Source organism: Carya illinoinensis, chromosome 7 (genome assembly GCF_018687715.1).
Source record: "Carya illinoinensis cultivar Pawnee chromosome 7, C.illinoinensisPawnee_v1, whole genome shotgun sequence".
NCBI classification, from domain to species: domain Eukaryota; kingdom Viridiplantae; phylum Streptophyta; class Magnoliopsida; order Fagales; family Juglandaceae; genus Carya; species Carya illinoinensis.
In genome coordinates, this window is record NC_056758.1 from 13776656 (window position 1) to 13848744 (window position 72089).

The following is a 72089-nucleotide window of genomic DNA, read 5'->3' on the forward strand; positions in this document are numbered from 1 at the left end:
ACATAAGAGAAGACTTAAATATGCCCATGGTAGCAACACAATTTAGCCCACACCACACCACACTTCCATTATTGCCTTAAAAAGCTTCACTCTTTGGGTAATATCTTTATTTTGCTCGACACCATTTCTCTTTTTGGGTGACCTTAAAGGGGATTGTTTTGCTTACCCACTTGGCTGTCAATTTCGAATGGATGTTTGTTGTTTTTGAACTTTCAAATTACAAAATAACCCTTGTACTTCTTATTCATTTGGTTTTCATTATTCAATTTTCTTTTGTTTATGCAATTTGATGTTGAGATAATGCAATATGGACTGAGATTCTACAATGTGCCCATGAGATACTATATAATTCTCACTGGTATGATGCTGAGAATTTAATATTGGACTTGAATATTGGAAAACTTCTTTGAGTCATTGAAATTTAATATTTTCAAGGATGGACATATATGATGATGACCCATTCTTCACCACTATATTACAAAGTGGAGGAGGAGGTTGTTCTAGCACCCCAACGCAACATTCTAATGTTGTTTTCCAAGCGATACCTAATGACGGTGAAAAGAGGCATCCTTCAAAAAAAGTTCAGCGGGGTGCATCTTTTATTGTTGAAGAGAATAACCTCATCGTCTCAGCTTGGCTCAACATTAGCATCGATGCGATAAGGGGTACGAATCAAAAGTCCACTCAAATGTGGGAAAGAATTACCACATTTTATCATGAATATAAAAAACCAACTATTGCAAACCATTCCGAGGGCTCTTTGATGAATCAGAGGTCCATGATTCAAAAATGAACAAATAAATTTTGTGCATATGTAGCACAAGTAGAGTCATTGCACCCTAGTGGTGCAACGGAGCAAGACAAGGTATGTATCCTAAAACCTTTATTCATGCAATTTGTGATGGACTTACTAATGAACTAACAAATATTTCTTCACCTTTGTACAAAGAGATGCTAGGGTGTTGTTTCACAATGAAGCACTGTTGGTATCTTCTGAGACATCAAGCAAAATGGCAGCAACACATCTCCACCCTTGGAAGAAGAAAAAGTCATAAGAAAAAGTGTTTGGTATTATTGATGTTGACATAGCTGAGGAGGAGGTAGAGGTTCTTGCTGAGAGACCTTCAAGCAAAAAAGCTGAAAAAGAAAAGGAAATGAAGCGGAAGTCGATGGAAGGCAATGATGGTGGGATCAAGATTGCTTTAGTTAAAATGACCGATGATAGAGCCACAACCATGGAAGAGCGTAGAAATGTTGTGTAGAAGGCAGACCTAGAAAGATCATCATCATTTGAACTAAAGAAGAAGAAGTTTGAGGCAAAGATGATGTTGCTAGATTTAAGTGGTATGAATGCCATGCAACAAAAATATTTCGGCTATATTCAACTCAAGATTTTTTAGGAATGGAGGTCCCATTCGAGAGGTACATTCATATCTCCTTCAACACCTTATGAAGGTGTCTAACGTCTAATGTTGTTAATGAAGACTTTTTTTGAAATTTTAGTGGTTTCCCAACCACATGTGGGCTGGATAAACAAGTGGCTGGGTAGCAACTAAATTAATAGTCCGTTTTGGTAATTTTTGGATTGTTTTGGGGTACATTAGTGGACTGTATTTCTAATTTGTGGACTATTTTGGTAATTTGCAAACTGTTTTGGGGTATATTAATGGACTGTATTGGTAATTTGTGGACTGTTTTGGTAATTACTTGACTGTTTTAGGTTCATTCTCCAGAGGTATATGTTTCCACAAGTGAACAGATGAAATATATAAAATTCAATGTATTTTGTTTGTTTTATGTCCTGATACCTTTCAATGCTATATAGCTGCTTTGGGTTCAATTTAGTGGAATTCAATATTTTTCAGTATTAGTACCACGCTAGAGGGTGAGGTTTAAGAATTTCCTACAGCTTGTATGCTAGTGAAATTGACCCTCCAAAGAGTTCAAAGGAAGTTTCAAATGAATATCAACTTCCTACATGTAGTGTATTTGTAAAATATTAAAAGAAACAAAATGATCAAATATTATTAAAATAAATAATGTTATATTATTATTTGGACTTGGGGATAGCTAGTCCAATGTGGACTAATCTAGCTAGAAGTCCATATTATGGCCAAAACACAACATTCTAGCTAAATTTTAGACTTGATGGCCAATGCTCTTAGAAGTATCAACCTTTAATGGTCAAAATTATTCGACTATAAATCTGTATATGAGATGGCACTTATCATCAAAAGTGTTGTCTCGCACATTAAAGCAGACTATCCAGCCTGCAACAAAACCCAAAAAACCACAAAATTCGAAAAGGAATTCGCGGCACAAATGGTGCCCGAATGACAAGAAGCATAGATGGATTACGGTAACCTCAAAACCTTGTTGAAAGACATCCTATGCTTCAAGCAAAGAAATGGGCCATTGGCTAGCCTGACCAGCCTAAAGTGTAAACTCACACTTTACAGAGCTTTTAGCGGCCTTACACAAAGTTACAATCACTACCCCCACAAACCCATCCACTACTCTCGATGATGATCATGACATTGAAGGCCAAGCCATTCTAGTAAATTTAGTGAACCAAGATGGCTCACAAAGTTATATGACTATGTTTCTCATATACCCCGACGAAGGGGGAGATTACAAGTTGGCTTACTTCAAGAGGATCGATGGTGAACTCAATAAAGTGGAGAAGTTTTACAAGTCCAATGTAACACTCGGGTCTAGCACCAGACTTGTTTTCTAAATATTTTTGGATTTATAGGTATAAAAAGCCCATTTGGGATTGTGAGTAAATTTTTTAGAAGAGAGTAAGGCTTAAGATATTTTTGGCATATTATAATTTTTCAATAAGTTTGATAATTAGGTTTAAAATCTTTTAATGGGCCAAGTTAATCTTCACTAAAAAAAAATTTATGGAAAAGTATAATTGTTTTTAGGTTGAGTCAAGGTCCCAAAATGGGGCAAAAAGCCCATGCATTAACCCCATAAGAGATCCGAGACGTGGCCAAAATATTTTCAGGTTTTAGAGCCCTAGCCCGTGGTAATAATTTCAGACTCCACGTTTTGCACGTTCACGACTGTTTACTCACTGCATACACGGCTCCATCACTTTCGTTCCCACTGCATGCACGCCTCTTTCTCTCATCTCTAGGATTTTGTTTTCAATCCTCTATATATATAGTTACGTTTATCCCTCATATATGAAAAGAAAACTCCAAGTCGCAAACCTCCTTTTAAGCTTTCCCTTCCATGCTCGCTGCTCCCCTCTTCAAGCACCACTCTAGGCCGTAATGCTTCAGTGAAGCATCTCCTCCATCTAGCTACCCTGTCCCACGTGAAATCTGACAATCACCTAGCCCCTTTCATCATCCGTAGCCACCCAAACCCCCCATCTCACAGCAGTAGCCCGTAAGGAAACCACTCCACACCTTTCGCCACCTAAAAACACCCCTGTTTTGGCTCTCAAAAGTAGAGCATTACCAAGAAAGCAAGCCACAGACCGAGAGCCTTGAAATAGCCACCACTCCATTTCGAGAAGCCACCCCACATTCACTAGTTCCAAACCGCCGTAAACCGTGTGGAACCACTGCAAGGCATCACCGAAAGGCCCCTGTTTTTGGCTTCTCAAAACAGAGCAAGTCTTCTTGTGTGGTGACTTCAGCCACGGCAAGGGAAGCCCAACGACACCGACACCCAGCCTCTCCGTGATCTATCGCTGCCCAACCACCTTGTCACCGTCGCTTTGTTGCCTTCTCGGTGAGTATCTCGTGCGGTCTCTCTCTCTCTCTCTCTCTCTCTCACTCCCTCCCTTTCATGGCTTACGGACCTCTTTCTCTCTGTATCTCTCATCACACTCTCTCACTTCCATGCTAACCCGCGCATACCAACGGTAATTTTTCTGCCACACCACCGTGATCCATTGTTGCACGCTAGCCGTTGCGGATCCACAGCTCAGTCACGCCTTGCTCTGCCGCTCGATGTCTCCGTTGTGATTTTTTTCCTTCTTAGGTAAGAGGTAGTTTTTTTTTTTTTGGTTTTAGAGCTATTCTGCTTTTTATGTTGCTGTTAGTTTGCTTGCAAGATGTTGTAAATTATGATCTTACCCTTAAGTTCAACTTTTGGCAAGACCGTTGGTTTCGGTTTGGAATGGACCCTTTTAGTGAAGGTGTTTCAATCTCACGTTGGGTTTACCTTGAGATGGTTTTTTCTCTAAGGCTGGGTTTATTTTAAAAGGTTGTTTTAATGTTTTAAGATGTTTCGGACCTGAGTTTTAAAATTAGTTTGGGTCAGGTTAGAGTTTTAAGAAAACTATTTTTAACGATGATTGATGGTTTTGGCAATGATGTATTTTAGAAATTATGAGGATGTTTAGATTTTGAGGTTTTAGAATTGGTTAATTTAGAATAGGTTAATATCCAAATATGTGTTTGATTGGAACTTTACGGAAATTACTTGATTATTTTATAAGTGACGATTAATATTTGTTCGACATTGTTGAGAAAACTATTGAAAGGTTAAGAAGTTCAGGTAAGCAGGGTTCCTATACTAGACTTTGCATAAAAGAAATGAACTGAGGTTAATTTTGCAAAAATATGCATGTTTTGTTATGAAAATAATTTTGAAATACCTCAATTATTTGTTTTGCATTACTCATGAAATTTTGTATAAGAATAAAGTATTTTTCTGGCATGGCTTATCTAGACATGAGCTATTTTGGTATTTTATTTCTGAATTATGCAAAAGAGAACGAACATGAAATTTTGTGCATAAATCATATTTTGTGATTTGATTATGTTATGTTCTAAAAATATTTTGTACTCTGATATGATGTAATTTTTGAAAACTTCTGGCATGACATCTGTTTATGTTTCTGACTTTACCACGAGTGTAAAACTATAGCCTTTGTTTCGGTTGATTCCAACTTTTCTGTTTTCGGTGCACCTACTTTGGAAACAAGTGGTTTTTTGCGTGGTCTTTCTTGTGTGCACACTCAGGGCTTCGAGAATAATAAGGGAAAGATTTACATTCTATTTTTGCTCGGTTGGCCGTTAGGGTTTGCACAACCTACCACAGGGTTTAAGCATGAAATTCTGTTCTATGTGATGTTTCAGTTATGCTGTGCCAAAGGAACTTTGAATAAGAATGTTTTCCTAAAACTTTCGCTCTGATATTTTTGATACCAAGTTCTAATTTTGCATTCTAAAAGTAAAATAATTTTGTTCTGCATTTTGAACTCTGTAAATGCTCATGTTTGCACACTAGTATATGTTCTCTGTTTACTGAGTTATTGATAACTCACCTCTTATCTCCAAATATTTTTCAAATAATTTTGATAGTTCAGCTAAAGAACAAGAGTAGGAAGTTTTAGCAAAGTGTGATGATCGTAGTGGAATAAGTGCCTGAGGGTACAAGTGCTTATTTGAAAGTCGTAGTTAGTAAATTGATTTATTTTTGGATATTTGGATTTGATGAGTTAAGGATATTTTCGAGTCTTTATGAGCTTTTAATTTATGTTATTGAGAATTTCTGTATTGTCCCTATGAAGTAACATGGATATTTGGATTGAGTGAATAGATTAATATTTTATGGAGTTTTCTAGATTTTATAGTTGTGATATTGAAGTTAATTTTAAGTAATAAGAGCCAACTCTTCGATCCTCTGGGAATGAGGCATTTCATCTAAGGTGGAGGAGGTGATGAAGGAAGTGGATACGTTGAATAAGCAAATGGATGCTTTCATTGCTTTTCGAATAAAAGTGGAGAATCCTCAATGCTAGTTTGATAGATCAATTGAGATGACTCATCTTGCTTTAGATGTTGCAACTTCTGCATCCGCATTGTTGGCTTCAACACCGAGAGGAGCCAGAGCAAGTGGTAAGTTTTGTATATATTACGAAGCTCTTAATCGAAGGATCTGCTTTTTCAATTATAATTTTAGCTTATGTTAAAAAAAGAGCTTAAGTTACAAAAGAAGACTGCTCCAATTACACATATATGTAGGAAGAATTGTCATGTCGATGCATGTGATTGAAGAGGGGGTATCGAATAGCCATGGACAATCAGATGAATCAAGTGATCAGGAAAGAGATGAGGAGGAGACCATTGATGTTCTCAATCAAAAGGTTCAAGAACAGAGGCCAGAGAACATTAGGACTAGTAGACCAGCTCCTTTGGAAGTACTCGATCATGTGAAAATAAACAACACCCTAGGGACTCTTCGCTCCACCATTAAGAGCTTCCTCCATTATCCTATGCAGATGGAGCTGAATTTCAGCAGGGAAAATCTTAGGAAAGTTGAAGAACAACTTAAGTGGGCTTTTATTGAATTTTACCAGAAACTTCGGGTATTGGAGATATATTGCTAGTTTTTTATTAGATCTAGTTGGATTTTCTTGTCTTCCTCTTTCTTTTCTTTCCACTAATGAAGTAGATACTTTTCCATGAATGAGACAGCTTCTTGAATACACTAGCATTTTCCAAGATCATGAAGAAATATGATAAGGTATTTTCCCTGACCAAAACGACTAAACTTCTTTTCCAATTGGGCACTCATGCATATTTTGGCCAAGAAGTTGATCCTTATTGGATTATGCAAATGAAAATTCAATGAAGAATTTAGTTAATAGAACTTAATATTACACCACATTGGATTATGCAATTTCAAAAGAAGTTGGCTTTTAGCTACCGTAAATTAAAGGTGCCAATCATATTTGGTTGATGTTGTAGCTCGATCAAATGAATAAAGAAAGAGAGACGTTACTTATCAGTCAACATACTTATCAGTCAACACCACATATTTTATATGTTTTAATATTATTTTTTATTATTTTGTTACTTTATTTTTAATATTTTTTATTTTATTTTATTTTTGTTAAACTATTTTATTTTTGAAACAAAAGTATCTATATTCATTTTTCAACATTTCTACAAAGTATATCAGAGTTTACATATTTCTGTTCTCAGGAAGATAACCCTCCATCCAAACCGTTTCCTCATTTACAAGTAACGAAAACTTTGCAAGAAAATGAGCAACGTTGTTGCATTCTCTATAACTGTTCATTGCTTCATGCTGTCCAGCACTCCTCTAATGTCCTTTATCATCTGTCCATACCATTCCCAACTCCTTTCCTTTCTATTAACATCTTTAACTAGCAAAAGTGCATCACCTTCCAACTGAACTTTGATCCAATTTAACTCAGGGCATAGTTTCATTGCTCTCCAAAGTGCATGTAGCTCAGTTAACATAGGATTACTAATAATTAGCTTCGTGCAGCAAAAGAAACTAACACTTCACCATGATTGTCCCTTATAACTACTCTAATCCCCCCTCTATTTTCTTTATCCTTCAAGGCAGCATCCCATTTAACTTTGACATAATCCCTAACTGGTGCCTTCCAGTGTATCTCCCTTCTGAGTTGAACTCCATCAACTAGTCCCCTTCTCTGTTTCTGCTGTGCCTATTGAAACTCTTCCAAGCAATCAGCAGCTTCATTAAACACCACATCAGAACCCTCAAACCTGTTCTAAAAAATCAGACCATTCCTTCGCAGCCAAATTCTTCTCAAAACCACAGCCTCCACTTCTAGTTCTTCTTGATTCAGTTTTAGAGTCCATTCTGACTAGATCTCCAACATGTCCTCTATAATCGACCATTTCTGCATAGGACTTCTTTTACTTGCCCAAACATTTGTTGCTCCATAGCAGCTCCATAATGCATGCGTAACTGACTCATTCTGTCTCTTGCACATTGGACAACTAGCCTCTTTTATGATCTTTCTGTGAAACAAGTTCCTCTTTGTTGGTAAATTGTTATTCAAAGCCTTCCATACAAAAACCTTTACCACTTCAGGGATATTTAGCTCCACAACACTTTCCATCCCTCTACCTCTCTCTACTCGAAGGTTCACCCTTTTCTCTTCTTCTTCTATCTACTTCAGAATGGTAGGCACTCCTTACACTATAAATCTCATTCTTTGAAAAGGCCCATATCTACTTGTCAGGTAAACCAGAGAAACTAATAGGTAATTTACAAACCATATCAACTTCTTCCTCATTGAAAACTTGCTTTACCAATTTAGTATTCCATTCCCTGTCTCCTACATAGATTAGCTCTTCCACCTTAGCTTCAACTTGTAACACAGCCACTGGTGACTAAATTTAAAAGTAGAATCTCGAGGAATCTGCCTATCCCCCCACACCTTAATGCTCCTTCCATTGCCTACTCTCCATACCAAACCTGTTTTCAGCAGATCTAAAAGTCCCATAAGCTTCTCCATAATACTAAGGGTTTGAAACCCAACTTTGAATTCACAATATTTGAGCTTTTGAAATACTTTTCTTTTAAAACCATCGCAACCATGGATTGAGGATACACCATCACTCTCTAGCATTGTTTTGCTAACAATGCTTTATTAAAAGCTTCCAATTCCCTAAAACCCAATCCCCCTTCAGTTTTTGACAGCCCCATCTTTGACCAACTTCTCCATTGGATTCTTTTATTATTCTCCCTGAAACCCCCCACTAGAACTTGGCCATCTGAGAAGCTGTCTCCTTGCATAACTTTTTAGTCAACTTAAAAACACTCATAAAGTAAGTTGGGATTGCTTGTATCACAGCTTTCAGCAATATTTCCTTACTCGAGGGGGATAGAAATTGATTTTTCCAACTATTCAATTTCTTCCATATTCTGTCTTTGATACTACTGAATGAGTTGTATTTGCACCTGCCAATCATAATTGGTAAGTTTAGATATTTCTCACAACTGTTCTGCACCCGAGCCCCACAATCCTTCACAATTCCTTCTCTCACATTTGCCTTGACATTAGGACTGAATAGTATGGTGGTCTTATGCTTATTTAAGCTTTGGCCTGAAGCTTTCTCATATAGCTCAAGGATCCCACTTATTTTCTTCCATTCCTTCCAACTGGCTTTCCCAAAGATCAAGCAATCGTTTGCAAAGAGCAAGTGGGTGACCTTCATTCCACCTCTGGCCACTGAAACCCCCTTTAATTCATTTCTCTCTCTTGCCTGCTCTAGCAAAGAACTTAGACCCTCAGCACACAGAAGGAAAAGATAAGGAGAAAGTGGATCTCCTTGTCTTAGTCCTTGTGTGGGTATGACCGTCTCACTAGGCCTACCATTCACTAGTGTGGCATATGAAATTAAAGAAATACACTGCATAATCATCCTTATCCATTTATCCCCAAACCCTATTTTTCTCATTACTGCCTCAAGATACCTCAACTCCACCCTATCATAAGCTTTTGAAATCTCAAGCTTCATTGCCATACTTCCCACTCTATCTTTCTGTCTTGTTTTTATAGTGTGAAGTATCTCATACGTAGCAATTATGTTATTTTCTTAAAAATAAAAGTTGTGATGCATGCCAATTTCGTAAACAAACAAAGACTTCTTTTAAAACCAAGAAACATATTTCCACTACTAGACCACTGCAACTGATACATATGGATATTTTTGGACCAAATAGAGTTGCAAGCGTAGGAGGAAAATATTATGTATTTATTATTGTTGATGATTTCTCTAGATATACTTGGGTCATCTTTCTTACTCATAAAAATGAGGCACATAATGCCTTTACCAAATTATACAAGATAATTCAAAATGAAAAGAGTTATACTATTTCAAGTATTCGAAGTGATAGGGGAAAAGAGTTTGTTAATAAAAATATTGAAATATTTTGTGATGAAAATGGTTTTGTGTATAATTTTTCTGCTCCTCAAACTCCTCAACAAAATGGGGTAGTAGAGAAGAAAAATAGATATCTTCAAGAGATGGCAAGAACAATGCTTAATGAGAACAACTTATCTAGTTATTTTTGGGCCGAAGCGGTAAGTACTGCATGTTATGTTATAAACAGAGTTATGCTAAAGTCTAAGTTAGATAAAACCCCCTATGAGCTTTGGAATAAAAAAAAGCCCAACATTGATTACTTTCATGTATTTGGATGCAAATGTTTTATTTTGAATGACAGGGATAATTTAGGCAAGTTTAATACAAAATCTTATGAATGTATCTTTGTTAGGTATTTTACTAATAGTAAAGCTTATAGAGTATTTAATAAAAAGACTTTGACTGTACAAGAATCTATGCATGTAGTATTTGATGAATCTAATTCTCTACTCTTCAAGAAATCTATTGATGAAGAAACATGAGGTATAAATAATACGGAAAGTCTCAATCTCAACAAAGAGAACACAGTAGAGGAAGTTCAACATGGAAATATCAGGAAAGATCATCAAAATTTAATACAAGATGCAACCAAATAGTAGAAATTTGTGAAAAATCATCAAGTGAAACAAATTCTGGGAGAACCTTCACGAGGTGTAAGCACTCGATCATCTCTTAGAAATATTTGCAATCATACTACTTTTCTATCTCAGATTGAACCTAAAAATATTGATGAAGCACTTCTTGATGAATTTTGGATTCTAGCTATGCAAGAAGAGCTTAATCAATTTGAAAGAAATGATGTTTGGACACTTGTTCCTAAGCCCAAAAATCATACTATTATTAGAACAAAATGGATTTTTAGAAACAAGAAAGATGAGTCCGGAGTCATTACTAGAAATAAGACTCGACTTGTAGCCCAAGGTTTTAATCAAGAAGAAGGAATTGATTATGATGAGATATATGCACTAGTCGTAAGATTAGAAGCTATTTGAATGCTATTTGCACATGTTTGTTATAAAGATTTCAAACTTTTTCAAATATATGTTAAAAGTGCTTTTTTAAATAGTTTTATAAATGAAGAGGTATATGTTGAGTAACCTCCAGGTTTTGAAAATCATATTTCTCCAAATCATATTTTCAAACTCACAAAAGCACAATATAGACTCGAACAAGCTCTTAGAGCTTGGTACAAGAGACTCAGTGGTTTCTTGATTGAAAAAGATTTTTCAAGAGGAAAAATCGACATAACTCTTTTCATTAAATACGAAAATGATGATATTTTTTTAATTTAGATTTATGTTGATGATATAATATTCGGTGCTACTAATGAAAATATATGCCAAGTTTTTGTTAAGATTATGCAGGAAGAATTTGAAATGAACATGATGGGAGAACTTACATTTTTTCTCAGATTGCAAATTAAGCAAGCAAAAAGTAGGACATTCATCAATCAATTAAAATCTATTAACGAATTACTGTAAAAGTTTGGGATGGAAGGTGCTAAGGATATTGCAACACCAATGAGCCCATCCACTAAACTTGATAAAGGTGAAACTGGTAAGTCAGTTGACTCAAAGGTATATTGAGGTATGATTGGTAGCTTATTATATTTCACAGCCAGTAGACTAGATATTATGTTTAGTGTGTGCTTATGTGCATGCTTTCAATCATTTCCAAAAGAATTTTATTTAATTACAATTAAGCGCATTCTTAGATATCTTAGTGGTACAATTAACCTAGGGTTATGGTACCCTAAGCACACATCTTTTGATCTAATCAGTTATGCGGATGCAGATTATGCTGGTTCTAAAATAGATCGAAAAATCACTAGTGGAGCATGTCATTTCTTAGGTCATGTACTAGTTTCCTGATTTAGTAAAAAATAAAACTTTGTTGCACTATCGACTGCTGAGACAGAATATGTTGCTGCGAGTAGTTGTTGTGCTCAAGTTCTTTACATGAAGCAACAACTTGAAAATTTTAAACTCATGTATAATCACATTCCAATCAAATGTGATAATATAAGTGCTATAAATTTTTCAAAGAATCCGATACAACATTCTAGAACTAAGCATATTGAAATAAGATATTATTTTCTTCGAAATCATGTGTAGAAAGGCAATGTAATACTAGAGTTCACAAACACACACGATCAGTTAGCAAATATTTTCACAAAACCTTTACCAGAAGATAGATTATGTATGATTAGAAGAGAAATAGGTATGATGCATGCTATGAATATCTCTTAAAAGATAGATTAGAGTCAATACAAGTAGAGAGATTTTTTAAATACTTTTATATAAACTTGAGATTCTTAGCCTTATGTTTGAGAAACTCATTCTCTTCATACAGTATCATGTCGTCTTTATCTATGGGAACTGGCAAGCAAAATGAAGAATCTAATAGAGATTTCAACTATTTATTCTTCTGCCGAAGGATTCCTTCCCTTGTGTGAGACTCTTGAACAGTTCGTTGAAGTACAAGAATTTGTTCTTTAAGCTTTTCAACCTCGTGATTTCTGACTTGTAGCTACTAAGAAAAAGCAACTATAGATGACGAGTAGCGAGTTTCGAGACTCACCAAGTCGTATATAGCATCGGAATCTGACTTATTAGCCAAATTATTATTTTCTTGCTGCAACATGGCACCAATGGTAGTTACAAAAAGGACATGAGGTTGAGGTGTAGAATACCTCATAGATGAATCCAGATGAATGTTAGAAGAATGAGTCATTGAGAAAAGAATTGAAAGCTTAAAGTGAGAATGTTGAAGGAATACAGATGAGTTATAGAGATGAGAAGAAAATTTGATGCGGATTGGATGAACTTTAAGACTAATTTTATAGAGATAGCATAACGAACAAGACAAGCTATCATCCAAGTCAATGAGTAATATGATTTGTTTTTACCGATTGGTGAAAATGACTTTTTTTTAAGACACTTGGCGCCCTTAATCTCGTTTGTCAACGATATAAGGCAATTTTTTAAATCTCCAGCCACACTTGTCGAGTCACGAACAGATCCATTTTTTCAACTATCTACAGTTTCTACTAACACACCGTTTTCTTCAGTCCATTTACTTGCTGCGAATCCTTTTTAATGATGCCAAAAGGGGAAGAAGTGTTAGATTAGAACACTAACATTGTTTGAATTGATAAATTTGTTATATATGCTTAGAATTATATTTATATTTTTGCTTGAAAAATTAATGCACATTCTTAGAGGGAGCTTAAGTATTAATACAGGTTTTAGGTTCTATCAAGTATTTGTCATCATAAAAAAGGGGGAGATTGTTGAACCCAAGATTTCAAGTTTCGTGTAATTATATATCTACACATGGATTTTGATGATAACAAATTAATTCAATGAATAAAGGAGTCTTAATCTCAAGTTATTTACACAATAGAGTTAAGCACATCAAGGGATCAAGCATGAGTAAGAAGGGAATAAGTTCACATTAAAGTCATAGAGTAATGTTGTAAATCTCTTAAAAATTTGAAATTAGGATTAAGGCTAAAAAATGATATTTTATCATAAACCATTAAAATACATTTTCCACATGTGCATGAATATTTTGAAAATTAAATTTGAACATTTTGAAAGATGATTAATTGTTATCTTTCACATGTGCATGTTTTATTTGAATGTTTTCAAAAGTGATTGATGTTTCTTTTTACTTATGCAAAAGGCAGATATTTTTGTTTGAAAAATTTGAAAAGTAAAATGTGCTCCTTTTGTCATATGAAAAAAGTAAAAAGATTAGATTTGAATTTTTTGAAAAAAATAAAGTGTGCTTCTTTTGTCATATGCCAAAGGTAAAAAATTAGGTTTGGAGTTTTTGAAAAATGAATGATGTTGTCTTTGACAATTGAAAAAAAAGAACCTTTTATTTGAATTTTTTGAAAAAGTGAATGATGTTGTATTTGACATGTGAATCTTTTTAAATTTGAATATGAAGTCTCATATGCCTATAAATAGATCATTTGAGAACTTCACATTGACAACACCAAAAGTATACAACATTCATTCAAAACTTTCATTCTCTATTTTCTAAGCATTGAGCCTTAATCCTTGTTCATTTTGAGAGAGATATAGTTTGCACTGTATTATTCTTATTTCACTCATTGAGGAGTGTTTTCTGATAACCTACCCACTATCAGCTCTTGTATTAGTAAAAGGGTGTGTATAACCCTTGTGCGTGTAAAAAGTGTTATACATAGGGAATAATTGAATCACCACGTGTAAGGTGATTGCAAGTGTAGAGAGTGTTCTACATGGATCATTTGTGGCGGTATTGTTCAAAAGTGTAATAGGTTTCTGTATCCACTTGAAGGAGGTTGAATAGTGAATTTGGGGATCCTCAAGGGATAGCTTGAGGCGAGAACGTAGACAGTGGGCCCGAACCCTGTTAACATATTGAGTTCGTTTCTCTCTTATCCTTATTCTTTATATTTATTATTGTTTCATATTTTGTTTATATTTTATATTGTATATTTGATTTATAATTGTTATTTTTTAAAATACAAGTCAATTCACTCCCTCTTGTATTAGTCATCTGGGCAATAGACTACATTTTCCATGTGTAAGATCTTGGATCTAGTATGAATTAAACTTCTTAACTGCGAAGAAATTATGAGGATAAATCTAGTGTCCATTTCTTTCCCTTTGGATCTGTTCATTGGAAAACTTTTCAGGTTTTTTTGCTGGCTGCACGGCAGCTCTAATATTAGCTCTTATTTTAATTATACGCGATCGTAATATCATGAATGAGGAAGGGGCGACTGACTATATGGAGAACATGTTTCCCCTGTACAGGTAACTTTCATTTCTCTCTAGGATTACATCTCCTCTCAACAAATTTTTTAAGAACCAAATGGATTAGGAAATGAGTCATTTGACTTGGCAACTTTTGTGCTGGCCTATCAACTTGGGTAAACTCTTTTCCCTCAAGCTCGGAACTAGCTCTGTGAAAATTTATGCCCTAGTCACATCACTAGACCAGCATATATATATATATATATATATAGGATTCAATGTGAGCACCTTTAAGCTTTTAAAAATAAAAGATTAAGATGAATATGCTTTCAATCCAAGAAAGAGGAAATTAAAAACTCTCTAGTTTCCCAATGTTAAACTTCCTTACTCGCTTACAGTTTGTTTGGCTTCATAGTTTTGCACATGTTAATGTATGCTGCCAACATATACTTCTGGAGGGGGTACCGAGTCAACTATTACTTCATATTCGACTACAAACAAGGAGTTGGGCTACCGACAGGTTCTCCTCCTCAGCTTTGGTCTTGCAGTACTAGCACTAGCTAGTGTCCTCTCAAACCTTAACATGGAAATGGACCCAAAAAAGAGAGTACAAAGCATTGACAGAACTTCTGCCTATCAACTTGGTTCTTGTAAGATCATATATGTATAAGTACTTCACCTACTTTTTCCCCATCTAATTCTGAATATATATACAGTACTGAACTTTATTCTCTCTTTCTGATCTGCAGCGTGTAGTTATCATATTGTTCTTTCCATTCAACATACTGTACCGTTCAAGTCGTTTCTTCTTCCTCACATGTCTCTTTCACTGTATCTGTGCTCCTTTGTACAAGGTATTGTAGTCGACAACTGATCATGATGCAAGTGATTAATGAAATTGTACTGATGTGGGTGTTTGTAATAATTAATGAGCATTTGTGAATTTCTTTATATGACAGGTCAGGCTCCAAGATTTCTTCTTGGCCGATCAGTTTACTAGCCAAGTGCAAGCCTTGAGAAGTTTGGAGTTCTACATACGCTACTACGGTTGGGGAGACTACAAGCACAGACAAAACACTTGCAAAAAGAGTGGCGCATTCAACACTTTCCACTTCATTGTTGTAGTGCTTCCGTACTTATCTCGACTCCTACAGGTTCCCAACTCACTTTTAGAATAATTTAAGCCGTTGAGACAAATAGTTATTTATTATATAGCATTCAAACAATAGTCTTGAGTTCCAACATCAACTAATCTACTCCACTTTTGATTAAAATAGATGGGTCCGCGAGGCTTAAGCTTTTAAAAAAAGTGATATTTTAGCGCTCAATTTCTTCTTTTGCCACAACTCAGTATGATTATTGTTGCAATGACTTTTTTCCTCCTCTTTTTTGGTTAATTTTGAAGTTGTTAATTCAGTCCTTCTCTCTCTACTCCCGGGAGAGTGAGAGTGTAAGGTTATGTTTCTTTGTATCCTGATACAAAGAAAGCTGTCTCATAGCGAGAGCTAAGAGCAAAGGAGCAGTGCAGTGAATTAATTTGTAGGGTGGTCTTTGATACTAGTTTCCTCTTGGTATTTAGGAATCCAGTATTTTTGTGTGTTAATAGACCCAGTTTGTGTGAAGCATACATCCATGGGAGACGAGGACCTCTCAAAGCTATGGGAAGGTCTAACATTGACTGAGGATGAAGAAGCTTTTGTCAAAGTCTTAGACAAGGATCTCAGGATGGCGGCTCAAAGAGGATCCTTCTGTTTGTTGGCAAAGGTCATTACCGAAAGAAGTTTCAATAAGGAGCCCTTTCGATCAACCATGCTCCAGGTATGGAAGATGGAAGGAGAGGTAACTTTCACTGAGATAGGGTAGTGCAGCTTTATGATGGAGTTTGGGATGAAGACAAACAAGGACAAGATATTAAGAGGAAGGCCATGGACCTTTGATCGAAGCCTGATAGGAATTCAAGACATTGATAGCAGTCTCCCCCCTAGTGCAGTCAGTTTCTCTCTATAACCTTTTTGGGTGCAAATCCACAACATCCCATTTGCATGCATGACAGAAAACTATGGCCACCAAATTACCTCGGCTATAGGAAGAGTTCTCAAAGTGGAAGTGAACAGAGATGGCCAAGGTTGGCGAAAATGCTTGCGTGTTTTTGTTGAGGTAGATATCACCAAACCTTTGGCTCGTGGGAGATGGGTGGTAGCAGGGGATAGGAAAGTCTGGTCTGCCTTCAAGTACGAGAGACTCCAAAGCTTTTGTTTAGGATGTGGAGTCATTATGCATCAAGGTAGGGGATGCTATAACCAAAGACCTCGAGCTGATCAACCAGCTCAATATGGTCCCTGGTTACGTACCACCTTAAACAAGATCCCTTTCATTACTACCAAGTCTTATGCAAGTAGACCAGATCCAAAAAAATCAGATGCGAAGCCTCCACCCTCAACCATGGATGGAAGGGGCCAGATCTTTAGGAACTGTAGTGAAGGACAAAAGGAACAAGCAAGGCAGGAAATCCAGGATCCTACAGTGGAAACTGGAACAGTGGTGCAAGGCTATAAGGATGGTCTACCTACTAAGTCACAAGTCAACAGAAGATCTCTGCAAGAAGTACAGTCAGGTGAGCTCCCATACCTTTCCTCAGTAGTCAATTGCCAGCTTTTATCCACAGAGGAAAGTAATAAGTCATCCCTTTCTGCACTACCCAAACCAAACTCCCCTACTCTAGTAAAAGACCTTGTAGTCGATATGGAACAAGACCCCACTGCCATCAGCCTGGAACCAACCAATACTAACCCCAAGTCCCATCTTAGAAGTTCAAAAAGGCTGGTCAAATATTCCCAAGAGAACCTATCCCCTACTGAGGTTCCTATACAAACCAGAAAAGACACCTGGAAGAGGAAAGCCCGTGAACCCCACCTAGGTAGACCTGAATTCTCAATCACCCCAGTGGAACTTTTAAAGAAAAAACTTAGTGAAAGAACCTTGGGAGACATATCAAACATCAATGGCAAGAAAACCAAACTGGACCACATGTTTATTGAGGTCAAACAAGAGTGTAAGGGTGATCAACAAAAACAACAGGTAGAGGCTGCTAGGCAGCCCTGCCAAGAGTCATGAGTTTAATAAGTTGGAACTGCCGAGGGCTTGGGAACCCTCGGACAGTTTAATTCCTTAACCTCATGGTAAATGATAAGTCCCCCTCCATGATATTTCTAATGGAAACCAAATGCACTAAATCAAGAATTGAAGAAGTTAGGAGAAGTCTGAGTTTTGATGCCTGCATCTCTGTTGAAAGTAAGGGAAGCAGTGGAGGTCTTGCCTTAATGTAGAAAAATAATATTGAAGTGTCCATCTATGACTACTCAAGGTGGCATATCAGTGCTAGTGTCTCGAGTCATACAGGCTCACTCCCATGGTTCTTCACAAGATTCTATAGGCATCCTGAGACCTCTAAGAGGAACAACAGTTGGGAGCTTTTAAAAGACCTCAAACCTTTGCCTAAAACTCCATGGCTGGTCTGTGGTGATTTCAATGAAATAAACTGCCAAGATGAAAAAGTGGGAGGCCCCCCCGACCTTATAACCAAATGGAGAAGTTCAGAGAAGCCTTGGAATTTTGCTCATTGGAGATGATTTTGACTTTAGAACCTAAGTACACCTGGTCCAATAACAGAAGAGGCCCAAATTTCACTAAGGAACAGCTAGACCGAGGGTTAGCAAACCCAGCTTGGTCTCAGAGGTACAAAGAGGCATGTTGTATTGTGTCTCCTGCAGTGAAGTCAGATCACTCACTACTACATATTGCCCTATCAAGCAAAAGGCACCAGGACAATTCCCCTTCTAAGTTGTTCAGATTCGAAGCAGCCTGGACACTTGAGGAGGGGTGTGCTGCTACCATAAAGAAGGCTTTGGGGAATCAAGGTTGGGGAGAGGATCAAGTCCCAATTGTGGTAAAGAGATTGAGAAGTTGTAGCTCAGAGTTAAAGAAATGGAATGCTACTGAAAATAGGCATGCACCTGCTAAGATCAAACAGAAAATGTTAAAACTGAGTAAGCTACAAGAAGTAGGTAAAGGGGAACATGTGGACTTAATGCTCAGATTGCAAAATGAGATTGAACAATCCCTTGAAGAGGAAGATCTAAAGTGGAAGCAGAGGGCTAAGCAGCACTGGCTCAAAATGGGTGATCAGAACACCAAATTTTATCACCAACATGCCACCCAGAGAAGGAAAACAAACAGGATTAACCAAATAATAGATGGGCAGGGATCACTGGTTACTGATAAACAACAGATTGGTTCCATTTTTTCAGAATTCTTCTGTGATCTCTTTTCCACATCTACTCCAACAGGCATTGCTGATTGCGTCAAGGATGTGCCCCACAGAATTACTATTGAGATGAATGAACACTTAGGGAAGGAGTTCACAGCAGACGAAGTCAAGGTGGCTGTGTTCCATATGAATGGCCTTGGCTCTCCAGGTCTAGACAGATTCCCAGCCTTATTCTATCAAACAAACTGGAATCTAGTGGGAGAAGAGGTTACAAGTTTTGCCCTCAACATTCTGAACAAAGAAGGCTTATTGAAGAGGAGCAATGACACATTCATCATACTCATCCCAAAGATCAAAGGGGCCAAGAGAGTTTCAGATTTCAGACCAATTAGTTTGTGTAATGTGTTATACAAAATAGTAGCAAAAGTAATTTCAAATAGACTCAAAGCTGTTTTGCCTAACATTATCTCCCCAAGTCAAAGTGCTTTTGTACCAAGTAGAGCCATCACATATAACATTTTGGTGGCTTATGAAACTCTACATTCAATGACAACCAGGATACAAGGGAAAATAGGCTACATGGCTTTCCAATTAGACATGAGCAAGGCATACGATCGTGTGGAATGGAGCTTTTTGGCAGCAGTAATGAGCAAGTTGGGGTTCATTAATAGTTGGGTCTCTCTGGTCCTGAAATGCATCTCCTCAGTCTCCTACTCTATCATACTAAATGGTGAGCCACAAGGCTTCTTCATGCCCACTCGATGATTAAGGCAAGGGGACCCCCTCTCCCCTTACCTTTTTATCCTCTGTGCAGAAGCATTGTCATGCCTCCTACTCAAGGCTGAAAGGGAAGGAAGCATTTTGAGTGTGCCAGTGGGCAGGGGCCTTGTCAAAGTAAACCACATCTTTTTTGTTGATGATAGTTTGATATTCTACAAAGCCAACTCCCTTGAGTGGAGTAGACTAATGAGGATTCTGACCCAATATGAACTAGCATCTGGCCAGAAGCTCAACAAAGAAAAGTCCTCAATCTACTTCAGCAAGAATACACCAACTGAAAACAAGAGTACAATTCTGAAGATAGCTGGAGTCAATGCAACAGGATCTTTTGAGAAATACCTTGGCCTTCTCACCATAGTGGGGAGAACCAATATTGCATCCTTCCACAACTTAATTGACAGAGTTTGGAGGAGGAGGAGGTATGGGAGAACCAAAATCCAGTGGGTCAAGTGGGATAAACTCAGCAAGCCAAAGCATCAAGGAGGTATGGGATTCAGGAATTTCAAGAGCTTCAACCTGGCCCTACTTGCTAAACAGGGATGGAATCTCCTCACAAAACCTGACTCTTTCCCAGCTCAGATTATCAAACAGAAGTACTTTGCAAAAGGGAGTCTTTTGAAAGCTAATCTGGGACTCAGGCCCTCACTTGCCTGGAGGAGTTTAAAAGCTGGCCTAAACCTACTGAAATAAGGACTCACATGAAGGGTTGGGAATGGGGCACAAGTCAATATATGGGAGGATAGGTGGCTGCCAAGACCTCATGTTTTGACCTCTAACAATGACAGGAATCTAGTAGAAGCTGTCACTTGGGTGGAAGATTTAATTGATCCTACTCTAAGGAGATGGGATGTCAACTTGCTAGCCAGCCTCTTCTCACAGGAATGTGTAGAGACTATAAAATCCATTCCCATCAGTTTAGGCCACAGGGAGGATCGATTGAGCTGGGAATGCACCTCAAATGGTATGTTCATTGTCAGCAGTGCATACCACCTCCATCGTGACTTGCAACCCAGCCAAGAGAGTGGCCCCTCAACTAATCCCACCAAGGAGGGTTTTTGGAAATCTCTATGGAAGATGCAAGTGCCGAATAGGATAAGGATGTTTCTGTGGAGAGCATGCACTGAGGCACTGCCCACTTTCAGTAACTTAAAAAAGAGGAAAATAAAAGAAGTCTCTTCATGCCAATATGTCTTCTTGAGGAGGAAACAACATGTCATGTATTAGAGAGTTGTGGTGCTGCCCAAGATATGTGGGGACAAGGCAACAGGCCATTACAAAAGCTATCTTTGAGTGGCAATTGTTTCAAGTCTATCTGGGAACAAATGGTAGAAAAGTTAGCTCAGAAGGAGCTGGAAGAAGCAGGCTCGATAGCTAAACTAATTTGGGCTAGGAGGAATGATTGCGTGTATGGGAAGGACCTTAAACACCTGAGCTCCATCATCCAAAGGTCTCATACTGAATTGAGTTATTTCAGAGTAGTAAAAGCTAAGGGCCCCCAAAGTTGGGCCAATTCTGCCTCTTCACCTCAGACTTGGAAAAAACCACCAAAGGGGAATTACAAACTGAACTGGGATGCATATCTCAATACCACAGAAGGTATAGTTGGAGTTGGAGCGATTATTAGAGACAGATGTAGAAGAGTTATGGGAACACTTAGAGATCGAAGGGAAGTCAGTCTATCTCCTTATGCTGCAGAGGCGTATACATTGATGCTGGCTGTCCTGTTTTGTAAAGAGTCTGGCATCAATGAAGTTATACTGGAAGGAGACTCTCTTCAGATAGTCAAAAAACTCAAGGATCAAGGGGAAGATAGGAGCGTAGGAGGGCTTATAATTGAGGACACAAAATCTGTATTAAGGTCTTTTGGTGCTTGGAGTGTTTGTCATACTAAAAGGGATGCTAATGTGGCAGCACATGTGCTGGCCAAGAATGCCCTTTTGAGTGAGTTTGATCTTTGTGATCTAGAAGATATTCCTAGTTGTATTAAGCAAGTTGTTGCTAGTGATGCTTGTAACCTGTGACTTAATCCAATGAAGATGTTTCTTCTCAAAAAAATATTCCCTCCTCTTTTTTAGTGCCTCCATCGCTTATATGAAGAGAAAGATGATATGCAAGTATAGAACGGGCTGAGATATTTTCTGACAATTGTGGCTATTAGCATGAGAACAGCTTACAGTCTCCACAAGGGATTGGGCTGGAAGACAGTAGCATGGATTTTCTAAGCCATTGCAGCAATTTTCAGTACATATTGGGACCTTGTCTTCGATTGGGGACTCCTGCAACGGCAATCTAAGAACCAATGGCTGAGAGACAAGCTTCTAATCCTTCACAATAGTGTATATTTTGGAGCCATGATGAGTAAATGACTTCAACGGAGAGTTTTCATCAACATTTGACGCTAAACCATCTTTTTGTAATTTCTAGGAAATATATGCAGGTGTTGAATGTCGTCCTCAGGTTTGCTTGGTTGCATACTGTTTTGGGTTTAGAGGTTTCTTTCTTGCATACAGAATCTTTAATCACCATTATAGCCAGCCTTGAAATCATTCGTCGTGGGATTTGGAATTTCTTTAGGTAACCAAGATTGTTGGTCATTTTGGAGTAGAATTTCTAACATGTTTATATAAGCTTAATTTTTTATGGATAAGACAATGGACTCCTTGCATGTTGAGGATTTGCGCAAATTTCAAATTTAAATGTTTTCAATTTCTTGTGATTTACATCAGGTTGGAGAATGAGCATTTGAACAATGTTGGCAAGTACCGTGCATTCAAGTCTATTCCTCTACCCTTCAACTATGATGACATCGAAGACGAGGATGAGTAGGAATTAAGGACGGAACTAGCACAATGATAACAGAGAGAAAATCTTTTTTTTTTTTTTTTTTTTTTGGTCCACATTTGTTATGAACCCACTTGTGGAGTAACGATGAAGAAGGCTGGAAAGGGATATTAAGAACAAAATAGAGACAAAAATTGGAGATGAATTGAAGAGGATGAAATTCAATGAAAAGGGCTATTGCTTGGGATGTTCGAGGCTCCCAATTCATCCAGTAGTTTCAAACCAAAATACATTCCAGAATAATCCCTCATTTTCTCGTGCTCTATTTATATAAACGTACAAATCAGTAAGCCTTTCTAACAACAAAACACAGTTTAACAAAATAAAACGACCTAGCATAGCATAGCATCGAATGACATTGTATGGATGAGAGACTTCCCAATTCAAAGTAGCACCGCATCGCATCATGTCTATAACAATCCCCTTCCCATAAAGAACCTTGTCCTCAAGGTTTAGAGCATTGATAGCCTCTTAAATAAGCTGGTATGGGGAGCTTTCCAAGGCCTTAAGAAACATGTCATCACTCAACCACTGCCTCTAGTGGCTAGCAAAAGGCTATTCCTATATTGAGATCCATGTACGTATTTGCAAGATTTGTTAGGGACATAAGATGCTTTGAAGCTTGAGCCGCCCTGATTTGGATGGAAATTTTCTTGAATGTGCTAGATGCATACCATCAAGCCAATAATTAAAATCACCAAGAAATATGACCAAGTCTGCCTCCAATAATGCAGCATCCCTTCTGCAAGTTGCTCACCAATAACAGTTGTACCATAGAAAATACTTAAACAGTAGTAGCAGAATCAAAAGGAGCAGCATTGAAAACATTAGTTGATTGACAAAATGTCATTGTTTGATATACATGATTAAAATCTACATTTCACTGATTAACTGTTTCTAAATGAGCATCAAAGTGACAGTTGACGAAGCAAAATATCCGGTCATACACTCTTGGCCTCAAACCAACAGCTCTCTTATTACCAATTGCACACCCAAAAACCCCATGGACCTGTTGTTGCATCAGCATCACCAACATAAGCTCTAAGTGGGTTTGGGTGTTGAAAAGAGTTGCGAATAGTAGTAAAAAATAGGTGAAATATAATAATAAAGTAATGAATAGTAGTGAGAAGTGTTGAAAGTACTTGAGGTACTCTCAGTACCCAAACGCAGCCACTAAGACTATTTCTCACCCACCCTCCAAGCATATTATTGACAAGGGCCAATATCTAGACAGTTCTACTTGCATAACCAACCCATACTCGTGGACCAAATGTACATAAACATTAAACAGCAAAAGGGCGATACCGAAACTCTAGTATACTACTACCATTGCCATCCCATTGCACCAGTAGGCCACTTGTACACCTTATCCGAATCATCCCATCTATAGTCAACACTGATGCTTCAGTTCTTCGATTGTCATCTCCAAAGGCCCCCTTTCTAGCGATTCAATGAACAGAATTTGCTGCACCCATTTTAGCATTCCATGAGCGTTGAAAGAAACCAAAGGAACCCTGCATTTGTTCCTTCTTCGAATTTGAGGCATATTCGATTGAAAAATCTTGAATTGGTGAAGAGTCCACTCAATTCTCAATCTGACCATCCATATTGAACACTCTCAGTAACTCCCTCATGCGAGCATCCCACAACGCAAATGATAGATAACCAGCACTCCACACTTTTGCTCTAGGGTTATTAGTTAATAGATACTTAACATTTGATGTTGGTATGTTACTGAAACTGTTCATAGAGAGTTGGCTTGGCAAGTCAATGCAAGACCTCTCCACTAATAGAGTAGTCATGTGCCTCTCTTCACTTGTTCTTGTTAGAGAGAGATTTTTCAATCCTTTCCCGATTGTCAATCTCGTAAAGCTGAGGTGATACCACTTGCACCTGATATGATGGGTTATTTAGAAGCTCCATAACACCCTGGCCATTACAATTTATTCCCACAAGTCTTTTCCTTCCTCTATCAAAAGGCCTAAAAACAACCTTAAGGGGCAAAACATCAAACAATTGAGGAGTAAGGTTCTTATAGTAAAACTTGCAACCCCATAGAAATTTCCCATTAATCTTTACTAGAGATTACAAACAAGGTAAAAAGAACCTCATATACCTTGTTGGGAGCTCCAAATCCAATGGAAGAATCTTGACGTGTTTGTGAAATGGTCTTCTCCAAACTATTTCCAAGTTCTGCACTTGGCTTTCGATTGTATGAGGCATCATATATCCTTTTATACTGGTTGTAAAGAACCACGAAAAGTACCTCAAGATGACCTTCATTTGCATGATGGTCGTCCAAAATTCCGCAGCACTAGTCAACCATGTCGACGTGTTGCCCTTGGTCACTCAAGGCTCCGACACTTGAGGCTTGCACCAGAGGAGTTAAGAAGCCGCATAGATTTTAGATGGACTCCCCTATGGGATGCCAAACCAGACGTAGCCCCTCATCGTACGAGAGCACACCGTCTTCGACACCAACAACAACATCATCCTTAGCCCCTTCTTTATAAACCTTATGAGTTGAGCATGTAAGACCCAAAACTTTATCATAGGGGTATGAAACCACCAAGACGACAAAGAGATCTACCATGTTGAAGCATTGTGCAAGTAGAATTCTTAAAAGCTCCTTGGAAGAAGTGCTCTGCCCAAAGGGTATCTCCTTCTAGATGGCGTCACGATGGCGTCACGATGGTGGGCTACAACCGCACCAAGGGCTTCGTCTGGGGGGAACAAAAGTGCAAGAAGGAGAACCTTTTCAGCTCAATTGGGTGCTTGAGTTTGTACGGCTTCGAGATCATGGCTTTTGTGGAGGATCGTTGCTTGAGGAGGCTCATCAAGGTTAAGAGAAAGAAGTTTCTCTCATCTGGGTCACCATCTCCGATATCACACGACCTCAATCTAGGCGTTCAAGCTTGAGAAGGAGACAAATAGGTTGTGCGACCGATAATTTCTGGGTTTTGAGATGGTCTTGGAGGATGGTTAAGTCTTCTGCAACGTAGGTCTTCCATGGAGGATGCCAAACTAGGCATATAGAAGCATCCCAGCATCTCTGATTAGAATAAAACGGGATCGTTCAAATATATGACTGCATGTTAATGGAGGGAAGAAACAAAATTCGGTGAGGGAAGTCTGAAGGTTGAGACAATAAGATGGGATTGTTGAAAGAATTTTCAAGAACAGGCGAAAGAGAAATTTCTTTGGGAATAGCTTCTGTAGACACCGCCGCAAACTGCTCCACTTCCGTTGCCCTTTTTATGCCCTCCTTCATAGCTTGGTCTTCCCAGAACAAGCAGTATTCCGTGTTCACCGCCACTGTCTCTTCCACCTCTACTGCACTTTCTTCTTCTTCCTACGCAGTTTGGTCTTGCCAATCCATGAAGGATTGTTTGAAAAACTTGAAGTTTTCATGGTATCAGTCAACTAAATATGTGACACGGAGCATTTTGTCAAGCATCTTTTTGTCAACAACAAAAGTTCTTGATGTTTGTTGAAGCTTACCCCGTCCCCCATGAAGGATTGTTGGGCTCTAGATACTACTTGCTATGAACCTACTTGTGGAGTAACGATGAAGAAGGCTGGAAAGGAATATTAAGAACAAAATAGAGACAAAAATTGGAGATGAATTGAAGATGATGAAATTCAATGAATAGGGCTACGCTTGGAGTGTTCGAGGCTCCCAATTCCTCCGGTGGTTTCAAGCCAAAATACATTACAGAATAATCCCTCATTTTCTCCTGCTCTATTTATATAAACATACAAATCAGTAACCCCCTTTTAACATCAAAACACAAAGCTTTAATAAAATAAAACGACATAGCATCGAATGACATCATATGGATGAAAGACTTCCCAATTCAAAACGGCACCGCATCGCATCAGGTCCATAAAAATAGTCCACTATATTCCTTGTGATGGCAGTCCACCAAAGTCTCAAATGATGTATTTTTGTTCGATTAAATTCAATTTCATCATCAACGAAAATTAAATGCAAAAGCAAGGTATTAGTGATATTGTGAAACTATTATGAGATTTCTGCCAATGCATGATGCCTTCTCAACAACGGCATTCTTTGATCTTTAATAAAAGAGGAAGAACTAACTCTTGAAACAAAAATCTGGCACTTTAGAGTTCCTGATCTGTATATTGAAGTGTCCAGTGAGGCAATAGACAAATATTTGTTGCTTGATGTTATCCAGTTGTAAGCCTGGTAATCCTACCACTATAAACCTTCAAATTTGCATTCACTTCTGAAACCCTAAAGTGTCACATACATATCAAAAATTGAATTAATCAGCTAAAGGTAAACACATTATTTTAGACTCTCATGAAAGGCATTCAGCAAAAGTAATAAAGAACCAATCGTCTCAAGATTGAAGGTTGCTCACATCAAGGGTAACACTGCATTTTATTCGACTAAGAAATCAAACAAGAACTTTTCTTTGAGGTTCTAAAAGGAAACTCTTTCTTGAAAAATAAGTCGACGACATATAGCCGGCCTCTAATAGTTGGTCAAGCAAAACTTTGGTTATAATCTTTCATACCATATATCAAGGTATGTTGTTGATATTCTGGTTGCATTCCAATCAATTTATTACATTTAAACATAATGATAACTAATTTATAAAAAGTTTGAAATACAGGTAAATCATTAAATGTGATACCCTATATGATAAAGATAAAAATAGGTGATGTATGGGATCCCATATTACTTAGGAAGGAAAAGTTCTTGCTCTTTATTGGGTTTTAATGGGGCTCCAATTATATCAAATGACTAGCTTCTTTTGGAATATAGGCTAGGTAGTTTGGGCTTTCTATTGGGGCATTACATAAAAGCAGGCTTTGACAGATCACTCTTGAAACTAAGAATCCACAAAGACCTAGACTTTCCCAAAAGCACATTAGCCTAACAGTCTAGGCCATTACCACAAACACTTTTTATATCATTGCGATATACAAATGAATCAACTCAAATTTAAGGGGGAACATATATTTTAATAATACATAACGACATTAGAATATTATTTATAAAAAAAATAACGAAATTAGAACCCTTGCAAAGAAAACGGAAGCAATCAGACTGTAACCAGAGACTTTTGATAATAAGTTCAGTGTGAGGATACAAACGTGCCAAAAATATGAACTTCTAAGGAGAGAAGGCCACATAAAATGCATATTTGCAGTAAGAAAGATAGTGCTCTTATCCCATTGTTTTTTTTTTTTTATTTTTTGATAAATATAGTGCTCTTATCCCATTGTTTTTTTTTTTTTTTCGATGAATATAGTGCTCTTATCCCATTATTAATAAAGGTCTACCAGCTTTCAGCAAGAAAATAGTACTGAACCAGTACTATGAACCCAGACCACTTACTGAAAAGGAAGGATCCAGAAAGGTTCCAAACGAGTTCATACAAATAAAGGCTACACTAATAGATAGGATGAAGCCACACCCCACTAAAAGTAGTAGGACACCACAAGACCATGCATGGTTAAAACACTAACCTAGACCAGGAGCACATCTAAAATTCAATCAAACAATTGCATAGCATTATGCCAATTCACATAACCGAAAAGTCAGACGAGACAGAAGAACATCATAAAAGCGTCAAGAGAGACCGTAGCTACGGGAAGTGAATTGCCACAATGCAACTAACCTATTCCAGGAAAAAATCATTATTTCAAAAAAAGTAGAAAGGAAATACTCACAGAACAGAAAATCAATAACAAAAGTAAGCTGAAGTATGTGAGACTGCAAGAGAGAATGTAATCGTCGGACAGTTGGTTTAAGTGAAAAATCATTATCCACTTATTCTGAAGTCAAAACAGATATAAGCTAACATGCCTCCATTCATAACAATTCCGTAATTGCCTCTAAACCGGCCTCCTTATATTCAAAATTTAATTTTCGAAACAAAAAAACAGAGAAGAGAAGAGAAGAGAAAACTCCAAAAGTATTCTGTTTTATCGCCAGTCATACCAGCAAATTAGAGCTATTTTGATTCCTAGTAAAATATAATTTAGAAAAAAAATACTTATCGTCTCAATTGTCACTGAGAAGCCCCTCCCCGCTCGGAAAACTTCGAATCCGAAACCACGTATTGGTATGAACCCTCGGTAGAAGCTTCCTTCTCCTTCTTCATCTGCTTCTCCATTTCCAATTCCTTAACGGCCTCCTCCTCGACCATCTTCTCGGCCCGGAGTATTGGCTCGTAGTAGTCCGCGTGAGCCTCCATACACTTCTTCAACGCCCCAGTGACATCCGAGCACTTCTCCACAATGTCCTCCTTCGTCTTCTCAGCCTCCTCAATGCACTGCTCCCACGCTATAAAGCTATCCTTGCACCCACCCGCCTTCATAAACAAGCAAAACCCGCACTCTCCCTCCTCTCCTTCTTCTTCCCCCTCGTCCGCATTCTCAGAGACCACCATCTCCGACTGGTCCAAATGTTCTTGGGTGGCCCCATTGCCTCCTATTGAGGAATCCACGGACTTGGTTGATACCGAGTTTTCCTGGCTGTCGGTTTCAGGAGTCTTGGATTTGGGGTCTAGGGTTTTAGAATCAAAGTCGGACGTGCTGGGATTTGGCAGGATCGGCGATGAGTCGAGGTTCTGAAAATCGGTCGGACTCTCCGAGTTGGAAGACGAGTTTGTGCTGGGAGTATCTCTTGAACTTGTTGTGGTGGAAGAGAGAGCGCTCCCCATGGCTGCTTTGCCTAAAACCTCCTAAAACCCTTGGGGGAGCTCTGCCGATTTGAGACGGCTCTCATGAAGTTCACACGACGCGTAGCACACATCTAGGAGTCGTCGTGCTGACCACGCACGCTGTCTTCGTCTAGGCGTAAGTCTGACGCGTGTGCTGATCCTAGCCGGCAACTTCGTATGCCTTTTCACTACAAATAAAGGACGGTGCTAGAGCTAGGCAAAAATTTATTTATTTTTGTTTTATTTTTCAAATCATTTTTAATACTTTTAAATATTTAAAAAATATATAAAAAATTTATGATAATATTAAAAAAATTTTTCTTAATTATTAAGAAAAAAAATAAAAAAAGCCAGCAGTGACCTCCATTGAGAGCCACCAGCTGTGGCCAAAATATTTTAAATATTTTTCATAAATAAAAAGTATTTCTTTTCGCAATAAATAAAAGAGAAATTATATTAGGAGTCTAGTTCTCTGATCGCATACCAAACACCTGTACATGGTAAATTTGGATTGGGAGACATATCACTATTCGGCTAGGCAAACCCCTCTCCCCCGTGCCTCTCTCTCCATCTATGTTTCTCTCTTCTCTTTCAATTTCATAAAACAAAAATTATTTTCTTTCAAATTGCATTGCTTCTCCTTTCTCTCAATACTTCTCTCTTTTCTCTCTCAATCTTAGAAAGCAAGTATCTCCCCCTTTCGCATTGCTTCACCCCCTCCAAATCTCTACCCCGATCCAAATCTAGGGGTCTTTTGGGGGAGATTGGATTGGTAAACTCTATCCAAACCTCTTCTTCTCACCACATCATCCTCATCGAGAGTCCATTGCATAACAACATCAGAAACAAAACCTTTTGAATGTTATTTAGTGCATCAAAGAGCATTGGGAAGAAGTCGGAGAGGACTATTTCTAGGAAGAAGATGAAGTGGAAGACAACTCTTACGACACTAGTTGTAACACCCGGGTCTAGCACAAAGCTCGAGTCCAATTTTTTATTTTTTAGTTTTTTAGATTAATTTGTATGAAAATTCCACTAACTTCTAACAAGTAATTTTAGAATAGGTTACCAGCCCAAAATTTATTTTGACAAAGTAGATTTTATTAGACTTGATAATTAAGTTAAAATTATTTAATGGACCAATAGAGATCTAGTTACTTGAAAATTTGCCCGAAAAATTTACAGGACAAATTGGACTATGTTAGCAATTGTGTTGAGGCCCGTGAAAATACAGGCAAGCTAAAAAGAGGTTAGGTGGACTGCTATAACCAACCCAACCTAATTAGTAAGACCTAGAGCCGGTTGCTCTAAATTGAGAGACCCAGCCTCCAAACTTTTTAGAAACTTCCCACCACGCACGACTCCACCTCCATGCACATGTACGTTTCTCGTTCACTCATCTTTATTTCCGATCACCTATAAATATACACATGTTTCTCTCATGCATTTTAGAAACTGCCCACTGCTGCCAGCCATTGCCCGAGCCCTGCACCTCCACAAGCCACCAGCCACAAGTTGCCGTTAGCCCAAAGATGTCTGTCGCTGCACCTGGACAGACCAAGAGAAAAAGGAAGCAAACCCACGTCTCAGTCCCATGTTCAACGTTGCACCGCAGCCCCTCCCCGTGTGTCGCCAACAACCACCACCTTGATTCCCTTCCATAACTGTAGCCACCAAAACACATGACATCAAGCCGCCAGCCACACATCCATTGACCTATAATCCTCCACCGCGCTCCCCTACACCACTAGCCCACACCACTTAGCGAGCACTAGCACCCCAAAGCCAAGCCAACTACCGCCGCACAGCCTCTTCCTCTACACTAGCAATCTCCACGCGTCCAACTCGACATGGCAGGCTCTATTTTTGCTCTTCAAAACAGAGCACCTGCTTCCCCCATTGTGATCCACGGGAGTTGAGAGCTTCCACATCCCAACTGATGGTGAAAGCTGCCACGTTTAATCGTTGCTACATGGTGAGTCTCTGTTGGTTTTAAGAAAACAGAACACTGTAAAAACAGAGGAGAACTTCAACCAACACTTGTTTGATTGATTCTAAATATGTTCTATGTATGCCATAAACCAAATACAACTTATAAGTAATCTTGAAACAATCAGCAACTAATGACAGATAGTTCCAAAACAAGACATTAAATGAGTTGGCTAAAAACAACAAAAGGCTAAAAATAGAGTTTATTGAAAAACTGCATCAGCATCAATGTGAAGTAGCTTCAATACTCCTCCTTGATACATTTTTCTGAAACTCCAAGCATCATACGCAGCTTCTGAAATTTGTCTCTAGGAAGTGCCTTTGTAAAGATGTCAGCCATTTGTTCTTCTGACTTACAAAATTTAAGCTTAATTTCTCCTTTGGCAGCAACTTCTCTTAGATAGTGATACTTGATTGCTATGTGCTTAGTTCAGCAATGATAAATTGGATTCTTGGCCATTGCAATTACTGACTTATTATCACAGAAAATCTCAACTGGAAGTTGTTGCTTTGCTCCTATATCTTCAAGTATTCTAGTCAGCCATATAGCTTGATTTACAGCATTGGCAGCAGCAACATACTCTGCTTCTACTGTAGATTGAGCCACAAATCCTTGTTTCTTTGAGCCCCATGAGAAAACACCTGATCCCAGATTGAAATAATATCCTGAAGTGCTCTTCATATCATCAATTGAACCAGCCCAATCACTATCTGTATATCCAATTAATTTTGAATAAGAACACGGCTTAAACAAAATGCCAAACTTCAAACTGCCTTGAACATATCTCAGCACCCTTTTTGCAGCACCAAAATGGACTTTACTGGGGTTTTGCATAAACCTAGACAACATGCTTGTAGCAAACATGAGATCAGGTTGTGTAGAAGTGAGGTACAACAAACTTCCAATCAAACTTCTATAAGCAGCACCATCTGCCAATTTTCCCCCCATCTTCTTTCTTGAATTTCTCATTTGCAATTAAAGGAGTTGCCACTGATTTGCAATCAAACATATTGAACTTCTTAAGCAAATCTTTAGCATACTTCTTTTGAGAAATAAAAATGCCATCATCTTGACATACTTCCATACCAAGAAAGTAATGCATTAAACCCAAATCACTCATTTCAAAAGACTTCATCATCTCTAGCTTGAATTCTTCAATCATCTTTGAGTCATTTCCAGTTATGATCAAATCATCAACATATAAGGAGACTATGAGCAGATTTTTACCTTTGATTTGAACATAAAGTGTAGGTTCACTCACACTTTTCTTGAAGCCTTGTTCTCCAAAGTAACCATCGATCTTGCTATACCATGCTCTAGGTGCTTGTTTAAGCCCATATAGAGCTTTTTTCAGTCTAAACACCTTGTCATCTTCCTTCTTGAAGCCTTCGGGTTGCTCCACATACACTTCCTCTTCAAGTTCTCCATTGAGGAAAGCTGATTTAACATCAAGTTGAGAGATCTTCCAACTCCTTTGAGCTGCTAGTGCAACAACAGTTTTGATGGTGTCCAATCGAGCTACTGGAGCATAGGTTTCATTGAAATCAATCCCAGGCTATTGTGAGTACCCTTTAGCAACCAATCTTGCTTTGCATTTCTTTAATGACCCATCAGGATTAAGCTTCCTTTTGTAAATCCATTTAACTCCAATGATTTCTTTGCTGTCTGGACAAGGAACAAGCTCCCAGGTATTGTTCTTTTCAATCATCTTAATCTCCTCCTTCATTGCATCAACCCAAACTGATTCTTTCACAGCAGCTGCATAATTTTCAGGTTCCAAAAAGGTATAGTTGCAAGATTCATAAATTTCACTTAGAGATCTTAACCTTCTAGGAGGTGACTCGGGTGAAGATTGATCTGAAACTTCAAAGTTGCTATCATAACTTTGTGCTGAAGTTGGTGTTGCTGACTGATTATCTTCATCATTTTCCATCCTTACTTCAGGTTCTTCAGTTTCTGGTATAGTCAATGGCTGATTTGAGTCTTCATCTTTCTCCCAACTCAAGGTTGAGTGTTCATCAAACACCACATCTCTACTGGTTACCAGCTCCTGAGTTTTTAAATTGAAGACTCTATATCCTTTGGATTGAGAGCTGTATCCAAGGAAAATTCCCTTTACTGACTTTTCTTCTAACTTGTGCCTTTTTTGCTCAGGGACATGGATATAACAAATACTTCCAAAAATTTTTAGATGCTCAGCTGTAGGTTTGATCCCACTCCAAGCTTCAATGGGAGTTAAATTTTTCACAGCTTTTGTAGGACATCTATTTAAGAGATACACAGCTGTGTTAACAGCTTCAGCCCATAACTTTTTAGGGAGTCCTTTTGCCATTAGCATAAACCTGGCCATCTCCATAACAGTCCTATTTTTCCTCTCCGAGACTCCATTTTGTTGTGGAGTATAGGCAACAGTCAACTGGTGTTCCAACCCTTCATTTTTGCAAAACTCATCAAACTTTTTAGAGTTAAACTCAGTGCCTCTATCACTTCTCAAAGTTTTGAGTTTTCTACCACTTTGGTTCTCAACAAGCAATTTAAATTTCTTAAAAATTTCAAATACTTCTGATTTTTCTTTGAGAAAGTACACCCAAGTCATTCTAGAAAGATCATCAATAAACAAGATGAAGTACCTGTTTTGACTTTGTGAAGGAGTCCTCATAGGACCACATAAATCTGTATGCACAAGTTCCAAAACTGTTTTGGCTCTCCATGCTTCTCCTTTTGGAAAGGATTCTCTATGTTGTTTTCCCAACATGCAACCTTCACACACTGCCATATTTTGATCTAGAAGAGGTAAGTTTCTCATCATATTTTTTTGATTTAACAACCTTAGTGCATTAAGGTTATAATGTCCAAACCTTTGATGCCATAAGGTAGTTTCATCATTTTTAACCACAAGAGCCTTCGGGTATTGCCAATAGATAGGAAAATTTCTCCCATTTCCCATCTTCACTTCAGCCACCACATGATTGTTGTTCTTTATATCGTAAATAGTGCACCGATCATCTTCAAAGTGAAGGGTGTATCCGTTTTGCATCATCTGTCCAACACTTAGTAGACTTTGATCAAGGCTTGGAACTAACAACACATCATTTATAAATCTGGTTCCCCTTTTGGTTTCCAAAGCTACTGTGCCTTTCCCTCTTGCCTCCACCAGATCACCATTTTCGAGTTTGATTTTTACCTTAACAGAATCATCAATCCAAGAAAATAGACTTGAATCTGGTGTCATGTGGTTGCTATAGCCACTATCGAGAAACCATTCTCTTTTTTGTTCAGCAGCCACTTGACAAGCATAAAACAACTGCTCTTCCTTATCCTCTGTAAAATTTGCTTGTTGATTCTTGTCTTTAAACCTGCAATCCTTTTCTTCATGGCCAAACTTTTTGCAATTTGTACACTGAGCTTTGCCACGATGAAAGCAATTTTTCTCCAAATGATTAGTTTTCTTGCAAATACCACAGGGTTGAAAATTACCTTTTGTAGCATACTTTTTCTGATGACTTTCTCCATCTTTTGCCTTGCCTTTATACCCCTTTTTAAAATCCTTTTGCTTCTGATTTTTAAGATTGACTTTCAACTGAAATGCATTTTCAAGAGTAGCTTCATTCCTCCTGTCAAGCCTTTGTTCATGTGCTTGCAGAGAACCCATTAGTTCAGTAACTGAAAGTGTAGAGAGATCCCGAGATTCTTCGATGGCAGCAACAATCGAGTCATATTTCTCCGTTAAACTAATGAGGATCTTTTGTAGATTCTCTCATCAGTTATGGCCTCTCCATAAGCCCTCATTTGATTAACAACTTCAATGAGTTTTGAGCAATACTCTTTGGCAGTTTCAGAATCTTTCGTTTTAAGATTCTCAAGCTCCCTTCTCAACCCTTGAAGCTTAATAGTTTTAACTTTGTTATTTCCTTGAAACTCAAGTTGTAAAATTTCCCATGCTTGTTTAGAAGTTGTAGCTCTCATTAGTCTTGGAAATATAGATTCACTTACAGCTTGTTGCAGAGTGAATAATGCCTTTGCATCCTTCTGTTTTTCCAGCTTGACTTGACTTGAAATTGAACCATCACCACTTGAGCTTTCACTGGCTGTTGGAACTCCACACTCGATGACATCCCATAGATCAAGAGACAAGAACAAAGTCTTCATTTTTATGCTCCAGCAGTCATAATTTTCACTAGAAAAAATAGGAATTAAAGTGGATGAACCAGGGGCAGCCATTTTTCCCAAGAAGATTTAACCTGCTCTGATGCCAATTGTTGGTTTTAAGAAACAGAACACTGTAAAAACAGAGGAGAACTTCAACCAACACTTGTTTGATTGATTCTAAATATGTTCTACGTATGCCATAAACCAAATACAACTTATAAGTAATCTTGAAACAATCAGCAACTAATGACAGATAGTTCCAAAACAAGACATTAACTGAGTTGGCTAAAAATAACAAAAGGCTAAAAATAGAGTTTTATTGAAAAACTACATCAGCATCAATGTGCAGTAGCTTCAATAGTCTCCATCGCTAAACACCCCGTGCATAGCCCTCAACTCTCTTGGTAATCTCTCTTCGCCTCACGCCATGCCATGCTCTCTCTCTCTAGATCTCTCTCTCTCCCCTCTTCGTCTCTCCCTCTTTCTCTCACCACGCTCTCTCTCACCTCACAGCCCCACAGACACGCAACAGAAGCCATGGCCAACAGGAAGCCCTGTCACCCCAGATTTGCCGATCTCCTCCCTCTCTGTCGCGAGTTGCTCTCTCTCTCTCTCTCTCTCTCTCTCTCGATGAGCATAGTCTGTCGCACGGTTTTATTGTTGTAATACCATAAATTTATTTGCAAAGTTCAACTCCCCAAAGAGCCCATGCATTTTATGGTTATTTCTTAAAACACCCTCTCTATAGGTGGGTTCTATATTAAGTCTAATTTTTATTATTTGTGAGAGCTTTATTTTAAATATATAACTTATAAAGAAAATAAATAAAGATTGGAATTATATTAATAATATATTTTTAAAATATGAATTTCAGAAGTAAATAGTAAGTGTGAAATTTCATTTTGAACCCTTTAAAAAAGAAATTAATTAAATCTATTTTTATTAAACTAAATTTTACTTTTTACTTTAAATGATTATGTTATAATTATGTTAAGAGAATATATAAACTAGAGATGTATTTTATATGGGCTTAGTTGTAATTAGAAAAAATATTAGTTATGAAATTTGTTTTTTAAGAAATAATTTAGAGTTTAATAGTTAGAGAAATTAAGTAGATTTTGATGAATTTGGGAAGTGATGGTATTTTAGAGTTATGAGAATTTTAGGTTTTGAGGAATTAAAATAGATTAATTAAGTATTTCAAGTTCAATCACGAAGTACGTGTTTAATTGAAAATTTACTTAAGTTACATGACGATTTTATAAGTGACGATTGATATTCCCTTGGCATTGTTGTGAGGAAACTCATAAAAGATCAAAAGTCCAAGTAAGCGGAGTTTATATACTAGATCTTGTATATAAGAAATGAAATGAGGTTAATTTTGAAAAATATGCATGTTTTGTTATGAAATGAAATTTAAAACAACCTAAGTTATTTGTTTTGTATTACTCAGGAAATCTGTATGAAAGAGAAAAATATTTTTTTCATGACTAGTGTAGACATGAGCAAATTTTTGGCATTCTGTTTCTGAATTCTACAAAAAGAGCAAATATGAAATTTGAAAATTTGTGCATGTGATGCAAGGATATTCTGAATATGTTTTTGAATATGTGAAATGATCTGACTCTATTTAGTACTCTATTTTAATCTGATGTGGCATCTGAAAACCTTTGGCATAACTTTCTGATTCTGTATCTATATCTGCATCTGATTCTATATTGGTCCTGATCTATTCTATTAAGGCTTTGCCACAGGTAATAATAATGACATACGGTCTAATCACGGGTGATAATAGCAGCATCGGCCCCGCCATAGGTGATAATAGTGGTATATGGCCCCGTCTCGGGTATAATGCTAGTTTATAACCCTACCATGAGAGTTAAATATGGTATACGGCCCAACCATGGGTATAATAGTTGTATACGGCCCTACCGCGGATACAATAGTGGTTTATAACTTTACCATGAGAGTTAAATATGGTTTGTATCTTGATGTGCTACTATCATATGATATGAAGATGGTGTCTTATATTATGATATGCCAAAGGATATTTTTAAATAAGAATGATTCTGAAAATTTTGCTCTGGTATTTTTTAACATGTTTTGATTTGGTATTCTAAAAGCAAGTATTCTGATGTTGCATTATGAAAGTAAATGCTTTGTTCTATATTCTGAACTCTGTAAATACTTATATTTACATACTAGTATATTTCCTTTACTTACAAAGTTATTAATAACTCACCCCTTATCTTCACAATATTTTTAGATAATTTTAATGATTCACCCGGAAATCAAGAGTAGCGAGCAGGAGCAAGATTAGATGATCGTAGAGGAATAAGTGCCATAGCCTACAAGTAATTATTGAAGAGTCATATTCAATAGATATATTATTTTATGTTGATTTGAGTATTTGAGACGTGGATATTTTGAATTTTTATGGATATTTTAGTTCGTTCTGTTGAAATCTTTCTTTGGTGTCCTTGTGGAGGAACACTTATTTGGTTTTAAAAGTGTGAATTTATATTTTATGGAGTCTTTGGAGAATTTAAAATTGTGTTATGAGAAATAATTTTAGGTAACTGAAGCTAACTCTTTAGACCTCCGGGAATAGGGCGTAACACTTGTAATGAACCGACCCATTTTTGTCAGTATTTGTAGATCAGGATCTATTATGGATGACAATGAGCTTAACTCTCTACTTTCGAAAGATCAACAAAATGAACTCTACAAGAACCTCAAGACCGATTCATGTCTAGCAAAGGTTCATTGGGAGGCCATGGAGTGGATGCTTAAGGTCAATGCCCATTACCTTTTCTCTATTCTCACTGTAGTTCTAGCTGTCAATTACATCAATAGGTTCCTATTGAGCTTCCACTTTCACATAGAGAAGTCATGGATGCCCAAACTCACTGTTGTGGGCTATCTTTTTCTCGCGGCCAAGGTTGAGGAGACCCAAGTGCCCCTTTTGCTAGACTTGTAGGTAATTCTTAGTAAATCTTATTGGATGTCTGTGAAATGCTCGTGTTTTTTTTAGAGTTTCATTCATCAATATGGGTGTCACTAGATTCGTTCATCAATATGAGAGTGAGAGAGAAATGAGTAAACGAACAAGATACCTAAAGGTCACTAGATTCGTTTGTTGGGGGAGAAGAGGCCATCGATTAGGTAGAGATTTGGATGTGTAGAGCATTTTGTTGTTTTTTGCGGGGACATATGTTTAGCTTTTGAAAAAAAAAATTGGGTTTTGCTACTCATCATCCCCACACATCACACTTATTTTTATTTTTAAATTTTTTAGTTTTATTTTTTCTAAAGTAGTTGAATTTTTCTACTCATCATCAATACACCACACATTTGATAGGAGAAAAAAAAATTAAAAAATTAAAAAATTATGTATGGTATGTGGTGTGAGGATGATGAGTATAATTTCAAGAACAATTACATGCTGTCAACCACTTTTCTGCTTTGCAGTGTAACCTCCCCTATAGCAGAACTCTAAATAAAAATCTTGTAAATTCAAGGCTATAATTTGAATATAGAAATGAATTATATGATGAGTATGTAAATCTCATGTATTTTCTTTATAAAAATAGGAAAAATTTAAAATCTGTATGAAAAAAATAACTTTTTATAATGGACTCTACATTTTTAAAAGGCCTGAGTTGGCTTGCACACCCTATTACTATATCTAATATTATTCTTTTGAATATCTACCTTTCAATTAATTGAATTATCTCTCTTTTAATAGGCCTGGCTTGATGGCCTTTACCTTCATTGATCTTTGGTTCGATTCTCCTTCATTGAGGTTTTAGGCCTCTAAGAGCATTAACATCAATCTAGCTATCCGATTAGCTAAATTTTGGCTAATATCTCATTTTTGGCCTTTTGGCTATTTCAACTCATCTATAAGAATAGAATATTATTTCTATTCAATTTTTGGATTATCATCTAAACTCTCTATAAGAATAGAATATTATTTCTTTTCAATTTTTTTAATTTTCTTCTTGAAGTCACCACATTGGCTAATATCTCACCATCTTACACCAGGGCCAATTTCAAATGGAGCAAAGATCTTCGTGCTAAAGACCAACTCACAAACATTAGAGCCAATTAAAGAAAAATCGGTCCATAGCTTGATCAAGCACATCTCCCCTACCTTTTTCTCTGCACTCGTAACTACCACAATCTAGGGCATCTCCTGCCTACCTCTCTAAGCCAAACTCCGCATCCAGGGAGCTTCATTGCTTTACAAAAACCAACAGAGAACCATAGACCAATTTCTAAAATTTATTTTTCTACAGTTTTCCTTAGATTATCTTTGTCGCGGTTTGACTCAAAGATTCTTAAGGCCTATTGTTAAGAAATCGATATTAAGAATCGCGGGCAACTATTGAGGGTCAAAAAATAGGTCGAGATATACCAAGCCTAGCACATCAAAGGGCCATTGTGATGACCTGTTTTTACGTGTATTTTCACTTAAGGAGTTGTTTTTAATTTAATTAATATATTATTTCTTTTATTTTAAATTATTGTATTTTAAATTGATTTTTATTTTATTTGATGTGGTGTTTAATTTATTTTAGTCGTTTCATGTTTTTAAAATCATTTTTGGCGGATCAATTTTTGGTTTCCGGAGTGAGGATTGGACCTCATTTCATTTCCTTTCTCTTTTTTCTTTTTCCCTTTTTCCTATTTCCTTTTCTTCTTTTCTTTTTTCTTTCTTTTTCTTTTTTTCTTCTTCTTTTTCCTTCTTCTCCTCCCGTGCGCCCGATTCTCTCTCTTCCTCTCCCCTTCGCCTTCCAACTTTGGCTGCCCAGTTCGCCGCTGTCTCGCCGCCATGCAGTGCACCGCCCCACCATTCAAACCCCCTCCAGCCGGTGATCACCCCCATCAATTTTCAGGGCCATCCATCCAGCCGTTAGCCACCACGCACGGCTGGAAGTCACGGCACCAGCTCTCATTTCTCTCTCTGACGCCGGTTGCTTTCTTAGCCCAGAACCTCCGCTCGCCGGCGATGTGGCTGACACCACCCACCCAGTTTTCTTCCCCTCCCACCGGTGAACATCCCCACCAAGTTTCACCTCCATCCGAGCCACCGTTAGCCGCCACGAGCTCCTCAAAGCCACACGGTTTTTGAGCTTTTCTGGCACCGTCGTTCCACCTCCAGCCACCACCTCTTCATAGCTTCTTCTCCTAACTCTTGCCGACCTAACCCACCCAATTTCGGCCTCGATCAGTTGCCGGAGCAGCTCCCACGAGCTCAACTCCGTTCAGCCCCGTTTTGGCCTTCCATCGCCACCCATGGCCAAAGCTCACTTTCTTTAACTTCATAAACATCTCAAGGTCATTCCCTATCAATTTTTTGTCTTGGTTTGTCCCCGTTCAAAAGTGGGTAATTTATTACCCATGGCCACAGTGTAAAATACACTGTTACGTTGCTTTTCCTCCGCCGTTTGCAACGCCACAAGCTTTTGAAAAATACCGTATAGCGCTGTAAGTAGTTTCCAAACTCTAATTTTAGATTTAAATATATTTTACTCTTACAATAAATTATTTATCTGTTGGTTGGTTGATTCCGGACTGAGTCCGAGGAGTTCGGGGATCGGATGGATTGAGGACAGAGTTGATTGGTTTTGTTGATTTGTGATTGGTTGATTATTGGTGCCTTGAGGGGTGCATTACATGGAGCATACATGTGCATTTTATTTAATTGAGAAAATCATGTTTTGTTGGCGTAAATGGATTTTCGGGTGCATGTGTATCACAACCCCAAGCCGAGATGGGGTATTATCTCGGTAGATCTCCTCTGTTCAGTCGGGAGCGTAATATACTGAGTGATGTCCCCTGAGTTGTTGCTGGGCGACAATGGGAGCGGGCGGGATGGTAACGCTCTTCGTACCGACTCTGTGTCCCTTCGCTGACGAGGGCTAGAGGATACTTGGCTACGAACGCGTGGGGCGTGGAACTAGGCATCGCTCGTTTAGGTGTCACATGCGTGGTCGTTACCTGCAGTGTGGCACAGGAGCCAGGGTGTGCGGATGACCCCTAGGGGAGGTCATGGTGCATACGGATTAATTGGTTATTGGATATGAGTTGGATATGAGCCAAATGAGACTTTTGGCGTGAATTGGAAAATAATATGTTTTTGGGGCCCAATGGGACTTTTGGCATGCGTGGAAAAATATGGTTTTATGGGTTATGTGCATTGGCGTCCTTTCATGCATATTGTTTGAGTTTTAATATGCTTTTATCTAGTGGTGTTTGGATCTTACTTACCTGCGGCACCGTTTTTGGTACCGTAGACTTTGGTGTAGAGATCGAGGAGGAGGAGAAGGAGGCTGAGCCCAAGGAGGCGGCTCCGCCGGAGTATTGAGTGGAAGTTTATGCCTTGTTGTTGGATTTGAACTATATTTGTATCTTGTAATATTTTATTATGTATGTTTTGAACCGTTTTGTATCAAACTAAGAAAAATTCTGGTACTTAGTATATGACTTTCGTTATCCGCTGCGTGTTTCTTTTTACACATTTGTTACTTTTACACACACTTGGCACTCGTCGATAGGGTGGTGACCCGTGTTGTTATCATCTAGACGTCTCGATTTTCCCGCGTCCATATGTGGAGATTTGGGGGCGTCACAGGTGATATCAGAGCGGTTTGGCTCTGGGTAAAACCACATGTCCCATAGGTAGTACCAAAATGTTTTTAAAGTTGTGTTTTAAAATTTATTTTAAGTAAAGTCGCTATTGATTTGTTTTATTTGTTTTGAATTTATTTGAGCTTGTTAGCTTGTATTTATTTATTTAGTTATGTTATTGCATGCTGGTCTCTTTTTGTTTCTTGCTATGTGGTTTGGTTTTGGTTTTTGGTTTTATGTTGTTGGTGTTATTTGCTTTTCTTAAATGAGGTTAATGGCTGTGTTATGGTAGGAAGATGGTACGATCGACAATACTGTTAGGTATGAATATTTAGCTTAATAGGCTGGAATATTTATCGATGTGGCTTGGTGTTATAATATCGAGACTTGAAGGGAATGATATGGTTTAGGCGATCTTTGTAGAGTAGGAACTCAAGTCATAATAGGAGGGGGAAATTTGCTTTAAGTCGCCTAAAATGATTGAGATCTTAGGTTTTGTAGAATTTATGTAATGAGTCTTTAGAGTGGGAGATTGTAAGTTCAACTAACATCAAGAATAAATTGATGAGAGTTTCATTTAAGGTCTAAGGTTTTGTGGACTCTAGGAAATGATTTGTTAACAATTAATGTTTTAGATTTTGAAAGTTTTGGGAGGCGATTGTTTTATTATTGGATCTAAAGTCTTTAATCTTGTTGATTTTAGAGAATGATCTTTAGATGATCAAAGGTTTAGAATGACTTGATGAACTGCTTTATAGTAAGACTTGAGTTTTAGATATGTGGATTTGGTATGCTAACTCGATCTATCTTAGAGTTTGATTACTGTGTAACCATTACCATAGGGGTGATCAGAGTTAAGTTTTGGATATGGAAATTTTCGAGGAGCGTATTTTCTAAGGTTTAAGCGTATTGCTCTAGTTCAAAAATGGTTATTATTATATTGAAGTTATAGTATTCCTTTGCGTAGATGGAGGTTTCAAACCTTTTAGAGTACAATGATGGTCCTAGATAGAGTGCGCGTACTTGGGTTAGATGGCTATTTACTGATTTAAGCTTGGGCAGGAAAATGTCGTGGTTTAGCTGAATCCATAAGGACAAAGGCATGATCCGTGAATGAACGGAGGTAACAACTAATAAGAGCGCAAAGAATCTAAAGTTAAAATTCTATAGGATTTACGGAATGAGTTTATGGAACCTGAGATGGTAGGTTCAACGAGCATTTGAGGAGTCGATTAAATTGGAACTTTCAGATTTTGCCTAAAGCAAATTGATGACATTTTGTGAGTTAATTTGTCTACAGCCATTAAGACATCAATTCGTCTAATTTAAGTAATCGATGTGTAGATTTTCAAGAATAGATTTTCTCTATGAGACTCGAAGGTAATGTTTTGGCTGACTCATGAAGAGGGTTGTTTTTCTTTAAAAAGTTTTGGAAAATTATGGTTTAGAAGATGCTTATTCTCGAGTTGGGGGTTATAGGGTTGGTAAATTTTAGGAAATGATTCTTTTCAGGTTTTAGGACTAAGGTGGTGTAGGTTAGGAAATAATTTTGTCAATCCTAAAAATATAGGTCCATCCAGGGTGTTGGAGGTGGTAGTTTATGTGTTGGTATTAAATGAGTATGTTAATTTGAGTGTTGGTATTTTAGTATTTTTGGGTTTGGGGCTGTAAGTTCGGCCGACTTTTAGGAATGGATTTTGGCATATTTAAGGATATAAGTTGAGTAGATTCAGGAATGATTTTTTTTTTTTTTTGATTTGAGGATATAAGTCTAGATAATGGAAATAGTAGCGGTGGATCACTTGTACGTCGGATGATTATTGGTTTTGGCTGTGAGTTTTGGTAAGATGATCGAAGTGTACAGTCGAAGTGGGTTAAGCAATAGAATGATGGTAGGCGATGATTGTTGTGATTATTCTCAGGAATTAATCGTGACTTGAGTTCACTTAGGAATTTAAATTCGGGAGCTATATTGTGTCTTAGAGACTAGGTGTCCAGTTAGAAGAATTATAGACATTATTATTTAGTTTGAAGAGTGTTTGTTGGGTCACCATGTGTGGTGTATGATGAAATCTTGGAGGTTGGAACCTAGGCATCAACGGTGGATAACATAAATAGATTTAGAAGGTAATATGGCTTTAGGATCCAAGAGTGATGTGGAATAATTTTGGAGGATTGAAGATTTGAGTGGTATGGCCTACCTTGAGATTTAATGGGGATGTGCAATTGAAGAAACTAGTCGTATAAATACTGGCTTATGGAAGTAGATATAAGTGGGCAAGTTACCAAGAAGGTTTCAATAATGGTTTGGTGAGTTTTATGGTGGTTCGTATTAAGATTAGTCATTGTCAGGTTATATGATATTCAGAATTTAGGTGATAAGCTTTTAAATATAGATTGTTAGGTAAAAGTTCATAGTCGCTCTTGTGGGTTGGTCGATATAGATTCGAGCCTTTTAGGTTATGTTCCTTACCTGAGATGTGGCAATTTTATTTTGAAAGGATGATGCTTGTTTTCATTTTGGGATGTTGAGGTTGATGGGTATTGATTTCTGTCAACAATCATGGACGTATTTTTGCGGAATGTTGATTTTTGATTAGAGCAGCGATGACCAACTGAGGAATGAGTGGAGATTTGTGGGTTTTGGAGGTATATTATTTTCTATAGAAATGTGGTAAAGGTTTTCTTGTGATTAGGTGTGGATTGAGCTTGTACTTGATGATGTTAATTTATGAGAATATAACCTTTATGTATTTGGCCGAGTTATCCGAGTGTGCACTAAAGCATGATTTTTGGAGATACTTAGAAATTCAAATTTTGTGTTGATTTTGAGGAATTAGTAGTGATTCAAAATTTTAATGGGAGATTAATATTTTGGTCATGCAAATTTCGTTTATTGATGGTTAACTTTGGAAGTGGCTATTAGGTTACCAAAATTGGAATAGGATGAAAATTCGGAAAGTAAAGCAGATACGTCGTCGATATTAGCAATTTATGGTGTGAAGATAGTGACCATTGGATTTGTTGGGAGTTGATGATATGTATCTCTCAAATATGTTCGGCGTTGTATCTTGTATCTTTTTGGCGCTGATGGTTAATCTCGCAAATTTCGAGGACAAAATTTGATTTTAAGAGGGGAGGATGTAATGACCCGTTTTTACGTGTATTTTCACTGAAGGAGTTGTTTTTAATTTAATTAATATATTAGTTCTTTTATTTTAAATTATTATATTTTAAATTCATTTTTATTTTATTTGATGTGGTATTTAATTTATTTTAGTCGTTTCATATTTTTAAAATCGCTTTTGGCGGATCAGTTTCTGGTTTCCAGAGTGAGGATTTGACCTCATTTTTTTCTTTTCTCTTCTCTTTTTCTTTTTCCCTTTTTCCTTTTTCCTTTTCTTCTTTTCTTTTTTCTTTCTTTTTCTTTTCTTCTTCTTCTTTTTCCTTCTTCTCCTCCCGCATGCCTGATTCTCTCTCTTCCTCTCCCCTTCGCCTTCCAACTTCGGCCGCCCAGTTCGCCACCGTGCAGTGCACCGCCCCCACCATTCGAACCCCCTCTGGCCGGTGATCACCCCCACCAATTTTCAGGACCATCCATCCAGCCGTTAGCCGCCATGCACGGCTGGAAGTCACGGCACCAGCTCTCCCTTCTCTCTCTGACGCCGGTTGCTTTCTCAGCCTGGAACCACCGCTCGCCGGCGACGTGGCCGACACCACCCATCTAGTTTTCTTCCCCTCCCACCGGTGAACATCCCCACCAAGTTTCACTTCCATCCGAGCCACCGTTAGCCGCCACGAGCTCCTCCAAGCCACACGATTTTTGAGCTTTTCCAGCGCCGTTGTTCCACCTCCGGCCACCACCTCTTCATAGCTTCTTCCAGCTCCCACGAGTTCAACTCCGTCCAGCCCCTTTTTTGCTTTCCACCGTCGTTTCCACCGCCACCCACGACCAAACCTCACTTCCTTTAGCTTCATAAACATCTCAAGGCCATTCCCTATCAATTTTGTGTCTTGGTTTGTCCCCGTTCGAAAGTGGGTAATTTATTACCCACGGCCATAGTGTAAAATACACTGTTACGTTGCTTTTCCTCCGCCGTTTACAACACCGCGAGCTTTCAAAAAATACCGTATAGCGCTATAAGTATTTTCCAAACTCTACTTTTAGATTTAAATATATTTTGCTCTTACAATAAATTATTTATCTGTTGATTGGTTGATTCCGGACTGAGTCCGAGGAGTTTGGGGGTCGGATGGATTGAGGACGGAGTTGATTGGTTTTGTTGATTTGTGATCGGTTGATTATTGGTGCCTTGAGGTGTGCATTACATGGAGCATACATGTGCATTTTATTTAACTAAGAAAGTCATGTTTTGTTGGCGTAAATGGATTTTCGGGTGCGTGTGTATCACGACCCCAAGCTGAGATGGAGTATTATCTCGGTGGAGCTCCTCTGTTCAGTCGAGAGCGTAATATACTGAGTGATTTCCCCTGAGTTGTTGCTGGGCGACAACGGGAGCTGGCAGGATGGTAACGCTCTTAGTACTGACTCCGTGGCCTTTGGCTGGCGAGGGCTAGAGGATGCTTGGCTACGGACGTGCGGGGCGCGGAACTGGGTATCGCTCGTTTTGGTGTCACACGCGTGGTCGTTACCTACGGTGTGGCACATGAGCCAGGGTGTGTGGATGAACCCTAGGAGAGGTCATGGTGCATACAGATTACTTAGTTATTGGATATGAGTTGGATATGGGCCAAATGAGACTTTTGGCGTGAATTGGAAAATGATATGTTTTTGGGGCCAAATGAGATTTTTGGCGTGCGTGGAAAAATATGGTTTTATGGGTTATGTGCATTAGCATCCTTTCATGCATATTGTTTGACTTTTAATATGCTTTTATCTAGTGGTGTTTGGATCTTACTTACATGCGGCACCATTTTTGGTACCGTAGACTTTGGTGCAGAGATCGAGGAGGAGGAGGAGGAGGTTGAGCCCGAGGAGGCGGCTCCGCCGGAGTATTGAGTGGAAGTTTATGCCTTGTTGTTGGATTTGAACTATATTTGTATCTTGTAATATTTTATTATGTATGTTTTGAACCGTTTTGTATCAAACTAAGAAAAATTCTGGTACTTAGTATATGACTTTCGTTATCCGCTGCGTGTTTATTTTTGCACATTTGTTGCTTTTACACACACTTGACACTCGTCGATAGTGTGGTGACCCGTGTTGTCATCATCCGAAAGTCTCGATTTCCCCGCGTCCGTATGTGGGGATTTGGGGGCATCACAACCATCATCAAGAGGCATGTGGGAAAATTAAGGAAGGGAACAAGACAAAAAGGAAAAGCAGGGTGTTAGAGAAAAAATGAGAAATGAGAGGAAAGCAAGTCAAACACGCAGAAGGAGACATGAATCTGTCATTCCTCACCACTCCCAAGGGCCCAAAAAAAGGGATCAGCTTGGATGGAAAAGGGGACTGGGAGACTTTTGAGCAACGATTACGAGTACATAAAGATCATCTTCAACATGAAAACGAGAGCTCCAGAAATATGATATTCTCTAGTAAAAGGGGTCTCCGACCTCCATTGTATAGAGAGAAATGAGAGACTTGAGATACTGTAAAATACTCATATTATAATAGGTTTGCGTTCTGAACGATCTGTGGACGTACGCCTAGTGCCGAACCATGTAAATTTGTGTCTCCCTCCTTATTTATATTTTTTACATTTATTTGCTATTTACTTCTATAGCTATACGTATGGGCACAAAACCATCGCTTCGAACCACCATCGTGGGCTTCAGATTGCCTTATCAAGTCTTGGACCACCTTCATGGGTCAGGAATGACTCTTTCTTCAATTCCGAGCTGTTGTGCGATTTTCATCGTTAATAGTTGGCGCCATCTAGGGATCGAATTTTTTAATTCCTATGACATTGTGAGAACCCAAACTTTGTCAAGTCCCCATTTTTATTATTTTATTTAGAGAGGTCTCTTAATCTTTTAGAATGAGAAATAAATAAGCTAAGTGTTGGAAGAAAAGCCCATAGTATGTATTATTATTTTTGGACTTTAAGGACTCTAAGTTTAGAAAGCTATAAGGGATGAAAGAAGAAGAGAAGCCCAACAAGGCCCACGTGGAATTCGGCCTACTAAGGTAGCATTAGGGTTGGAAGGCCTGAAATGGTTCCTAAGGCTTGAACTAGGCGCCTCATGGTAAGGAGGGACTTTCTGGTCTTTTCTAGCAAGAAACCTAGGGAGAAGGCATGGTGAGACACTTGTCTTGCATGCATGAATTTCTAAAAGGTTTGAGTGGAGGATGATGTCACTCAAGCTAGGGCTTACACGCTCCTTTGCTAAGGTCATTTCAAGTGTTGCCACTTGTCATGCATGTGTGGAGTAAGAGGAAAACCTTTAGAGTTCCAAGGAGATCTTACTTGGGAAGGGGAAAAGCCATGTTCGAGAAGAATTTTGGAAGAGCAAGAGAAGGAGAGAGAGAGAGGGTGACGACTTGCATGGGGAAGGCCAAGGGATTTGTCTTGGGAAGGCCAAGGATCGCCAAGGGAGATCTAGGTTTTCGGCCAAAGCAAGCAATACACACACCTTGCCACATGGCAACCATGCACACAGTCAAGGAGTTCCAAGAAGGATTTGAAATTGTGATTTTACCTTTTAACCATCAAGTGCCTTGTATCTAGACAAGAGAAGAATGACATAAGTGAAAGGTGAGGCAAGAGAGGAGTTCGGATTAGGAGGCAACATGCCACCCCTGGAAGAAGCTTTTGGGTTTCCTATGCAATCCCATCAAGGGGGAAAGGGAAAAGTCCTTTGCCAAGTGGCATCCATGCAAAGGCTCTTGGTTTTTCTAGAAGAATAGAAGGCTCTCTATATAAAGGCATGGCCGAAAGTCTTGAAGTTCTTCTAAGGGATTTCGACACTCACTATTTCCTTTCAAAGTTTTTACACTTTCTTATCATTTTCTCACCAACCAAACACCACTATTTCTCTCCAACCATTTCAAGGATCACGAGGATTTCTCTTACACCATTTGACTAGAGGAAGCACCCAACGAGGCGAGAACCATTCCATCATTTCTTTCACATACATACACGACCAAGAGGGAAAAACCCACAATCTTCATTCGGTTTTAGGGTTTTATTTATTACCACACTTTCACTCTAGAAACTAGGGTTTTCTCTTCAAGGAAGAAGAAATCCGAAATACCCTTGGTATTTTGATCGAAGGAAACACAAGTTTTGAAGGGTTTAATTTTTTACTTGGAAGGAAAACTAGGGTTTCACTCCTAGAGAAGGAAGAACTTGAAAGGTATTCTTTGTTTAAACTTGTGAATATATGGTAGAAAGGGATTGAAGGCCACGACCACTACTTAGAGGAAAGGCTAGGGTTTCTTGTCTTCAAGAGTTTCGGACTCTAGGGTTTTATTGGAAAGGCATGGATGCACACACATGTCCACCCTTAATTTGAGACTAGGGTTTCTCTAGTGGTTTCTAATATGTCTTGGATGTATTTTTCAAATTTTGCTAAGTTTATACAATCAAATTTTTGTAAGTAAACTTCCAACTTACCTTGGATAACTCTTGTATATATATAGTGAACTCTTGTTTGTTATTTCATTGGTTGATTCTTGCTATATTGTGGAGTGTTTATTCTGTTTTGATATAAAGATGAAATGCCATGATTGGATGTTGATATGTTGATGTATGTCTTGGATATGCCATGATTTGGGTTTCAGCTTTATCATATATATATATATATATGCTATGAATGCTTGTTTTGATCTATGAATGTGTGAAAGCATGTGAATATGAATTCTGATGATGAAAATTCATGTTTGGAGGACTTGGATGTTTCAATTAAGGCCATATTGAGGGAATCTGAATATGTTTTGGATTGGAATGAGTGTGACTCAAGTGTGTTTACATGTATGCATCCTATGATTGCCTACTCTAATATTTTCAAGTCATATTGTGAGATGTACATGGTGATTGGATTCATATATGTTTCGGGTTTCACATATTTGCACGAGTTTGATAAAATATTATGTCAGGTTTCATGCATTAGAGTCTATGTTTTACAAAATGAAGAGTCAAAGTATTTTTATCACAACCCCAAATTCTAAGATGGGGAAATTCCCTATTGGAACTTCCTGTTCACTCTAGAGTGTTTAAAGTCGAGTGGAGACCCCTGGGTTGATGAAGTATAGTTGACGGGCCTTGGAAGGTTCCAATGAAAGGATACGAGAGCGAGGTTTCACCTAAAGCTAGTGGGTTAGTGTTATGGTGAAGGTGAAGTAAGTGAACTGCCGTAAAAGATAATGTAATGATAAGATGTAGTCACCTTGATCAAAGGGATTGATGGATGATGCGGTAACTAGCGGGGAACACACGGTACTTAGGGGACCCGTGAGGTATCCATTCAGGTGAATCATGAAATGAACAAGACATTTGAGCTCTATGATATGCTATGTTATGCCATGAAATGTTATGCTATGCCATGAAATGATATGATATGACAAGTTGTGCCAAGTACAAGAACTCGAGCTCAAATGATATGAACACATGTTAAGAAGTCTAAAAGATGAAAGGAATGTTTATGAAAAGTTGAAGTTGCATGTGTCAAAGTTTTTATGTAAAATTTCATGTCCATGTATTGATTATAAGCAGTGATTGTTTGTGGTTTGCTTATATATGCTTGTGTTATTTATTGTGTTTTGATTGTTACTTGTTGAGATTTCTTGAAATCTCACCTTTGTATATTCCACTATCATTTCCCTCCCATAATGCTAGAAGTTGTGGTAGGAACTCCTGAACCTGTAGAATCATGAATTTAGACGACACGTTGATTGAGGACGAGCACACCATCTGGGCTCGTCTACATCTTGCATCAGTTGTGTTGGAATCTACCATCCTGCTTTTTCAAGAAATGTTAGATGGTCTAAACAACCCTAAGTTTGGTACTTTGATTTTGGACCCCTTATGGGTGCTTAAGTTTTCTTGGAATATAGGCCATGTGACTCATGTTCTCTAGGAAGCTAGTTGGGCCTATGTTGAGGGAAAGAAGCTTGCTAAAGACGTCAGACTTATATCACCTGAGTTACGAAAGTAGCGTGGAGCCTATTGGATTTTATCCCCTGATGGATCTCTAGTTTTGGGGAGGCTGCAAAGCGAGAACTTAGCAAAGTCTTTATGGCCCCTCTACTACTAAATAGGCCTAAAACAATGTCTTTTGGTGATAGTATTTTTGAGTGTCTTTTGGAAAACAGTATTTTGATGGGCCCTCTATTTTGGAGAAATGGTTTCAAAACAATTAAGTCTTTTGAAAAATTTGCTTATGAAAGTGCTATCTTTTGGGATTTTATATTTGGTACCATGTTTATTTAGTGCCTTAGTCCTTAAGTAGTAAAGAATTTTCCACTGCAATTTACAACATATTGCTAGATAATAGGTGCATTGTATCTTAACTGTCATGTACAAGGGGTATGTAACCTTGTGTTGCATGTCTCAACGTTTAAATCATTGTCCAATCCCATGTGGGGGCTGGGGGCGTCACAGACATCCTAGTCTAAGCTGGGTCCTCAAGGTTTAGCTTCAATTTCTATTTTGATCTAAATATACTTAAGTCCAATGGATTGTGAAGGTTAGGAGCATGAGATTAATGTGGACATTATCATGTGATGGTGCAATAGGCGCTCAAGCCCAAGAAGAGTACCTATGCCTAGCTATTTTCTACCATGAAAGGCTTTAGGGTTTGGGAAGGAAGAGAAAGGTGCCACTCCGAGATAGATTAGAAGAAGGACCCTTGAGTTCCCTAATCCAAAATCATTAGGTTCATGGAAATGGGAGTTTCAGTTTTGCCAAATAGCAATGCCATTTAGCAAGCATGCAAGGTGACTTATGAGATTTCTAGAAAGGGCAATCAACTAGAATTGGGTCATGCCAACTTGTAAGCCATGTAAGAGAGTGTAAAGGGTTCTAGAGAGTTCTATCATGCGGAAGAGCAATTAGGGTTTTAGTTTTGGTACTAAGGCTCATGCCTCCCTTATTTTAAGTCACTAGCCATACCACATTTGGTGCACGTGCATTAGATTTTGAAGATTTCATTGCATTTCCAAGAGAAACCAATGATGAAGGGATAGAAGTTTCAAAATTAAAAGGGAAAAGAGACACCTAGTGCCCATGAGCAAGAGTGACCTTTGTAATACCAGGAGGATCAAATTATGAAGGGGAAGAAGGGGTAGATTTTGGTAATGGAGAAGGACATGCCACATGGCACTCATGCAAGGGTTAGGGTTTTTGGAAATAGAGAAAGGAGGCAAAAAGCAAGAGACAAAGGAGATTTTCAGAATTAGGGTTAGGGTTTTTGAACATCATAGTGAATGGTGGACACATCATGCATGTATAAAGAGGCTCTTAGTGTTCCCTAGGCATGTGGATGAGAGAAGTATTTATAGGGGAACCTTTAAGGCAGTCGACCACTACACCAAGAGGGAAATCGAAAAGTCATTTTTGTGTTTTCAGCCAAGTCGCTCGCAGTCTCCTCTCTACTCTCTCTCACCCATCTCCAAGGAAAGAAGAAGAACCCTAGTTCTTCCTTCACCCAAACCGATCATCATCAATTAATTGCTTGAACATTTTAGGGTTCTAGGAGTATATCAAGGTGAGAAAGCTTCTTATGATTCTGTTTTTCTTCTTGTGAGATGTAACCTTTTCTTTTAGATTTTTGGATCCTATGAAGAAAACCTTTTATTTTTGAGTTTGTGGAACAAGAGTTCCTTCTTCTTTTCTCGAACACTTTTCAAAGAAAGAGAGTACTCATAAATTTGGAAAGTCTTGATCACAAAGACTTAGGGTATGGTTGGTTCATGCATGGAGATGTTTTTCTTTCAAAACTAAAGGCATGAAGGCAAAGAAGTTCTTTTATAAGATCACCTACTAGCGAACTATCACTAGGATTTTTGTTCAAACATTCGTCTTAAGCAATTGAGCGTGGAGTTTTGATTAAAAGGGTTGTTGCAACTCAATGAATTCATTTTCTTAGGGTTTTATTTCAAAAAGGTATGGCTTGATGGAAAACCAATTGTCATTCAACCTACCTAGGATTTTTCTTGTACGGATGAGAAAAACCTTGAATAAAAGGTTAAGAAGGGTGAATGTTTTCTAAAACAAAGTTAGGGTTTATAAACTGAGTTGGTATGCCTAGAGTTAGATCTTTCTATTCAAAACTCTAACAGTTAGAAAATACACTTTCAGCTTGCTTGATGGTTGGTATTTTCTTTTACGTCGAAAACTTTATAACTTAGCCTCCAACTTATTCTTGGATAATGTACTCATGCTTACTTGTAAACTCTACATTTGGTTGCTTAAATTGGATTATTGAATTGCTGCATGTCACATGATATGATTAATTTGTACCCTGCATATTCATGTTATGTTCAAATGATACTTGCTAAACCTGTTGGTTCAAATGACTTATTTGGAGTTTTGGAAAGATGGAATATGCCGTGCTAAGCTTTCTTTGTATATAGCTCAAGTACATAACATTTTTATATGAAAGATACATGGTTTCATCACAAGTCACATGCTTTTGGGTTGTCCATTAAAAGGAAATAGTTTTTGTCACGAACCCAATGCCAGGATGGGGGAATATTCTAGTGGAACTCTCTTGTCTACTCTAAATTGCATAAATTGGCATGTAACCTTTAGGTTGACTATGATGCCCCAGACCTTGTTTGGGATTGGATGGAGACTGAAGCATCAGGACATACAACTCAAGGTTACACACCTCTTATTCATAATAGGTAACATGTAATGCACTTAGCATATTTCTAGCAGTATGTAATAATCGCAGTGAAAAAATTTCATTTGTAAGTAAAGTTTTGAGCAATTAAATATGGTACCAAATAAAAGTAACTATTAATCTCAACATACTTGTTCAAAAATATTCTCCAAATACAAAATAAGGACTTAAAACCACAATCCTTGATATTGGTTTTCCAAAAAGGCATAGATCCATTGTAAGTGACATATAGATTTTCCAAATTTTCAAGCACAACATTTCTTCTGATTCAAAATTTCTTAGGCTTCCTTGATGTGCTCAAGTAGCCTTACCAAGTCAATTACTATATCTTCAAGGAGGTTAACTTCCATAACGTGTTGAGAGCTAGAGGCCACATTGCTCTCGCCCTTCCTAGTGTCGTCCTTGCTAAATTCCTCCTTAATCCTTGAGGAATCCATGTGCTTGCACTTCCCCATCGCTATCATCTATTCCCATCACAACGTCTACCATTCTATGGTGAATGGAAATGGAAACTACCACGGTAAGATTTCAAGATATCTCAAGAACTTAAACCAATAACATACATGTAGATAATATAAGCATGTATAAGACAAACCATGAATATGAATGCATGAGCATGGACATGATCTTGACTGAAAACTCATTTATTTATTGTACGTATTCTCTTTTGAAAAATCATTGACCTTGTAATCATGTAATAGAGTAATAAAATGACCATGAAACAAAATATCATAGTTTCGATTCATATCAATCACTTGTAACTATTAAGCCATATAACAATGTGGGTGGACACCTCATGGCTACCCCTAGGAACCGTGGGTTCCCTGTAAGTTACCGTATCACATTCCTAGCCCTTTTGACTGGGTGTGAGTACGTTAGAGTCCATATGATATGGTAGTTTGCAATTGGCCTTTACCGTATTTTCAATGTATTGCACCTACTAGCTTTAGGCACGGCTACTTCGCTCCAGAATCCTATAAAAAGAATCTATTCGAAATCCGTTGACTATACTTCATCTACCAGATGTCACCACTCTAATTTAATTACTCTAAAGTGGATAGAGGAGTTCCACTAGTATATTTCTTCATCCTAATATTGGGATCGTAACAAAAATATTTTTAATACACAACCCAAAAACATGAGGTATGTGACGATGTAACTTTCATGTAACAATGTCATGTATTGGTGGCATATGTAAAAAGTGCATAACCTGTGCATCTTGAAAGAATTAGAACTTGTCGAAACATCTACTGGTATACAACATGTGAACGTTCAACAAAACATATATCATTCCTCAAAACTCCAAACATGTCATTGGAACATAGCATGCACATATAAGACACAAATTATAACATGTAACAAGTAGCAATTCCATAATCCAATTTGAACAATCAAGATGTAGAGTTTACACATAAACATAAATACATTATCCAAGAGTAAGTTAGGCTACATTATCCAAGAGTAAGTTAGAGCCTAACTTACAAATTTCATGATGTAAAGAAAATACCAACGATCAAGCAAGCTGAAAGTGTATGTTTTCAAACCATTAGACTTTGGAATCAAACATTAAACCAAACATGCTTGATGTGTACTAGGGTTTTATGCTTTAACCCTAATTGGCTACAAGCTCTTCTTATGACTCTTATAACTTATATACACTTAGTTTGAAGGACACAAGTGTGTGTGTAAGGTGCATATGGTTCACATGACACAACCCTAATGGGCGAAAATGCATGATACTACAGTTAAGCTTCTTGCAACAAAGACTAAGTGGAGCCTTATACAAACCCTAGTAAGAGCCAAACATATCATGACCTTACAAGGATCACTCCCTTCCGGCCCTTTTGCCACTATAAGCTCGGGTTCTTGAAAGAGAAACACTAGACAAACCATACCAACAAGGTTATGCATGGTTGCCTTCTTGTGGTCGAACCAAATACTTTATGTGTCCTATGGGACTTCAGAACAAGGTCAAAACACACATTCTTCAACTCCTTTAGGCTGAAATTCTTCAACCCAAACCCTTACAAGTGTGTGCAAGTTCATGAAGAGGAAATGAGATAGAAGCTTGAAGGTTCCTATCGTGCAAATCCTTTTCGCAACGTGGGGTCCTTAGTTTCCTCCTATGCTTGTGCAAAGAGGGTGTTTGAATGGAAGGAAAAATGGTGTTTGGTTTTCTTCTTCTAGTGTAGGCAAGATAGAGAGGAGAGGAGAGGGAAAGAAAATCTGAAATGAAGCAAAGTGACCCTTGGTTTTCCTCTAGCATAGGTAAGGGGCACCGACCATCAATGCCCCTAATCCCTAGTTTGTATGCTTGCCAAGTGTCCAAATATACTTTCTGAACCCTAATCCCAAAACTAAAAATACCCATAGTCCTTCAAGGTCTTCTAGAGACTTCATATCCTAGTTTGCATGCTTGCCAAGTGTCCAAATATACTTTTGAAACCCTAATCCCAAATATGAAAATCCCCATATGTCTCTTGCACTTTCCTCATGATTGCATCTTCTAGAGATTCTAATATGCTTATTTATGAATGACATGTGGCAAAAATAATAAGGGTGGCGTGCTCGCTTGCATTTTCAGATATCCTCTTCTATTCATTCCTTCTTCCACTTTTAGGTCTAGATACAATGAATCTATAGAGTGAGATTGCATGATTGCCAAGTGGCATGGTGGGAGGTGGGTTTGGTGTGTGCCCTAGGTGAGCCAAAACTCTAAGGCTTTCCTACTTCTTCACATGGCTTCTTCTACAAGCTTTAGGTCTTCAATGCACGAGAGACAAGTGGCAGTGTCTCTTAGAAAAGATGACACTCCCTTTTTCCTAGGTGCCTAATGATTATGACTTAGGGAAACTCAAGGGTTTCTCATGCAAAGGGAGCCTCTCCTCATTCCCAATACTAATTAGGTATTTTCCAAACCCTAAACCTTTAAGGGCCAAAATGACTAAGTGTTGGGCTTTTCCTTTGGCTTGGGCACCTATTGCACCTACACAAGCATTGGTTAAATGCAAATCCCATACCCTAGTTCCCTTCAAACCAATGGGCTTAAGTCCATTTAGAAAATAAAAACTGACAAGTAAGGATTTACCAGGTTATCAAATCCTCCTCCCCTTAAGAAAAGATTTCATCCTTGAAATCGGTCACTGAAGGACTTACTTGAAGGACAATGCCCGCTAGCTATAGTTGAGCCTTCAGATGAAGAAGGCAGAGGTACTTCCTTCTCCTCTTCTTTAACTAAATCTTGGGGCAAGTAAAAGATCTCGTCCACATCTAGGTCATAATATATATTTGTCCTTAACTTGTTCAACTTCTGTTCTATGATGGCCTCATCATCCTCCAAAGGCTGGCCTTCCTCATGAACACGAAAACAATCAAATGAAGTATTGGAGGTTTTGAATGCCAAGTGCCCTCTAGTTTGGGTCTCAGCAACATGACTTCATTCAAACTCTTGATTAAGTCTTAATACTCACAATCTCAGAGGTCAATAGAAACAATAGGAACATAAATGATACAAGTGTTCAAGACTTCCCAAATGGAATGACATTGCACCTTGATGTGTTTTGTACATTCATGAAAAACATGATTTATAGCAATCTGAATGGCACTAATGCTGTCAGCATGGAGAGGAGTAGGATTGGACTGAACACAACCAAGCTCAGCTAGGAGACTACGAAGCCATAGAATCTTAGAACAAGCAGCGGACATCACTTGGTATTTGGATTCAATAGAAGATTTGGAAACACGCTCCTATTTCTTACTCTTCCAAGATATCAAAAGAAACATGCACCAAACCGTAACAAATTGTTGCTTATCATGACATCTTGCCCAATCAGCATCACTATAAGCCACAAGGTGAAGAGAAGTTTCAGTTGGGAAGAACAGGCCAGGGCTTGGACAGCAAATGAAACATCAGGTTGAGTAATAGTCAAATAGTTCAGGTTACCCACTAACTGTCGATACATAGTAGGGTTGGAAAGGAGATCACCCTCTTCCTAATGATACTTCATGTTTACTTCTAGAGGAGTATCCATGGAAGAAGTATCCTGAAGACTAGCCAAAGTAATCAAATCTTGAGAGCATTTATGCTGATTCAAAAAAATTTTAGACGGATCAGTATGAACTTCCAACCCCAAGAAGTACATAAGAGGGCCAAGATTCTTCATATGACATGTGGGTTGAAGATGCTACTGCAGTCGGATGATCAAGGCGGAATCCATCCTACTAATAACAATATCATCAACATAAACCAAAAGAAGAACAATGCTAGTAGATGTCTTGTAGAGAAATATAGAAGAGTTATATTGACTCTACTTAAAAAGAAAACTAAAGCAAGGTAGATCAAAATTTATCAAACCATGCTCGGGGAGCTTGTTTCAGCCCATATAACAAGCGATTCAACTTATAGACATCCAAGAAAGAAGAGGATGACAAACCAAGTGGAACGGTCATGCAAAGTTTACATAAACATAAATACATTATCTAAGAGTATGTTTGTGACACCCCCAGACCCTGCTTGGGATTGGACGGAGACTAAAGCATCGGGATAGGCAACTTAATGTTACACACCCCTCATTCATAATAATTAACATGTAATGCACCTATCATGTTTCTAACAATATACAATAATCAAAGCAGAAAAAGTTCAATTCTAAGTAGAGCTTTGAGCAATTAAAGCATGACACGAAATAAAATAACTAATAATCCCAAAAGTATTGGTTAAAAAAAAAATTCCCAAAACAAAATAAAAGGGTTTAAACATAACCCTTGATAGCAACAATCCAATTATCCAAGATCATATTGTTCCTTAACAATAGTTGGGAGATGTCTTATTTGCCATTGTTTGTATCCAAAGTCTTCTATAGGTCCTCAAAAAGTTTTACGAGTTCACATATAATGTTCTTGGCTACATTAAGCAACTCTACTAGCGTTGGTTCCACTGAGCTCTGGTTCTACTAAGCGCTCAAGGCTCTTTGGGGCCTCTTTCCCCTTGGGGGCATCCTCACGTTTGCATTTTCTCATCGCTACCATATAATCTTGTCACAACTTCTACCATTCCGAAGGGGATGGTAGTGAAAACTATCATAGTAAGATTTCAAAAAATCTCATGAAGTTAAACAAATAACATACAAGAAGATAATATAATCATGTAAAGGCAAACCAAGAGTATGAATGCATGAGCATGGACATGAATTTGACTAAACCTCATTTCTTTCTTTTACGTGTTCTTTTCAAATCATTGACCTTATAATCATGTAACAGAGTGACAAAGTGACAATGTAAGTATATCATTTTCAATTCATATTAATCACTTATAATCATTAAGCCATATAACAATGTGGGTAGACACCTCACGGCTCCCCTAAGCACCGTGGGCTCCCTGCTAGTTACTGCAGCCTCTACTTGAGATTAGATGGTAATTGAAGCGTTAGGAAATGTAACTCAAGATGCTAACATATTTCTAATAGTATGCAATAATCGTTGCGGAAATTCATAAATAATCCAAGTAAGATCATGAGCAATTTCAAAAGTGTCATGGTACCATTTAAACTATAAAATCCAAAAACAGCTTATCTGTTCAAATTCCCGAAATACAAGAGGGTTTCAAAACCATATCCCTTTGTTAATCATTTTCTTTCTAAGGGATCTCTTTCTTATTTGCTTCATCCTTGTTGATAATTTTCTTCAAATCTTTGAAAAGCTTCAATACTTGGCTTAAAAAATGGTTGGCTACCTCTAGTTTTCTTCTACAGATGGCTTTACTGAGTGTTCTAGGCTCTTTGGGGTTTGGTTGCTGAGAAAATGTGAGAAAATGGAGAGGTGGGCTCCTTTCTATGGTGTGGGGAAGAGAGAGAGAGAGAGAGAGAGAGAGAGAGAGAGAAGTAATATGAAAATAAATAAAAAATGGCAAAGTGACCCCTTGGTGTGCCCTTTGGGCACTGGCCCTTAAGCTTCCCTTTATATAGTTCCCTGAGTTCCCATGCTAGCCCCACATTCCCCTCTGATTTATACTGTTCCCATGTGCCCCTTCCTTTTCTCAAATCATTACACATTGTTCTTGGAACTTGCCAAAATCCATGGGTTGCATGTGGGTCCTTTGTGGTTACTGAAACCCTAATTTCTCTCACTCCCTTTACCCACTTTTGCATCCAGATACAAAATAACCTAGAGGTGAGTTGTGCATGATAGACATGTGGCATGTGGGTGGTGAAAATGGCATGTGCCCTATGTGTTGGCATGCCTTCTCGCTTTTTCCAGTCCATTTCCTTCTTCTAAAACCATAGGTACATGTTGGCCAAGTGTCATTTGTGTGCTAACCAAGGTGCCACTTCCCTAGGTCTTCTAATGATGAGCTTCTAGGGAAATTAAAGGTCCTCCCCACCATGTGGCGCCTCCATTCTCTATCCCTAGACCCCAACTAGAGTCTTACCCTAATCTCTGATAGTGGTCGAAAACCCTATCGCCCTTTTGGGCCTTCTGATGGGCTTGGATGCCTAGTGCATTAAGAACAAAATTGGATGCCTAGTGCATTAAGAACAAAAAAAAGTAAGGCCCATGGTCCCAATTGTACTCCTCCTCTCTTCTTGGCCCAAAGATTAAACTTAGCGGTGACTAAAAGACAAGTAAGGACTTGACTAAGTCTGGGTCATCTCATCCTCCCCCCTTTAAGAAATGATATCGTCCTCGAAATCAGCACCGTAACCATAATTAAGGTAACTTCAATAAATGTATAGGGGTGTCAATCCTACTAGGATACCTTTCTTACTGATGGCCATGGCATTCTCAGATGATGAGAGGGATGGTGCTTCATTTTCTTCTTCTATCACTGAGTCATGTGACATGTAGAATATTGCATCCAAATCGTAGTTGTAATACATATTCACCCTCATCTCATGCAGCTTATGTTCTATTGCAAGTTCAGTATCTTTGATGGACTGACATTCCTCACGAAGACAAATATCATCCATAGAGGAATCCGAGGTCTCGAAGGCGTATATCTACTAGTGTGAGCTTCTGTAGTGAGACTGGTCTCTGCCTCTTGATTAAGCTTGAACAGTCACATCCTTGTAGCACCATTCCACGCTAACTGGTCATGTGGCGTTGCCGTTCTTCATGCGGTAACACTCATCGTAGAAAAATATTTCCTCTAAAATTTTCATCCATCACATGAGTGTGATGATACTCGAGTTTCTCCATTTTCCACCAATGGGCTACCATCATTCGATTTCTTCTTTCGCACCTGTTTCTGCGACTACGCTCTTGCATTTCTCTAATTCTAGCCATTTACAATGTGGACATACATGACTGTTTCTACTGTTTACAAGACTATTTATGCTTTTCTTACAAGAATACTTGGGTTATGCTTTCAAAAAGAATATAAGAGTGAAACAAGGTTTTTCAAGTTCATGTCGATGCATGTCATACTCATGGTTTGCCTCTGCATGCTTGTGTTATCTTCTCATATGCTTTTGGTTAACTTGGTGCGATTGTTGCATACTGCTAGAAACATGCTAGGTGCAATGTATGGTAACTGTCATGAATGAGGGGTGTGTAACCTTGAGTTGCATGACCCAACGCTTCAACTTCCATCCAATCCCAAGCGGGGTTTGGGGGCATCACATTTTGGCTAACAACTTATCACAAGAAAGTCACCCTCACATCCCCTCTAGTAGTATATGAGTTGTCCATGACTTTTCCCTTAGACTTTTGTCACTTCTGAAACACTTTCTTGGAGAGAACTCAAGGAGAAGCTTCAAACAGGTTTTTTGACCTCTATTGCTCAAATTTTTAAAAGCCTTTGTAAGGAGATTTACATGAAACTCTGCTCATGTAAATTGTTTTCCTTGGAGTTCTAGTGTCTGATGATATATTTTGTGTGATTTTTTATGGAGTTTTGATTAGTGAAATACTTTTTTTAAGCATGCAAGGGTCATACTGGGCAATAATATGCACAGTGTGTGATTCTTTAATTTCTTGATGATGTTCTTGACAAGATCTTGGTCTTATTTTTTTGGGGTTTAGATTTAACATATTAACATGCAATTTGGATTTAAATTTGTTGCATATTGAGAGTTTTTACCAACAGTTTTGCATAATATGAGAAAGTTGGAAATTGGAGGTGTAAAAAACAGTTTCTATTTTGAGTAAGCTTGAATCTTTGTTATGAAAGTATAATCCTGTGGTCTTGATATTCACATATGTTGTTCTTTAGACTTTGATATATGTGTTAAGAAGTTATTTTGAAGATTTATGGTTGTGATATTTAGGGAATGAATTTTTATGCATGTTGAGGTTTGGTTGAAACACAAACTTGAGGCTCACAGATTGTGTTGTGTTTCTATGCAATTTTTGCCATGTGATCTAGAGTTTAATGCTTAGATCGATCTTAGGACTTGAATGTGAAACATATTATGTTGTTTATTGATTGTTTACTTCATGTAAAAAGTCGGATCTAGTGGTTTGATCAAAGACCGAAACATGTGGTACTCAGTTTTGGGGAAAATGTGCAAGCCGATAGTATTGGTTGACATTTTGGGATTTTTGTGATTTTTTACTTGCTTGTTCAAGCATGATGTTTCTTAGGATTACTTTATGGTTATGTTAAGATTTTATTTTTTATTTTTTATTTTTTGAACTTTTGGAGTTTTTGAAGTTAATTTAAAGAATGATTGACCAAGAATATCAAAGGTTGTTCTTTGTGGTAAAAACAAAAACTTGATGTTTTGGCATGAAGGAAATTATGGTTTTTATGAATTGTGTTTTGTTAATGTCCTAACATGATATTAAAGCATAGGATATGATTTTGTATTTTTTTCGATTCAGTTTTAGCATGAAAGTTGGAATATGAAAGAATTTCAACAAAAATAAAAGATTTTAGCCTTAGCGTGTTTTGACCCATGCTTGGTTCTTATAACTGTGCTGTAATTTAAATTGCTCTGATAAGATATTTGGATTTAGAACAAAATTTACATGAGGAATGTAAATTTTTTTCATTCCTTTAGTTATGGGTAAACTGGTCATTTTTTTCACAAGTAGGTGGTAAAACGGTAATTCTACTCTAAGTCAGTAATTTTATTTTTGTAAGTATACTAGTAAGGAGTTTCTAACCTTTAGAAATGTCTCCTTATAGTTTCCGTTATTTTAAACTTTCACTATAAGTTAGCCTCTAAATTACTTTCAGGGTATTTATGTGTATATGATGGTAAAAGAAACCATCATTTATTTTATTTCTGTGTACATGCTACGTTATGCTAGGCCATGATTTATTTCCAATACATATTTATCTGTTGCACGTTATACCATGCTATGCCATGCTTAACTATTGCCCATCACAATTATGTCATGTTTATCTATTACGCATGATGTCATGTAATATCACTAGTCTCATGTACAAGTTATGTCATGCCAAGCTATGTCACGTGTCCTTTCATTTCACGCTACATCTTGTCACGAGTTTGGAGTTTGTCACGAAAAAATAGTATTTTCAAGTCAGTTAAGTCTGTTATGTTTATCACAACCCCAAGTGCTAGGATGAGGCAATATTCTAATGGAACTCTATTGTTCATGTTGGAGTATTGAAATTGGTATGAAATTCCTTGGGTGGACAGAGTGCCATCAATAGGCTTCGGATGGAGCCTAAGTAACTAATTGTCAGAGTGAAGTCAGGCGCCAATGTATATGGTGCCAACCACAATTCACTTTCATGTTATAAGCACTAGTGTAGGTGCAAAGAGGTATCACAGGATGCGTACATTACATACTCGCAATAGGTGTATATACCCATGGTGTGATGTGGTGTGATGACCCGCTTTTACGTGTATTTTCACTGAAAGAGTTGTTTTTAATTTAATTAATATATTAGCTCTTTTATTTTAAATTATTGTATTTTAAGTTAGTTTTATTTTATTTGATGTGGTGTTTAATTTATTTTAGTCATTTTATAGTTTTTATATTTGTTTTCGTCGGTTCAGTTTTTAGACTCCGGAGGTGAGGATTGGACCTCATTTCTTTTTCTCATCTTTTCTTTTTCTTTTCTCTTTTTCTTTTTCCCTTTTTCCTTTTATTTGTCCTTTCTTTCTTTTCTTTTTTCTTCTTTTTCTTTCTTCTTTCTTCCTTCTCTCCCGCTCGCACGGCCTCCCTCTCCCTCAACCGTTCGGTCCAAGCTCCCAGCCGGTGCCAACTCCAGCCGCCGTGACCCACCTCCACCTCCGGCATGTCCCTCCCACACCGGCGAGCCCTACTGCACCGGTGGTGTGCTACACCGGCCACCCATTCTCTCTCCTTTCTCCTCCAAACAAATGGGTCTTCAAGCCTTTTTCTCCTCTTTGAGCCACCATACACGACCAAATCAGCCACCAAGCACCACCATTGGATTCACCACATCAAAGGCTTCCTCCCCATGTCTTTCTTTTACCCTAACTCTCTCTTTTTCCCTGATGGGTCTCCATAGCTAGAGTTTTGGTTGCACCACCGTACGCCGCCGTACACGGCCACCCATGGTGTTTCACCACCACCATCTTGTTCATCTCATCACCATGACATTTCTCAAGAAATTTCATGACCAACAGAGTTGTGTATAGCCCTCACTCTCCCTCACTCTCCAAGGTCGAAATTAGCTTCAAGTGACCGATCCGCCACCGTGCGCCGCCACCCACGACCAAAGCTCACTTCCTTTAGCTTCACAAACATCTCAAGGCCATTCCCTATCAATTTCATGTCTTGGTTTGTCCCCGTTCCAAAGTGGATAATTTATTACCCACGACCACAGTGTAAAATACACTGTTACGTTGCTTTTCTTCTGCCGTTTGCAACACCGAGAGCTTTCAAAAAATACCGTATAGCGCTGCAAGTATTTTCCAAACTCTAATTTTAGATTTAAATATATTTTACTCTTACAATAAATAATCTGGATGGTTGGTTGATTCCGGACTGAGTCCGAGGAGTTCGGGGGTCGGATGGATTGAGGACGGATTTGTTTGATTTGTTGATTTGTGATTGGTTGGTTATTTGTACCTTGAGGCATGCATTACATGGAGCATACATGTGCATTTTATTTAATTTGAGAAAATCTTGTTTTATTGGCGTAAATGGATTTTCGAGTGCATGTGTATCACGACCCCAAGCCTGGATGGCGTATTATTGTAACGTCCCCAAATTCCGTTTGGGATCGGACGGACATTTGAAGCGTCGAGACAAGCAACACAAGGTTACCTGCCCCCGTTCATGACATATAAGATGCAATGTTCCTAATATGCATCTAACATTATGCAATATTCGTAGCGGATAATTTTTGTCTTTAGCAATACTATGCAACAAATTGAAAATATCCCAAATGCTTAAAACATACTTCATACATAAAGACCCATTGAATAGATCACAACACTAGTCCAAAATGGTTATGATCCAAAAAGTACTAGAGATGCAACTCCATTGTACAAGTAGTAATTTACGTTAACTACTATATTAACATTGACGTCGCACCGTCGCTTAGTCAACTGTGTCTAGTTGATCAGCTCCTGATGCTCCTTCAGATCCTGTAACAAGATCTACCATTCGGGGGGAATGGTAGTTGGGACTACCAAAGTGAGATTTGATTACAAATCTCAGTAAGTTAACAAAAAACTTCCACACAAGCTAATGATGCATAGATGACAGTAAAAGCATAAATGCATAATCAAATTCATAAGTAATTAAAGCATAACTTGGTGTACAACATAGCATAATTGACATAACTTAAATTGAAACATGAACTGAACTTGACTTGATATGAACTTGATCTGAAACTTGACTTAACATGAAAAATACATACTCCACAGTTGTTGTAGTCCCATGTATTCTACGTGTAGATACATACTCCACAGTTGTTGTGACCCCATGTATTCTACACAAACTTGACTTAACATGAAAAATACATACTCCACAGTTGTTGTGGCCCCATGTATTCTACGTGTAAATACATATTCCACAGTTGTTGTGGCCCCATGTATTCTACAGAAACTTGACTTAACATGAAAAATACATACTCCACAGTTGTTGTGGCCACATGTATTCTACGTATAAATACATACTCCATGGTTGTTGTGGCCCCATGTATTCTACGGAAATTTATTCTTTAACTGCTTAAATACATACTTCACAGTTGTTGTGGCCCCATGTATTCTACGTGTCATAATTGCTGTGTCTCACATAGTGTATACGTCACAATTGCTGTAACCTCATACATAAGTAATCAAGATGAAACGTGACTGGAATACGAAATGACTGAAGCCCTGACGTAACATAACGTGACTTGAACATAACTTGAAATACATGACCAACTTGAGATAGAAACATTTCATAACATGGCATAACATATAATAGACAACATATTTAACATGACATACTTGCAACAGTAAATATTACATGACTTGACATATATGTAATAGATGGTATACTTAGCATGACGTACTTATAAGGTACAGTAATACATGACAGAATATATTATGTAACAGATAAAAATTGATGACAGATTAAATTCTGTATAATAGACAATTACGTGATAACTTGGCATGGCATGACATATATGATAACACACATACATTCACTGTAGTTCCTTTACTTAGCACACATACACAGTAGACTGCTAGTAAGTTAAAAGCTAATTTACCTCGATCTCCGCATTTCTTATAAAACTTTAAGCGCGATCACGAGGAACTGTAATTAGTGATTCTAAAAGTTAGCACTAAATCACTAATAAATTGAAATATATAAAATACTAACTTAAAGAGCAAAATTTCCATTTTACTCTCTACATGTAGGAAAATTTTCATAACTTAAGGATTTTGCATACTAACTCCAAAAGTCACCAAAATTTACATGCCTCATGTAAATTTTATCCTCAACTCAAATATCAATTTAGAAAAATTTAAAGCTAATCACAACTATTAAAACTCCATAAGGCCGAAATTCCCATATGCTATTTCCATTGATTTTTGTTTCCAACTTGTTTTGATTAACCTTTTGATCTATGACTTATAAATATGTGATCTTCAAACCAAACCATCACGTTTAAAAAGATTTCATAAAACATATATAACCTTCTAATTCAAGATCACATGGTTAAAAATTAACCAAAACATAAATTTAGCCAAGAACATCCACGCTTTGGCTTATTTGAATATCTCTTTGCATAAAATTTCATATCTTTGAAACTAACATCAATTATCTTCAAAATAATAATATAAAATGTATATAAGATGCTTAGGATCCTCCAATAAAATTATCAAAGTCGTTGGAATAGGTTTAGACCACCAAAGAGTTAAACTTTCTCAAAACAGAAACTGTTTTTCCTCTTCCAGTTTCTAAGTTTCTAAATCTAAGAAAATATCTCATCAAAACCTTTAATCGTGCAAAACTCCTCAACCAATAGTCATATATACATGTTAACAATACTCCATAAAAATTTCGGACCAATATCTATCCATTAGCTTGGTCAAAAACTCCAAACTATAATATATTCTCCAGTTTATCTTCCAGAATGACCTTTCTATAGTTTACATAATATTTTACTGACCAAATTATCTTCAAATGGGACAAATAAGATATCCACATAAACTAGACTCAAAAAGGAACAACTTATATGAAGGAGACTTTATGATAAAACACTTACAAAAGCTTTGAAATGGACATGGAAAAGAACTCCTAAAAGCTGTCCGAGAGAGAGTGTTTGATATTATTTTAATGGAAAGTATAAATGAAAATAATTTCATGGGGAGAGGTGGCTGGAGATACTTATGGATGAGATATGGAAGAAATGGCTGGAGTGAGAGTTAAGTGTAGGACTCTCATACCCGGAGTGAGAGTGGAGTGTAGGACTCTCTTACCTAATAATATCTACAAAAATCAATTCAAGATATTTTTACCCAATAATATCCACGAAATTAGCTTAAAATATTTTTATCTAATAATATCCACAAAATTAGTTTAAGATATTTTTATCCAATAATATCTACAGTTTTGAACAGACGTTTTGTCCGAAAATATGAAAAAAAATGTTATTGCGCCATAAGACCTTAAATAACCCTCCGAGTCTAATGGCACAAACCATAATACATTTTGACACTTCTAACTATCTCCAATAATCAAAAACACACTTCTGATACCATAGTAAATAACAACACTAACTATGTAATTAGACAAAAACTTATACGATTAATGGATTCGTGAAAACTTATGGGGTCTTCACGAGATTCGTAAAGTTAATAGAAATTTCACAATTGAATTTCTAGCGGGCTGTTTCAATCTCCCCTCCTAAAAAAAAGATTTCGTCCTCAAAATCGAAGTAAGAATTAACAAGTTAAGGAATAGGTGTTGCTTACCAACTTGCTGTCTATCCCGTATATATTTGTCTTTGAGATTATGTCATTCCTTAACTCTCTTACTTTAATCAACAATTATATTATACTTCTTTCCACAATGTTGGCCAAGTTGTATCGACACACTCTCCAAACCTAAAACTTCAAGTAAATAATCTTCCGAAACTCTTCTTTAGAAAAACATAGGCAATATATTTTAAGTGTTCTTATAAATACCATAATTAGTAAAGAATTCATCAAAATTAAGCCGTTAACCTCTTTCTCTCTCTCTTTTTGTTTTTTTTTTTAACAAAATTGGTGGCCCTCTGTTTTAGATCAGAAAACTCTGATCCGCATGATTTTTATAGGTTTTTTGTAGCTGCCAGACTCCGCATAGCTATGACACTATTTTGCTCTTCTGTAGTTGTCAGGCATCGCAACTATGATACTACATTGCTCTTCTGTAGTTGTCAGGCGCCGCATAGCTATGACACTACTTTGTTCTTCTGTAGTTGTCAGGCACCGCAGCTATGATACTACATTGTTCTTGTCTCTTGTAGAGAAATACTTCACGAGAGATGATTCGTCATAATTTTCTCTATAAAAGAATTATTCAGTTCATCTTCTTTCACATCTCATCTTCTTCACTTTTCTGAAATTAATCTGCATTCTTACTCTGCAATCTCTTTCTGCTTACTCACTTTGCAATGGCTCAGCAATCTTCTTATTACCAAAACATGAGGTATTCTGCACCTCGTTCACCAGTTGTTTATGCTTCTTCCGTAGGTGCTATAATGCAATCCAATAATGATCTGACTAATAAGTCAGATAATGAACTTATCTACGAGCTTGTGAGTCTCGGTACTCGATACTCATCAGCCATTGTCGTATATTCTCAGCGACTGCAATCCAGGACTGGTGGGGTTGACAAACTCCACAAGAATATTTCTATCCTTCAGAGGCTTCTTATGGAATCCAACATGAAGATAGAAGCAGTAAAGCGAGAGAACAGAGATTTAAAATTTTTGCTTAACTCTTCTTTTCAAGTGGCTACTCCTTTAGATAGGAAAGGCATGCAGATTTTTGAAGAGCAAGAGCGTTTAAAGATTGAGGCAAAGAGCCTCAAATTTCTGTAATTTTACTTTATGATAATAAAATAATACTACACAAATATTCATATTTATGCTTCTATCTTCTGGTAGATGTTTTATGTACTCCATTTTATTTCTTTCAGAGATTTTCATATATATGACATGATCCAATGACTCATATAAATATGCATTTAATCATTCATATCCAAACTCTCAGTAATCTTCAAGTTAATAAAAAGCTCAAGGAGTTCTACTGGTCTAGGACTAACTTACTTCTTTATAATCGCAAAAATCAGTCATCTTCTTAGGTGGTACTTCGATAACTGACCAGTTAATAACTTAAACTTGAGACTTTCTCTCTTATGATTGTCATAACTCTTCTATCCATTATGAGTTATCAATTATTCTAACTCTAAATGATTTGTTCCTAATGTTCACATAAATCCTCAAGACCAAGATTTTACTCCCTATATAATAGTCTTCAAAAGAAGATCGATCTATATATCCATAAAGATAGTGCTTTGCCAGAAATCATTTACTGGCGGCGTGGTAATACTATTATCATAAATGAATCCTACTAAGGCTAAAGCTTCTCCTAATCAAATTACTCTTTCAAACACAATTTCTATCGTATTCTTAGAATCAAAACAATTCTCCAAATATGTGGAATACCATTCATCAATCCTACATATCCTTTCTCATATTACTAAAAGGTATTCTATATCTACATTGGTATGAACAATAATACTTCTAATGAAAATTGTTACTCTTACCACTAGGGTAACAATTCAGCTTCCAAGCTGAATTCTCAAGCACTAACACAATTAATAGAAACAATGACTCGTTTGAATCAAACAATGTACAATTTACCAACCCCAATGACTTGACCTACTCTAAAATAACAATAATGCAATACTACCATCAATTGCAATCAGATCAACGTTAACTATGTTTACCTCAACTAATCCTTCATCCATCGGGAAATTCTGATCCTCTTGATTGTTATCTCCCTTAGGATTCCGAGGTATTCTATCACGAGTCATGTGTCTCTTCTTGAAACACACGAGTATATGTATTAAAACCACATACTACCTTTCATACCTTAAGAAATTCAAGCCTACTGATGACTAAAATTTCAAGCCTAATGTTTAGTGCATTTCCTAAGGACATGTGGATTTACTACCCAGAGACGTATTGCTCTGATACCACCCTGTGACGTCCCCAAATTCCGTTTGGGATCGGACGGACATTTGAAGCGTCGAGACATGCAACACAAGGTTACCTGCCCCCGTTCATGACATATAAGATGCAATGTTCCTAATATGCATCTAATATTATGCAATATTCGTAGCGAATAATTTTTTTCTTTAGCAATAATATGCACCAAATTGAAAATATCACAAATGCTTAAAACATACTTCATACATAAAGACTCATTGAATAGATCACAGCACTAGTCCAAAATGGTTATGATCCAAAAAGTACTAGAGATGCAACTCCATTGTACAAGTAGTAATTTACGTTAACTACTATATTAACATTGACGTCGCACCGTCGCTTAGTCAACTGTGTCTAGTTGATCAGCTCCTGATGCTCCTTCAGATCCTGTAACAAGATCTACCATTCGGGGGGAATGGTAGTTGGGACTACCAAAGTGAGATTTGATTACAAATCTCAGTAAGTTAACAAAAAACTTCCACACAAGCTAATGATGCATGGATGACAGTAAAAGCATAAATGCATAATCAAATTCATAAGTAATTAAAGCATAACTTGGTGTACAACATAGCATAATTGACATAACTTAAATTGAAACATGAATTGAACTTGACTTGATATGAACTTGATCTGAAACTTGACTTAACATGAAAAATACATACTCCACAGTTGTTGTGGTCCCATGTATTCTACGTGTAGATACATACTCCACAGTTGTTGTAGCCCCATGTATTCTACACAAACTTGACTTAACATGAAAAATACATACTCCACAGTTGTTGTGGCCCCATGTATTCTACGTGTAAATACATACTCCACAGTTGTTGTGGCCCCATGTATTCTACAGAAACTTGACTTAACATGAAAAATACATACTCCACAGTTGTTGTGGCCCCATGTATTCTACAGAAACTTGACTTAACATGAAAAATACATACTCCACAGTTGTTGTGGCCCCATGTATTCTACGTGTAAATACATACTTCACGGTTGTTGTGGCCCCATGTATTCTACGGAAACTTATTCTTTAACTGCTTAAATACATACTCCATAGTTGTTGTGGCCCCATGTATTCTACGTGTCACAATTGTTGTGTCTCACGTAGTGTATACGTCACAATTGTTGTGACCCCATACATAAGTAATCAAGATGAAACGTGACTGGAATACGAAATGACTGAAGCCCTGACGTAACATAACGTGACTTGAACATAACTTGAAATACATGACCAACTTGAGATAGAAACATTTCGTAACATGGCATAACATATAATAGACAACATATTTAACATGACATACTTGCAACAGTAAATATTACATGACTTGACATACATGTAATAGATGGGATACTTAGCATGACGTACTTGTAAGGTACAGTAATACATGACAGAATATATTATGCAACAGATAAAAATTGATGACAGAATAAATTCTGTATAATAGACAATTACGTGATAACTTGGCATGGCATGACATATATGATAACACACATACATTCACTGTAGTTCCTTTACTTAGCACACATACACAGTAGACTGCTAGTAAGTTAAAAGCTAACTTACCTCGATCTCCGCATTTCTTATAAAACTTTAAGCGCGATCACGAGGAACTGTAATTAGTGATTCTAAAAGTTAGCACTAAATCACTAATAAATTGAAATATATAAAATACTAACTTAAAGAGCAAAAATTCCATTTTACTGTCTACATGTAGGAAAATGACTGTTTTACCCATAACTTAAGGATTTTGCATACTAACTTCAAAAGTCACCAAAATTTACATGCCTCATGTAAATTTTATCCTCAACTCAAATATCAATTTAGAAAAATTTAAAACTAA

General features: G+C 37.6%; 1 protein-coding gene and 1 pseudogene across 1 annotated transcript; one reads left to right on the forward strand and one right to left on the reverse strand.

Moving 5' to 3' along the window:
* The first annotated feature begins 2217 nt into the window (after window positions 1-2217).
* On the forward strand, window positions 2218-22310 carry LOC122316187 (annotated as a pseudogene).
* Window positions 22311-28107: 5797 nt separating this feature from the next.
* On the reverse strand, window positions 28108-29179 carry LOC122314849. Its single transcript, XM_043130476.1, has one exon. It carries the CDS (start codon window positions 29024-29026, stop codon window positions 28373-28375), a length of 654 nt encoding a protein of 217 aa, XP_042986410.1. The 5' UTR covers window positions 29027-29179; the 3' UTR covers window positions 28108-28372.
* Window positions 29180-72089: the final 42910 nt, after the last annotated feature.

What these genes read in the sequence shown, in the direction of transcription:
- LOC122314849 (XM_043130476.1), bottom strand. Translation starts at nt 29,026, where the DNA reads ATGGGGAGCGCTCTCTCTTCCACCACAACAAGTTCAAGAGATACTCCC.